This window comes from Momordica charantia (assembly GCF_013281855.1).
Source record: "Momordica charantia cultivar OHB3-1 chromosome 4 unlocalized genomic scaffold, Mcharantia_2.0 BLBB01000004.1, whole genome shotgun sequence".
NCBI classification, from domain to species: Eukaryota; Viridiplantae; Streptophyta; class Magnoliopsida; order Cucurbitales; family Cucurbitaceae; genus Momordica; species Momordica charantia.
The window spans coordinates 13,941,901-14,009,108 of NW_028275162.1; the positions used below are offsets into that span (position 1 = coordinate 13,941,901).

Here is a 67,208-nt window from a genome sequence, read left to right on the forward strand (position 1 = left end):
TGAAATGCGGGCGCAGCGTAGGTTCTAATAACTCTTTCTCCATCATCCGCCAACATAATGGCATTGAGGGGAGGAATAGCTGCTGGTACAACCACTTTCCCTCCATTATCTCCTTCAACTACTGGATTGGGGACTACCAGGTTAGGATTTCTTGGCAACTAATCCATGGGATTAGCTTCCACTTGCCGTCTTCGCTGTGTTCTCCTTCTACGATGAAATGTGCACTCAATTTCGTTGTCAAGCATACATTCCAGCCCCTGCAAATCATGCATCCACCTTCAAGATCCACCAAATAGTAATTAGAAGAGATTTTTCTAACACAACCCTTCTTAAGTAAAAAAATAAAGTGAAACGAAATCAATCCCCATCAACAGCGCCAAAAACTTGTAGTACGATTTATGTTCCCTTGTGCAAGTGTACACAACCGTTATAGCAAGTGATAAAAAGAGATTGTATCCATAGGTATTGATGCTTAAACACTTCAATAATCACTTAAGACAACATACCAATATTCAAGAGATTTGTAAATAGGAAAAACGAAGAAGACTCAAACCAAACAGTGCATTGATGATTTGCTGTATTAAAACAAGTTGAATGCAAGTAACGATAAATTGGCTAAGGAATATGCACAAATAACAACTCAAGTATTAATGTGAAAAAAAAAGGTAAGGAGGAAGAGTCTATGTGACTCTTGTGGACTTATGCAGACGATGCTACAACATAAATAATGATAAAATATTGGCCAAACAGACGTGGAGTCTTCCCAGACTTCCCAGATTTTCTGCTACTCAAGTTTTAAGACAAACTTGCTAGCATATGAGTACAGTTTATAACCTTGCTAGGTTAGCCCTATTCCTAAGTACCCACACTCTAACTAAAGCAGAATCTAGTATGAGTTGAAGCTACACACATCCTATTACAATTCTCCAAGAGTTAATAGGAACGTATCTCAACATGTTGATCAAGCACATTGAAACTATGATTAAAAACAACTTTCAACTCAATACTTTTCGTCATTTAAAAACAACAACAAGGTCTACAGCCCATCAAGAGTTCACAACATCCTCCCCCTTACAAATGGAGTTTAGCTACGCACAACTATAAATAGAAATCAGTGACAAATTAAGAAGAAATACAAATATGGAACTAAGGAGAGAGAGATGGAGTTGAAGTATTCAGCTCCAAATGGGTCCTCTCGTCTTTGTCCGCTATAGCTTCGAAATTCTTCTATTCTTCTTGTCTACTTCCACTTTTGCGTGCTTCCTCTTTTTTTTTTTTTTTGTAGTGATGTGAGTGTTCTCTCTCAAAAAGTGTGTGGAGACTTCTTTCAATATAAGTATATATACCTACTTGGTTTTTAGGGAAACATCAAATAAAGTGGGCCCCCAGCTCTCACTCCTAGATGATTCTCCGGTTTTACTGTGATAACTCCCAAGTAAAGTCAAATCATGCCAAATTTGTCATTTTCTGCCTTCTCTAGATTCCAATGCTGTAGCATCAACAATGCTGCATCAAAATACCTAAAATTAGGCTATTTCCTCTAAATTCTACATAATCGACAAAATCAATAAGGATAATGAAATTATAACACTCTTTGCACATGAATTAGTGTAAATTGGGTGCTATAGATGCTACTTTTTAGCTAATGTATATGAAATTTACCCTAAAATAACTCTCTTCTGGAGAGTTATCATCCGACCATTAAACAAAAGTTTCTCTCTGGCCAGTGAAAGGGTGGGACCCCTTGTTCTAGTCCCGGAGTCAACACTTAAGAGAACACTCATCTACTTACCCTAAAGTCGGAAAGACGTGAATTTCATCTTGTGTAGTTAAATGATTGGAATATTGAGTCGACGACCCAAATTTATTATTATGGTTTCTATGAGAAAGTGTTTATGGAAGTACGTTGGATATAATGTTTGGCTACTCTGGAATTGTTGATGTGTTGAGATGTTCCTGGAATATTTGTGAGAAGCACGTTAGTTATATATATTAGCTATGTAATTTTATGGTACTCTCTTATTAGAATGTTTATTGATGATTATGGAAGGATGCTGAATCTTGTTGAGAATTGTTTGATGCATGATGCATAACATAGAAAGCATGTTGCAGGACTTGTGTGTAAGAGTTGTTCTGTTAAAGTGAATGGGTGAGTATCGGGGCCAGGGGGTCAATACATCACTAGTTGGGTATCGAGGCTTTGGATGAAAATGGTCAATGATCGATATGCCAAGATTTGGATAAAGATGAGTGTCGAGGCCTCAGGCAAAAATGGTCGAGGGTCGATGCGATGAGTCTAGTTGGTAGGCAAGTATTGGGGCTTTGGGTAGAAACGGTCAAGGGCAATACGTTGCAAAGTCATCGAGGCTTTGGGTATAAATGGTCAAGAGTAGATGTAACAATTCGAGACATTAGGTAAAAATGGTCAAGGGTTGAATGCCAAGCACCGTAGAGAAGTATCGAGGCTCTGGATAGATGGTCAGGGGTCGATACAACTCAAAGGAGTAAGTTTTGGAAGAATAGGAAAGAAAACTAGTGAGTTGTGATGTGAGGCTTGGTTTGGCATATAGGTTGCATGTTTGGTTGAGCATATACATAAATTGTTCCATTTTATTTAAAGCATGATACTAATGATAAGCATGATGTTTTGTTGTTGTGTAAGCATGTTGTTTATGCGTGACTCTTTAGGTAAGATCTGAGTACTAGTTGTTGTATTCACCCCCTCCATTCTTCCCTTAGATTTTGTAGGTAACGAGATAACTCATGGGAATGATGATGGCAAGGAGGAGACTTGACTAGAATGACCATATAGCGCTGCATCATTTTATTTTCATTTTTAGATATGATAGTTGAAGTTGTTTCTTTTTAGTTTGACTATGTTATTTGATTAATAGTTTGGTTTGTTTAAGTTTCATTTAAAGGACGTCTTAAGGATGTTAGTTTTTTATTCTTTCGAGAACTCTAGTTATGTTTAGTTATTTGAATTATGGTATTGGAACCTTTAAAGTTAATTATTGCGTCCACACAACTGTGCTGACAACACGTGCAAGTATACACGAAATCGACGGTTATAGTACGTAACGAGGTCGTATCCACAGAGATTTTTGGATAATATTTTAACTATACATGTAGATATCAACAAAGAAAAAAAATATAAAGAGTTGACGTATGGAAATTACCTAAAAGATATAAACTAACAACATGACAATAGACCTTGCAACAAACACAATTTTGACGCTATCAACAAGAAAAAGCTCTAGCATAGAAAGCGATAATGAAGGGTTAATAAATATGTAAAAGGCGGGGGAGATTCAGCATACTTTCACAAGTTATGAACCTACCCTCTAGCTTACTAACATCTATTAATGCCCAACTCGACTTGGTTCCCTTCCGAGACATCCCAAACATGAGTAAATACAACTTCCATTGTTAAATACCCAAGCAATAAACAAAAGCTCTAGGCAAGATTAGGGGACCCCATTCCTGAGTATCCTTAAAGCTATAGAAAAACACTAATCACAAATAAAGGAAGTCAGCACCCATAAGCCTTCTCGGGTCAATACAGAAGCTAGCAAACACGACAGAATGGCCAACAATGTCACGCAAGATTAAAGAAATATAAAACAACTTTATTGAAAATAGATGTAGCAGCTAGAGGTTCAGTATCAAGTTAGTTACAATATGTAAACCTCCCCCAAGATGGGGTTTAGCTCAACATGGGCGAAGAAAACAAAATGGAAGAAAGGAGAATACAACTCATTTTAGGGAAGCAGTAAAAAGAAGCAGAGAAGAAGAAGTAGACAGCTCGTCGAAGTAGGTGAGCCTCCTCTTGTCTTTTCAGCTCTCAAATTTTGTCTCTCTCGGGATCTGTGTATCTATTGGCTAGGGAAAACATCCTTTAAATATTGGATTTCGTTTTTAGGGCACTCGGATGAAGTTTGTATGGACATGGGTAAATCCCGTGTTTTGGCTTTAACTGTGCAGTAACTTCATGCTCTAGCACTGCTTTGCTCCAGCTTTCACATGCTCTGTTCTTGAAAATACCCTGACTGCTCTTCTCTGGTTCAACACTTTCTTTCAACTTTATCATTTCTTTACAAACCTATGCAAATGAACAAAAAATGTGAGAGTTTATCTTGTTTTTGGCCAAAGCTCTCAAGACTAAGGATATTTAGCTAAGAATTCACATTTTAACACTATTCATGCTATTTATGACCTAAAATCGACACACTTTGTCATTTTAATGCATATTTTCACCCAAATAATCACCAAAATAACTCTCTTTTGGAGAGTTATCATTAATGAAGTTACTTTTATGAAATTTTTGGGCAAAAGGTAGGTCTTTTCTCTTGTTCGTGTTGATTCGAATAGAATGTTATAGTAATGTGCCCTATTTGAGTCGTTTGAAATTTGGGGGCGTTACATAATGAGTATAATATATATACCTATTTATCCTATGTTATAACTTTCATACTATGTACTATTAGAACATATATACAACAATTTGTTATAAATGCCAATGATTTGTGTTTTAATAACTATTATGTAAATAAATGTACTTTTATAAATGTCATGTAGGTAGCACTATTATTCCCGTGTGTTGGGACTTTCTCTACCTTTTAAAAAGATTAGAGACTCGTGCAAGCGCACACGGTCACAAGTAATACTTGTGAGTAATCCAAGGTCGAATCCTCAGGGACTTGTTGCTTTCAAAACAGATTTTAAGAAGTAAATGGTTCAAATATTCAATTGTGGTTTATGGAGAAAATGGTGACAAAAGTTGTTGTTTGGGGTTTTAAACATCAAGCAATTTTATAAAACTCAACATCTTTGCTTCCTACCATAGTTTTGATGCAAAACATGGGAAATATACGATGTTGGGAAAATGCGCAAGGTGCAATTCTGGCTTTTCTTGGGAAACTAAGTTATACTCTTTCACTATCGCTTTTGGTTGCTGCTGAGGCTAAGGTAACCTGCAATCATATGTCTATTTGTGATTACAATCCTAGAGAATATTTATCAACTCATTTGTATTATGGGTTAGAGAGACTAAGTCTAGGACCATGTTTTATGCGCTTATGTCTAAGTCACATCCCATATTGGTTTCCTATTATTTTACCAAACTCACCATTTTCAGGGTTGTGCTTTAGTGTATAAATCAAAATCTCACTGGCCAAATGGAAAAAAGACGTAAAGAGAAATTTTTAGAAACCAACCCAAAAAAGTGTCAGGCGTAATTTGGGCAAATTCCCAAGCGTGTTGAAAATCAAATCTTTTTGACTGAGGCATTCCACAAAGAGGTTGATATCTAATTTAGAACATTTTTAAATGAAAGAAAATGCACGGAAACATAAAAAAAAGTATTTTTCATTCGGATAAATGAGCCGTACAAGGAGTTCTAGCTTGACCCTCTTCTCTTTCGAGCGCGAAGGGAGTGTAAACTCGCTAAAGAATGTAAGAATAACAGAATAAATGAAAACAAAAGGTAGAACTTGAATTAAAAGCAATACGGTAAACAAAATTATGAAAATACAAGGAAATAACAACTAAAACTTAAATCTAAAGCATATGAACAAGTTCTACAATGAAGGAGAAAGTAAATAAAGCTGAAAACGGGCTTGGAATGGATGATTTGCTGTTGAATGAATGACTTTCTTATATGGGTTGAGATTCAGCTAACCACCTCCATTTGACTTAGACTCACGGTTGTAGCTTGAATCAAACACATAGGAAATGTCCTCCTTGCCCTTCATGAATCAAAACGCACGTTTTGACAAAGTTGGACTCCAAAATTGCGCAGTGCACAATTCCTGCAATACAAAAAACTGTTATTTTCTTCCAACTTTAACCGCATTTTTCTCATGTTTTTCCTAAAGTACCACATTTTGACTTTTATCCAAAAATGTTCTAGGCATGTTCTACTTTAAGAATATGTAATACTTTTTGGCAAATAATGATGGGAAAAGGGTCAAAATAATGGTCAAACGGGCCTATCGACACATATTTCTGCAATAAAAAGTCAACCTTAATACCGTGCACATGCTTCATAGTAGATTTTGAAACGACAGAGATCATTACGTGGAATATAAAGTGTCAGATAGAGAACCATAGTAAAAGAACATATAATCAATTCAACACTTGGAGTGAGGATTATAACATCAACCATTATAACATACACTTATTTGGAGATATAAATTATATTCTACTATAAAGTATAAAATATCCGACCATAATTAACAAACAAAGCTCAAAAAACCTACATAATCAATTTAAACACCCTAGCACATGCTTGATTCTGAGGGAGCATATATTTACTTCCAAACTGTAAGGTGTTTTAAACAAAATAATTATTGCAAGGAAGGAAGTTTTCCATAGTATGACATGACATGTCTAATGAGGTATATGTTCCTACTAGCAAGAGTTTGAAGCATGCATCAGATAGAGAACCATAGTAAAAGAGCATATAACCATAGTAAAAGAATATATAATCAATTCAACACTTGGAGTGAGAATTACAAAAGCAACCATCATAACATACACTTATTTGGAAATATAAACTATATACGACTATAAAGTATAAGTGTATTTATTGCAGTTTGAAAAATCGATTTACCAAAATCAAGCTCAGATAAGATTATATATGAAAAATAAAGTATATACACCCATATCTCACTCAAAAAAACAAATAGACTAGGCCCCTCTATTAAAAACCACATTGAAATAATTTTTAAAACTTCTATGAACAAAAAGAATCCACAAAAGTACTACCTATGTCAGTGACAAGCATATGAAATCGATGACCAAAATTTGCAGACCCATAACAATAATAGAAAACCAAATTTCAAAAACCAATAATCGAGTGTAGGATAAAGTATATACTAGAAGATGTTGAAAAATACACACATTGGATTTTCTCAATGGCTTTGATGGAGTCTTCACAGTGCAAACTCACAAAATCAGAAACACACAAAATCTGAAATCAACTAGATAACCTATATGGCCAAAAACATAGAACTATTAGCACTTTGAAGTCGAAAATCTTGAGAACGAGCTAGCGGAGACGAGAAAATCTGAAACGAGACAAAGGAGACGAGCTGCCGACAACAGTAAATCCAGAAACGGAGAAGACGGAGTGACGGCCTACCGGAAAAAATTCTGAGAAATGAGAGATTTCTTTTTGATTGAAGAAGACGAAGAGACAATGATGAGAAGTGACGATGAATTTGGGTAGTTGTTTTTAGGAAAGTTACAAGCCGCATAAAATTAGGGATTTAAAAGTCTAACCTCTCAAATCAACCATTTTGAATTTCCATAATTTAATAATAGTTACATGTATATAAAAAAGGATATATTGGTAAATTGTTGATGAGTTCCATCTTAAAGGAGTTTAATTTAACACAAAGTGTAAATTTTGTAGAATGAGTCCCTTTATATAATTATAATATCTAAATGGCCTATCAATGTACTAATCCTTTAATTTAATAGGTCATGGGTTCAAGAATGAGGTTTTATGTACTTCAGAGGCCCATTGAGAGAAACCCCCCATCAATTTGTGTAACTTAGACACTGATTAATTTTGGTTTTAGTTTATGTTTTTACTTTAAAGTTTAATTAGGGTTTTCTTTTAAGATGTCTATAAATAGACTTCTTATTTTACATTTGAGAGGTTGGATTATTGATGAATGAAAATAGCCCTTCAGCTTTCTTCTTTGCTCCCAAAATCGTGAGTATTGGTGTATCTTGATCTAGTTGCACAAAATCCTTGGAAACATGCAAGTTTATGATGTGATCATAATTGGATCCAAAGCTCTAAGACCCCATCTACATCAACAAGGAAGAAGAGCTCAAAGAAAGACCCTGAAAAAGAAGAAGACTTCATTGGACCCATCAACAAATTTTGTCTATTTTGAAGGTTCACGAACAACCATCAACATTCAAGAGGAAGAGGAAGATGGAGGAAAGACCGATTGAATGGCCAAGCCTCAAGGACTTTCCCACCACAAGCCCTTGGACGAGCCCCCATGTGCAGCAACACGCCAATCGCGAGCACCCCATACTGCGTGCGCCATCACGTACACGCACGTCCAACACACCCCCTGCCAACAGCCCACAAAGCGCCCTTGTCGTGCGCCTCCACTAGCCACATGCTCTACCTCACACACCCATGTGCCCCTCCCCCCCCAACCTAACCTCACAAGGCTCCACCCCACCAGATGCCCATGCGTGCACCCACTAGCCATCCATGAGTGCCCCCTACTAGAGCCCATGCCCAATATTTTCAGACCTCAGAGGTCCGCCCCAATAATCCTGTCGTAGGGAAGGAAAATATTGGAGCAAAACCTAAGAGACCCTTATCCATTTCTGGAGTTTGCCTTGGTTTTGATTCCACACAATGGATCCTCCATAGAGATGGTTGCACCAGGATGACACGTAGGTCATGTATGAAATCTCTCGGTGCAAACTAATGGTAGAGACCGTAAGATGTAATGTCACACGTCCTTCTCCCACTTACTATAAATACTATCCCCATTGACCTCGATATTGAACCATGCAAACACCTTCCGTAGGGAGGCCGCGCCCAGGGCGACACGAGGCTGAGTATGGAACTCGCAGTGTGAACATAAAGGAGAAACGTGAGAGAAAAAAGTATGTTATATATACTTTGTATATCAAAAATATAAGTGGTATATTACACATTCTCTTTTGCTCCCATTTAGTATTCTAAGACTAGGGTATATTACTTAGGTAAATTATGGCTAAGTGAAATTAAAATTTTTAGTTGGCCCAATATAACTATTTATAATGGAAGTTGTACATTAATGTTTTAGTTTATCAAACGTTTTAATAAGCTAATGATATTATTGCATGCATATCAAATATTGACTAATTCAACCCCAGGTCGGTTCCCAAGTAGAGGTGTTCCCTTACGATTAGCTTAAATGCCTCAACCTAGATAGAACCTTTCTTATGTAGGGTTCCCTTATAGAAAATATTTTATATTTATTATTTTATTATTTTATTATTTCATTTTAATCATAGTTAAAACAAAATAAAAGACTACCCAAAATTATATTAGAAGATATAACCTAAGGTCTAATTAATTTTAATCCCCTTTAAAATTAATTAACTTAGACCCTATGTTTACATGCAACTCTTTATTACAGATTTTAATTTCAATCTACCAAAAAATTTTATTAACTCTTATAAAATTTAAGAAATTAAACCTATAAACATGACATACATTAATATAACAATTATATTAACTAAAGTAATATCATGTTCAACGCAACTTTATTTTCATCTAATCAATACAACACTTATATTAAATAATCATGAAAATAAAACAAGCATTCATAATTATAATATTTATAACTATATGATGCAGGATTATACATACATCATATATATCAAATATACATATTATGCATGTATCCAATGGTGGGATTTTAAAACTATATAGCATACATTATAAAATATACATTCAATAAAAATACACATTTAAAATGCATAAAATAATTAAATAGCAAAGTTGGACCGAATTTAGGCATCCTAAAAAAGAAATATAAATAAATAATTAAAAACCCAAGAAAATGTCCGAAGCAGCACTCGAACTGCGAACCTGGACAGTGGAACCACGTCGGAAAACACCCGGGACAGCGCTACGGCGCTGCAGCACAGTGCTGCAACATTGCCTACTGTTCTTCGACAGCACCATGGCGCTTCCTGCGCGGAGTGCTTCGTCTTCTTCGTTGTTTTCTGCAAAAATTCACCCAATTAGACGCCACGAACAGTTTTTGAGCGACCTGAACTTACAGACTCGATACAGAAACATATTGTCCAAAATATCGGGCCCTTACAAGATCAAATCAAGAAGAATGATGTTATCTACATGTCAAAATCCGAAAACATCAACCTGCAAAGCCCACATTTCGAAAATCTAGAATTACCCACCAAAAACAGTGATTTTGATCCTAAAAAATTTAGAACATAAATGCCGCTCTAATACCAATTGATGAGACGTAAATCTCGTAGCGGAAACGACGATCTTTGTTCTTGAATTTTTAGGAACAAAGAACCCACAAAAACAAAGAGCAAAATACAAGGAAAAATTTTTCTTTACATTGGAAGAACAATTCTTCAAGGAATCACCAATGAACACCACCACTGATCTTCCTGCTATCCTTTGGGAGCAATGATCTTGCTTGTGGGAGCTTTGTTTTTGGAAACCAAGAGGAAATTGAGAGAGAAAGCTTGAGAGAATGCCTTTTTGTTTCTTAGGATCAATATTCTGTTTTGGCTGAACACTTCTGCAAAAACTAAAAACCACATGACGTAGGGAGTTACCCCACGTCACGTAACTCTCCACTCCCCTGCAGGTTTGCAAGGGAGTTTTATCTTCTTTATTATTAATTAAATTAATATTAATAAATAATAATAATTAATATATATAATTAATTAATCTTATTAATTAATTAATTATTAATCTAATTAACAATTAATTAATTAATTAATTAATTATATTAACTAAATAAATAATTAACACTTAATTATTTATTATCAAAATAGAATCATATTATAAAATCATTTCTCTCGTATAACTAGTTGTAATGTACATCTTATGCGCATTATTTTTAACCTATAGTTTTAATATGAATCATATTCATAGTAATTTTATTTGAATCTCAAATAATTTTTCCAACATAAATAATTTCTCTCATAATATATAGTTTTAATTAGAATTAACTATATATATTATATTATATATGTATCAACATAAATATATAATCTCTTGAGCAATTTGAACATTTCAAATTTTTCCAAAAAACTTGATCCTCGTTTTACCCGTTGTGAGTTAGCAAGGGGACCTAACAGACCTACATATCAGAAGCTCAAACGATACGAGATTAATCGGTCAAACTCATTAACCGAGTTAATCAACATTTGTTAACCACGAGTCACTCCACTAAAGACTTGCAGCTGCACTCTTCTCACTGCAGAATATTTTCGTGTCCACGGACATACAACCATTAATGGCAAGTCAATCCTTCACAAGTGCTCGTAACTCAAGCAAGGTCAAATTACCGTCTTACCCCTGAGTTACATCTTGCTCCTAAATACCACTGTTCCTCTAATGAACAACCCGGTTATGGTCCAACCAATAACCGAAAGTCTCTTTCGAACTAGTGAGAGGGTGGGGCCCCTTGTTCAAGTTGCGGAGTCAGCATTTAAGAGAACACTCATCTACTCTTCTAAAGTTGGGGACGAGTGAATTCCATCTTGTGAAGTTATATTCCCAACTCCCCACTCGATCTCGTCCCAAAATGGTAAGAATGTTGAGTTGGCGATTCGGGCCACTCTCACCCATACAGATCAAAAGACGAGCCCTCATGGGTAGGAGTCCACAACTCACTCAGGATTGAGAATGAGTTGCCTGGTCATCGTATGAAATAGCAATCTATTAATCAACAACGTTACATCTAAAGATTGACTATTTCGTGGTTCGGTCTTATACAAACTCATTGTATAGGATACTCCTACACGAACGACTTGAATCGGGTCGTCTGTAACATTTACAAAGTGGGCCGCCCATAGTGTTGCCAAGATAAGGTACCCAGCCTTATCCATATACCATAAACCCTTTAGGTTATTCTCGGGACATTATCCACTTGTATATCGAGGGTATATCAAACATATACTCAGTATATATACTGTCTTGGTTACATGACAATAACCTTGTATGTTTAGTTTATTGGATTAGATAATTGCAATGAGTCAACGATAAATTTATTGAATAAAATTTGTTTTTACATGAATACAACTACGAGTTTAGGGCAACACACCCAACACGCCCATGCGCCCACGCCAACGCTGTAGCTCTTCACGCGCGCCTACCATGCCACCAGTTTTTTTGAAATTAGGGAAGTGTTTTGTTTAAATTTTATTTTCCTTAGATTTTTAGGATTATTCTATTTTGCAACGTATCTTGTAAAGGCTATTCGCCTTGGCCTATAAATATGCATGTTTCCCTTTGTTTCAAGATAGACTTTAGACATTGATTTTCCAATAGAATTGATGGAGTTTCTCCCAAATTACCTCGTGCAACCCCCTCTCCCCCCGAAAAAAATATTGTTTTCCTTTGTGTGGTTGAACTTAGGATTGCATTATTTTACTCTTGGAGTATGCTTGTTTGATTTATCATCAAACTCGAGTGTTTCTAACCTCGAGCATAGTGAGCTATTTGTCTGCTCAAGGTAATCGACTACAAAGATAATCTATCTAACATTTCCCTTTTGGGTTGAACCATCTATATGATTGGATTCAAGTGGCTAGAGGCTCGAGTAATCCATACACTTGGGTTGTCACGTATCAGTTTAGGTTGGTGATCAAACTTGTGGAGTTTTTCCCTTTGGATCTAGAACAAACTCTCTCTTTCCAAAACCTTGACATTCTAGGTAAGTTCCTTCTTCTTCCACTTGGGTGATTCTTTGTGTGTGTTTTAGGTGTTGCCGTGTGTGTTTGAGAGGTCTTATTCATACAAGGGCTGTGTAAGTCATTTGTGGTAGGGTTGAGTATATCACTGGGTGAAGTGTACGCGTGGGTTCTGGCTTGCACTTGCAAGATTACTCCATAGATGGCTTACGTGCTAGGCATGCGTTGTGAGGTTAGTGGCCAAGGTTTGCGCGCTAGTGCATGCGTTGGGCGTTGCATTGGATGCACTCGTGCTATCCTTGTGGCATGAATGCTTCCTTGATTCTTCTTGGAATTCTAGCTTTCTCATGGCTCCAGTGACTTGTCTTGACCCTTGAGATTTTCAGGTTTCCTCTTTTTGGGGTACTTCTCTAATGCTTGACTGTTTTTGAAGTAGGTTGACTTGAGGGTCTTGATGGTCATCATAACCATATCAGATGTACCTAATTGTGACCTAGCAGTGGATTCAGATTGTGTTGAAGTAGTATGAATCATCAATAGAGACCCTTAGGATCTAACGGAAGTTGCTATATTTGTTGAAGAAATCCAGTTGTTTCTGGCGTGGGACTTGCGGCATGTTTTGTCTGATCACATGGCAAGAGGAAGAAATATGCTTACTTAGGAAATCGCAGGGGAGGTATGCGATTTAGGCGTTTTGGAAGTCTGGGTACGGTTTTGTCGTGTGTGGCTTTCTCTTTAATTGTTTCTTTTATTTTTGTTTTCATTTAAAAAAAAACATTTCACATTTTTTTCTTTTTCTAAAATTAAACTCTTTCACATTTCTCAACCAAATGATATTAATAGACATTTAAATAAAAAAAAATCAGATCTAAAAAATAATACTAATAATAATATAGCACTTAAAAAAATAGAGGTCCAATTTTAAAATGATAACTTTACTTAAATGATACACATCTGTAATATATCTAACTACTGATATATGTATGTGATATACATCTGATATGAGTGTCTGATAACTTGCAATATATATGAGATATATATTTGATATACTATTGACATGAGTGTGTACAATATGTATCTGATATACATCTAATATACTATTCATATGAGTGTTTGATATATTACTGATATAAGTGACATTTTTTTGCTATATTTGAAAATTTTAAAAAGAGGTGACATATTTTGAAATAGTTTTGCTATCCACTACAATTTCTCTAATAGTAATAAACCTCTACATGCACATATAAATAAAGTCCTCTCATTTTGTTAAAAGAAAAAAAAAAATAGACCCTTCAAAAATTTCATATTTGATAATTTGATAAATTACTACTTTACTATTAATTATAAGTTAATAATATAATTTTAAAAGTTGGAATTTTAATAGTTAAGTAAAATTTACAAACAATACTACAAAAATAAATTAAAAATATTAATTTAAACCATTCATAAAATTGACCACTGATTAAGAATATGGGAAGTTAGAATTGAAAAGCTTATATATAAATTTTTTTTTATCAATTTATCTAAAAAATTAATTCTAAAATTTATAATTTTAATTTTAATCAAATTATAAAAATTTTAGAATTTCAATAATATAATATTGATTTAAAAAATATAAATAAATTGAAATTAATAATTTAAATGAACTCATAAAATATACGCTACAAGGATGTGGAACATTCAAATATGAAAAGATTTGAATATAGATTTATGGAAGAGTAAGGTGTGCAGTGAAAAGATTTGAATATAGATTTATGGAAGAGTAAGGTGTGCAGAAAACATGTGTCTATGGAAGCTAAAGATTGACTGATGGAGACAGATGGTTTTCATTGTCAAAGGTAAGAAACTTGTCAAGCATTTTAGTCCCCTGGGTTTGGTTTTCCCGGGTTTTTCTTTGTTAGCCCTAACTTTTAGAAATTAATCTCGAGTGTGAGGTCCTAAATTTCATCTGTCGTCCATGGTTTGCTAAAATTTTGTTTCCTCCCCTATCTTTTTTAATTCTGACAGAATGAATAATCTTAATTCCAAATTGTTACTTCAAATGTCACGTGTCAAATGTAACAAATACACTTCAATTTTTTACATCTAATCACAACATCGAAATTGATATTTTTTCTTATCTTAGTATCTTGCAAAAATTGAAACTAGAAGAAAAAAGAAGGCATTAAGAAATCCTCCTGGCCTAATCCTACACACTCTAAGATCTTTTTTCAAACCTACTCATTAGTCAGGGATATCCAGATTAAATTTCTATCTTTATATTAACGAAAAGGTCTATACAAAAGTTGTTTTTGAATAATTCTAAAATTTAAGAATTCAAATGAGATTTTTGAAATGATAGGAGTATAATTGAAACTTATCCCAAAGTAATTGAAACTACATATTCCCACATGTAACAGATTAAAATTCATGATTATGTGGACAGTCACATTTGTGTTAACTTGTCAACGAAGAAGGTTTTTTCCTTTTTCTTTTTCTTGAGCAATTTTCAATGAAGAAGACCGAAGGGTTGTTTTGAAATAATTCTAAAGTTCGAAGGAAAAAATGAAATTTTTAAAATAATAGGATATAAATGAAGCTCGGGAATATTTTAATAAAATATAGTTTAGTCGAGAAAAAAAAAATTAACTTTACCCTTTATTTAAATTTAAAATAGAATATAATAAACTTCATAGTTGAGAATATGAGATTACCCAAATGTGAGGCCAGGGGGCAGCTGAGTAAATACGAAACAAAATTGGGGTCAATATTTGAAATTGATTTGAACAAAAGGCACACAGTAGAATTCCAATCCCCAGCAGTCTGTTTTCAAAAACTGCATCTACAGTTCCTCTATACACTACTCTCACTCTCAGATCTGCTTTCATTTCTCTCTCTCGCTAGCACTTCCAGATTCCAGAACCAGCTTCCATCCCTTCGCAGATGAGCCCTACATTTCCATCCAACGTAATCCTGAACCCTTCTTCGTCTTCGCCTCCCTCCCAAATCCACGCCACTAAGAAGAAGCAGCAGCAGCAGCAGGGTCTTCGAAGCCCCTTGCATGTTCTCAATGGCATTTCCACCACCGGCAATGGCGGCGGCAGCACCACTACCTGCAATAGCGCCAGTATCAGTAGTGACACTTCCTCCGCCTCCATTGACGCCCCCAGAGGCTGCCTCAGGTTCTTTCTTTCTCATTCCTCTTCTTCTTCCGCTAATAGGCTTAAAGCATCTTCCAAAACCCCCAAATCCACTTCAAATGTACGCTCGATTAAACCTATTAGATCTAAGCCGCTAAAGGAGAATGTTCCCAAACGCGCTGTTAAACACGATTCTAGGCCTTCGAAACCTAGCTCGAGCAAGTCGGAGACGTTGAAGAAAAACTCTCCCTGTTTGTATAGGTGGCAATCCGGGAAGAAACCGGGTCCAGTAGGTAGCCAAAAGTCTCAAATGTCTTCTCTAGCGACTGTGGAAAAGTTGGAATCTGATGGTGAGGAGTTGGAGAAACATGGTTTAGTGAGGATGGTTGATGATAAATGTCGGCCTTCTGAGCTTAGTTTATATTCCAGTGCTTTCAATTTCACTCCCCTGCGTAAAATGGAGAACGGCTCAGATTTGGATTCCACAGTTGACAAGGCCGTAGAGGAAAATTCAAACACAAGTCGTAGCAAAACACCTCCTGTTCAACCCTCTGCATCGCCAGAAATACAATGTGATTCAGCCCTCGTGTCTGCAGTTACACCTGTTTGCTATGGTGCTGGCTACGTAGTTTCTGGGATCTCTGATAAGAGAAAGTGCAGACCAAGAGGGGTTCTCATTGTCGGAGAGAATGCTACCTCCATTTCTAAACTCAAGCCTATTCAGAATTTTGATAATGAAGAAGAAGAAGAAGATGGAAGCATCACAAGGGACACGACTATTTCAGCTGTTTTAAAGGTCCCTTCACCCATTGGAGCTTCTATGAATTGGCTTTTGTCCCCCTGCAATGAGGTGGATGAGGATCAGAAAGACAAGTCTCGAAATACTTCGCCTCAGTCCGAGAGTCTTCCAGAGTCCATCACACTTTGTTCTCTTCCTTCACCGTCATCCGTTGATGCTCTTCCTCCGGACGTGTACAGTCCTCCAGAGTTTCAAGGTTTCTTGGAGCCGTTACCCTTTCAGGATCCAGTTCCCTCATCTCCCACATGCGCTCCTAATTGCTTGGATGTTATTTTAAATGAGGGAAGAAGACAACAAAGGTATCAACTCAATGAGGAGAACTCTCCATTCTCAATGGATTCGTTAAGTAGTGAAAATGTCATCCGGACACCACAATCAGACTCAAGTTCAGCTCAAAAAGTTTTCCCTCCGTGGTTATCTGTAGAAAGTTGTGAGAAACATGATCAGAATTCATGGTCTGAATTGTTCTCACTAGCAAATCTATCTCGGGACAGCCCTAAAGCAATAATGAGTACAACAGATTTGAGTTTCCAATTTGATTGTCTGGCCACAATATCCAACTCCATGGATCTTACTCAATTTCAGAAGATTCTTGATGATCAGGCATTTAGGAATAGCAATTCTTCCTGTGAGGAGTTGTTAAAATCCCAGATGAGAGTATCATGGAGGGAAGGGTTAATGAGCCGTATCTACGAGATGGACGAGTTTGATAGTTGCCGATGCTTATCAGATGAAGAAGAAGAGACTGCAGATTCTTGTAACATTAGCTTGTCAGATAACCTTGAGACTCATCTGGAACACAATGATTGTGGGGCTGATCCTATGGTGACTAACAATTCTTGTTTAATAAGTGACAAGACCAAATCATATGAAAATTGTAAACAAATAGTGTCTCATCAACAACTACCATGTTCTTGTGCGGAATCCATTAGCACGGATGGAGGTGGCTTGGGCGCTTCACGGGACTCAGATTGGAATTTATGCTACAAAAATGGGTTGTTTGATTCTTAACCTTTTAGTTTCACTCCCACTCCTAGCACAATAAATCTTACCAACCGCGTCAAGGATGAGAAAGAATGCTTTCTCATTGGATTTCAAACTCACCATAGGACCACTATTTGTATCCATTGTGTACCCTAAGTTTATCTTTGTTTGAATTGAATTTCACTTCACCATATTTGAATCTTTATTCTGTCATATTATAAAGACAGCGCCCAGTACCAATATGGTGGATTTGTGAGGGAAGACGATTCTTCTGGGAATTCATGGTCATCTATCTAAGCTTTTGCTATTTGCAATTTGATTGAAGATGCTGGCTGCTCCTCTGGAAAGAATTGCGCAAGGTAAATTCCTTGATATTATAGTCATATTTATATACTGCATATCTACACACACGAACGTTAGAATTTTGACCTTTATTTGCCTGCTGATCTGCTGTATATCTTGGTGTGGTCCTAAGTTTTAACTAATTGATGAAATTGCATCCATAACGGTTAAATTATAATTTTAGTCCCAATGATTTGGTCAGGGTTTAAATTTTAATTTCTGTCTCTATGGTTTGGTTTTTTCTCCTAAATCATTTTTATTTATGCCAACTCAATGTCTGGTTCTACCATATGCCACTTATTGACTCTCTACCATGTCCAAAGAAAACATGCCACATAAAAAAGTTAATAACATTTGGTAACATCGATAACTTTTGAGAGATTTAACCAACTACAAATACCAAACTGATACTTATAAAACCGTAAGGAAAAGATTAAATTGAAACCAATCACCAACTATAAAGATTAAAATGGTAATTTATTTAGCTTTCATATTCCTGTGTGGAGGATGAAATAGGAGTTACTCTGCGAAGAAAAGGAGTCGCATATGAAGAAAATAAATTGGATATTTTATGATTTGAGCTAACATTATGCGCTACAGTTTAATTTAATCATCGGTTTTAACTTTTAAGTGTTTGCTTCTTAGGAAATGACCTGTTTCCAGTTTCCTTGTGTAAAATTGCAAACGGAATTGAGTGGTCAACGAGCTTCTGATATTTTATATTTACCCATTCTATGCCAGAGAAGTTCAGAGTATTGAATACTGGAAACCACATGCAACTAATTTGTTTAATTATTTAGAACAGAAGCGAATATTAACCGATGAAACGAAGACCTTGCGTCAAGAACTTGGCCAAATTGCTCAGGTGCATGCTGAAGTTTCTTGTTCTTATTATCATTTTTTGGTGTTTATTGGAACCACATGAAACTGTTTGTTCTCATCCCCTCCTTTTACAGTTCTCTCAACTTTTAATATATTTACTCGTTTCCTATATAAAAAAAAAGTTATAATCGAACATTTAGATCTGGGTAAAAAGTTAGATTTAAAGAAAAACATGACTATGAATTTGATAAAAAAAAAAAGAAAAAAAAAAGGAAAAAGAACTACTTAAATTTTGTCATTATACTAAATTTTGGGACTATTTGGACACTTACCTTGGGGAAACTTGTCTGGTAAAACATTATTACTGTTGTAACATGTAGAGGGTGAGTGGGTGGTAGCTATATTATAGAGATGGATTAGGCTTTCAAAGAAAAAATACCATCAAAGTGGAATTGGTTTCTATTTTGACAGGTACCAAAGTTGTTTTTGGTTATATTTCAAAATATTGCAATACCACAACCACAGTCACAAAAAAATTTCTGGTACTATGGAGTACTATACTTCTTTCAATTGTCACATCACTTCTATTTATTATATAAATGGAAGGAATAAATGGAAGGAGTATGGTATTTTCGTATAGCAAATTTTCTCGACTTATTTATTGTAGTAACAAAAGAATATCAGAAGCAGCTGATTTTCTGATAGGACTGAACTGTGTTTGGTTTTGGACTTTAGACAGCTCATCAAGAAGCCTGTTTCGAAATAAAATTCAAATCTCTTTCCTTCCTATCAATCATGGGTTTGGTTGATTCTATGGTCTCTCCTACTGAATGCCATGTTTTGTTTTATTCTATTCTATTCTATTCTATTCTGTTTGATGTTGCCACAAACTAATTAAATGGCAAGCAAGTCAATAGAAGTTAGGACACAGCTTATGTTTTCTTTTTTTCTTTTTTCCTTTTAACTTTTATTTCAACGGTAAGATAACGATGAAGGAATAAAATAAGCTGATCCCTATCCCCGATGCCCATGCCACTCCTTATTATAATACTAAATTTGAAACTCATATGAGATGTACATTTTGTTCGATCTCCATTAAACCCTCTCTTTCTCTCTCTAGTTAAATTATTTAATTCAATCTGTTCATGTAGTTATGTTTTAGGACAAAAAATGGAGAACCTGTTTGATTTGTCGCTAGAAATTCACTTTAATTTAAAAAAAAAAGAAGAAAAAGAAAAAGAAAATCGACATGTGAGGAATTAACAAATTTATTGCTCCATTTTTTTTTTGTTGGGTGGGCAAGCATGGATGTACTATTACCCCCACTACATTATTTATTTATTATAAATTTGATTGCTCATACGAAGATTAAATAAATTATACTGATATGGCCAAAGATTTTCAAAATAATAAATTACATCGAAAATCTTTCTAGCTCAACATGCTTCAAATATCTTTTGTTTTTATCACTTCTAACTATTTTTTCAAGTGGTTGTGTAGGGCCAAAATTAGTGGAGTCGTCTCGTCTCACTTAAATTTATTTAATATTATAAATAACTGTTATTTAGAGCGTGAAATTCTAGAAAGCAAAATCACCTGTCATAGAGAACTTCTTCAAAAACCATTGGGGTATGGTATATTTTATTTATATACACACCAACTCAGGGGAGCACATATATTGAGTAAATCCATTATTATTTTCTAGGAAAATCAAGTCACCAGGCGATGGCTGTGTGAATTAAAAAAAAAAGGAAAAAGGAGAATGACGTGTTGGACTTGTTCACCAAAGAAAGAATTTGCGTAGTGGTGGGCGTTGCATTTAAAAATATATATACCCACCCAAGAAACCCAAACCCAACCAAACACGCGTTGAAAAGTCTTCCATTTCCAAAACTGGTTTCTGCGGTGGACGAAACTCAACAACAATGGAGGGTTTGATTCCGATGTTCTACAGAGCAATGAAGAAAAACAGGATCCGGAGTCAATACTCAGTGCTTTCGCCGGACGTCGCCGCCGCTTCTCAATCTAATTACAACATTGCTGACTTCTACGTCAAACCGCCCCCCTGCCACGTCTACCCCAAAACTTCTTCTGCTTCTGCAGCACCAGATCTCGGCCCCCGCGGCGGGGCTCACCGGAGATACAACTCCTTCGGCGCTTTCTCGGCGGAGGATCAGGCCAACACCCGCAATGGGCCACCGCCACAGCTTGTCAGGTTCAGGAGCCAGAGAATTCTGTCGTGTCTCACTGGTCATTGATTACGAAATTAAATAAAAAATTTGGGTTTCAGTTTTGTGGGTTTGTTGTTGAATGAAATTGGTTATTGCCTCAACAACTCTTAATAAATTGTACAGCATCATGTCTTGTCCACTACTTTCTCCTCTCCTTCAAATTAGTTGGGGATTCCCAAAAAAGCTCTTTGATTGCAGATTCTTACACAATTAGGCTAACTAATTTGATGCTTCTGGGTTTTTTGAATTCAAGGAAGAAATTGCGTTGTCTGGTTTTTTGTTATTGTTTGACTTGTTGTTGATGAAGAGTTGCAAAAAACTCAATATGCACACCACTTTTGTAGTTTTTGTTGAAGCGTAAAATAAGAGGCCGATTGTGATGCAAATCCAACCACGGATCCATTGACTGTACCCGGGGGACCAATTACAAGAAGCAAAGCAAAGAAGATTCAAGAGGTTTTCATAATACATCTTCAAAGGCTAGCTAATGCACACGAGTAGACAAAGATTTCTGAGGCAAAAATTCTTTACAATGTTAATTTAATGAGAAAAGTTGTCTATTTTGAGAGATGGCACGGAGGACAAAAAAAGTGTGCAGATTGGTGAACAGGTGCCTTTGCAGATTGCACCTCTTGGGAGTTTGTGATGTCAAAGCTTGTCAAATCTCATCCAAACGTAAAGCGCCTCCTACATGTGATTTCCAAGACAATTTAAAGCAATTTTACGTTTTTGGATTCACATTTAGTTGTCTAGTTTGATGTGCAATCATGTTTTAATTTGCATGTCTTATTTTCTACAATTTGCATTAAATAGGATTTGAAAGACTTTTGGTGTTCCTCATGTTGAACGACCCTTTGGCCTATTTAAAGGCTTGTAATCACCTTGTTTTGGAGGATTCAAAACATATTAAAATTCAAGAACTTTTGTTCCTTAACACTTTTGGTGTTGCTTCTTTCAAATCTTGCTTTAGGTTTGATGTTAAACCGATTCATTGGATTAGTCTCGATCAAGCTAATTCTGGAGTGAGTCGTCTTAGGATCTAGGAGTGACCATCGTAGATTTTAAGTCCGATCTAAGAGTGATTCATCTTCTAACCTTACTCTTGGTTGGAATCATTCGGTAAGTTAGTCGTTTTTGTGAATGTTTGCAAGGATCCTAGAAGGACCTCTAGCTTTGTAAACCCGAGCAACCTTGGCGCTTATCATTTGGTATCAGAGCATTGGTCGACATCCTTTGGCCGGTTCTAGAGGTGAAATATCTTTACTTTATTTAATTTTATTTTTCTGTTATTTTCCTTTTTCGAAAGTAGTTTCTTACAAAGTGTAACAAGACATAACTTGTCTTGAAATTCTTGTATTTTGCTCTCGGATCATTAGCAAAGAAAAAAAAATTAGAAGCAAAAGAAAAAAAAAGGAAAAAAAAACAGAAGCAAAAGAAAGAAAAAAACAATAGCAAAAAGAAAGAAAACCGTAGAAAAAAAAGCATTCGAAGATCCGAGGCACACGAAAGGTTCTTTTCATTATGTTGTGTTTTGTTTAAATTATCAAGTTGTTTATCCTAAGATTGAGTTTCTGTAGTCTTAGTTTGTGAGAGTTGATCATTGAATTAGTTATATCAAGCTTTAAGCAAGATTGCACCAAAATTTAAGCCAACCCTTACATCTTTGACCTAGTACCAAAAGCCTACCCTTGAGTGATAAACACGAGTGTCCTTGAGTGAAATCTTGGTGAGAAGAGTGGTAAGGTCCTTATTATCATTATTATTGTTTCTAACAAAATGGCACAGGATGGAGTACCACAAGTACCGCAAGATCCTAACATGGTGATTCTTCAAGCAATTCAAGGAATGATGGAAATGATGATGGAAGATAGACAAGAAAGGAGAGCGCAACAACAAAGAGAAGAACGAGCCTTACAAGAAGATGATGCGTTTGACCTTGCTGAACAAGAAAGACAAGTTGGAGGAAGAAGAAATGGGAGAGGAAGAGGACGAAATAACTTTGCCAACGTCATGCAACCTAGAAGATTGGAAAGATTAAATGAAAATAGGGATGGCGGAGTTAAACTCAAGATTCCACCCTTTAGTGGAACGGCGGACCCCGATGCTTACTTGCAATGGGAAAGGAAGATAGAACATGTGTTTGATTGCTATACATATAGTGAGAATACGAAGATGAGACTCGCCATTGCTGAATTCACCAATCATGCCGGTGAATGGTATCAAAATCTCAAATTAGAAAGAAGAAGGAAGGAGGAGGATCCATTAGACACTTGGGAAGAACTCAAAGAAGCCATGAGAAGGAGGTACGTTCCAAAACACTATGAAAGAGATTTGAAAACTAAACTGCAAGCTTTGAGGCAGGGAACGAAAAGTGTTGTTGAGTATTATCAAGAGATGGAGACCTTAATGCTAAAAACCCAAATCCGAGAAGAAGAGGAAGACACCATGTCTAGATTCCTTGGAGGTTTGAATCGAGAAATTGCTCATGCTGTTGATAGAAATCCACCGCCTTACCTAGAAGATATGTACCATTATGCTGTCAAAATTGAAGATCAATTGAAGGAAGAAAAGGAGTATTCAAAAAGGTACACATCTAAAGCTAATACATATTCCAATTCTAATGCTTGGAATAAGGCTGGTTTTGTGAATAGGAATGAATCATTGCAGCCAAAAGGAAAGTTCGTAGCTGCCAAAAGAATGGAGGGAGAAAGTTCCAATACTAAAAAGAATGAAGCTCCAAAGGAGGTAAGGGAAAAGACTAGTTCTATTCAATGTTGGAAGTGCAAAGGGTTTGGACACATGAGTAAAGATTGTGTCAATAAAAGAGTTATGGTGATAAGAAATGATGTAGTTGACTCGGATGATGATTGTGAGGAACATGATGAAGAATTTGAAGAACGTGATGAAGAGTATATTGAAGAAGGTAACTTCATATCCTTGATAACAAGAAGGGTACTTAGTGTACAAATCAAGGAAGAGAAAGTTGAAGATCAAAGGGAAAACTTGTTTCACACAAGATGCTTAATTGAAGGAAATCCGTGTAGCTTGGTGAGTGATAGTGGAAGTTGCACAAATGTGGTAAGTAGTTTTCTTGTTAAGAGACTTCAACTTGCTACACGTCCACATCCAAAACCATACAAACTTCAATGGTTGACAAACAAAGGAGAACTAAAGGTAAACTCCCAAGCTCTTATTCCTTTTACATTGGGAAGATACAAAGATGAAGTCCTTTGTGATGTTGTCCCTATGAATGCGGGGGATATACTATTGAGCCGACCATGGCAATATGATAGAGAGGTCACATATGATGGGCTGTTGAACAAGTATAGTTTTACTTTGAAAGGAAAGAAATTTACTTTACTTCCGTTGTCTCCATTTGAAGTACATTGTGACCACTTGAAATTAGAGAAGAAAAGAAAAGAATTTGAAGAAAAAGAGAGGAGAGAAGAGAGCAAAAGTGAGACTAGTGAAAAAAAAGAGAAGAGTGAAAGGCAAAATGAGAGTAAAAATCAAGAAGAAAAAAAAGATGAGTTGAAAAGAAAGAATGTGAGTTTGATTGTAAGAAAGAGTGAATTGAGAAATGTGTTGTTAACCCAAGAGCCACATTTTGTGCTTATGTGCAAAGGTATGTGTTTAGCAATTGAAACAAAATCTCATGATGTTTTGCCAAGTGCATTTAAGTCTCTTTTGCAGGAATTTAATGACATGTTTCCCCATGAAGATGCACCTACGGGTTTACCTCCTCTTAGAGGGATTGAACATCAAATTGACTTTATACCAGGTGCAACTCTCCCAAACATGGCTGCCTATAGGACCAATCCCACCGAAACCAAGGAGATTCAAAGGCAAGTGGAAGAACTCATGGAGAAAGGTTATGTTAGAGAAAGTATGAGTCCTTGCTCGGTTCCGGTAATTTTGGTACCCAAGAAAGATGGCACATGGAGGATGTGTGTTGATTGTCGAGCCATCAACAAAATCACGGTAAAGTATCGACATCCTATTCCTAGATTGGATGACATGTTAGATGAATTACATGGTGCTAATCTGTTTTCAAAAATAGATCTTAAAAGTGGTTACCATCAAATTCGAATGCATGTGGGAGATGAGTGGAAAACAGCTTTCAAAACAAAGTTTGGGTTGTATGAATGGATTGTTATGCCATTTGGCCTTACTAATGCACCAAGTACTTTTATGAGGCTAATGAATCATGTTTTGAGAGAATACATTGGAAAATTTGTTGTTGTATACTTTGATGATATTCTTGTTTACTCAAAAAGCTTCAATGATCATATTTTGCATGTCAAGACAATTTTACTAAAACTTAGAGAAGAAAAGCTTTATGCCAACTTCAAAAAGTGTAGTTTTTGTCAAGACCAAGTCAACTTCTTAGGGTTCATTGTTGGAAAGGATGGGGTGAAAGTTGATGAGGAAAAGGTAAAGGCTATTCGAGAGTGGCCAACACCCACCAATGCAACCGAGGTAAGGTCTTTTCATGGGTTGGCTAGTTTTTATAGGAGGTTTATTAAAGATTTCAGTAGCATAGCCTCACCATTAAATGAACTTGTTAAGAAGCATGCTAAATTTGAGTGGAAAGAAAAGCAAGAAAATGCATTCAATGAATTGAAAGATAAATTGAGCCATGCACCTTGTCTTGTTTTGCCCGACTTTGACAAATCTTTTGAGATTGAATGTGATGCAAGTGGGATAGGTATAGGAGCTGTTTTGATGCAAGAAAAAAGGCCGATCATGTTCTTTAGTGAGAAGCTAAATGGAGCACAGCTTAACTACCCAACTTATGACAAGGAACTCCATGCACTGGGCTTTACAAGTTTGGCAACACTACTTATGGCCAAAAGAGTTTGTTATCCATACCGATCATGAAAGTTTGAAGCACCTCAAAAGCCAAACAAAGTTAAATCGGAGGCATGCTAAATGGGTGGAGTTCATCGAGACATTTCCTTATGTCATTCATTACAAAAAAGGTAAGGACAATGTAGTGGCCGATGCATTATCAAGGAGGTATGCTCTATTTTCTTCACTTAGTGCAAAAATTCTTGGTTTTAAGCATATGATTGAGTTGTACAAAGTTGAGAAATCGGAATTTTATGATGTGTATGAGCAATGTTTGGAAGGGAAAAATATACATGATTATCTTGTGTTTGACGGTATGCTTTTTAGGAAAGGTAAGCTTTGTATTCCTAAGTGTTCCATTCGGGAGTTGCTTGTAAAGGAGGCTCATGGGGGAGGACTTATGGGACATTTTGGAGAATTTAAAACATATAGCATGTTGTGTGAACACTTTTATTGGTTACAAATGAGGAAAGATGTGAACAAAGTGTGCAAGCAATGTTTCAAATGTAAGGAGGCTAAGTCTAAGACTCAACCACATGGTCTTTACACACCTTTAGAAGTTTCTAGTGAACCGTGGGTTGACATTAGCATGGATTTCGTTTTGGGGTTACCAAAAACTAGAAGACATCATGATAGCATTTTTGTGGTGGTTGATAGGTTTAGTAAAATGGCACATTTCATTCCATGTAACAAAATAGATGATGCTACTAATATAGCTAATCTTTTCTTTAGGAAAGTGGTTAGACTACATGGCGTTCCTAAAACCATTGTTAGTGATCGAGATGCTAAGTTTTTAAGTAATTTTTGGAAAGTTTTATGGGGCAAATTGGGTACCAAGCTTTTGTTTTCTACAACTTGTCACCCACAAACCGATGGTCAAACTGAGGTGGTTAATAGAACATTAGGGGTCTTGCTTAGGTCACTCATTTCTAAAAATCTTAAGTCTTGGGAAGAGACTCTACCTTTTGTGGAGTTTGCATATAATAGAGCTGTACATAGCACCACCCATTGTTCACCATTTGAGGTTGTTTATGGCTTTAATCCTCTAACTCCTTTAGATTTAACACCTTTGCCACCTAATATGTTTACAAGTGATGCAGCTTTGTCTAAAGCCGAATACATCAAAACGTTACACAAAGAGATCAAGGAACGGATTGAGAACAAGAATCGAAAGCTAGTAAGTCGCAAGAACCAAGGGAGAAAGAAAGTTATTTTTAACCAAGGTGATTGGGTTTGGGTTCATCTACGAAAGGAACGGTTTCCAGATCAGAGGAAGTCAAAACTTCAACCAAGAGGAGATGGTCCTTTTCAAGTGCTTGAACGGATCAATGACAATGCGTACAAATTGGATCTTCGAGGTGAGTATAATGTAAGTTCTACTTTTAATGTGGCTGATTTGACTCCTTTTGATGTAGGAAATGAAGACCTTGATTTGGGGACAAATCCTTTTAAAGAAAGGGGGGATGATGCAAATCCAACCACGGATCCATTGACTGTACCCGGAGGACCAATTACAAGAAGCAAAGCAAAGAAGATTCAAGAAGTTTTCATAATACATCTTCAAAGGCTAGCTAATGCACACGAGGAGACAAAGATTTCTGAGGCAAAAATTTTTTACAATGTTAATTTAATGAGTCAAGAAGAGAATGGAGCAAAGATGGCACGGGAAAAGTTGTCTATTTTGAGAGATGGCACGGAGGACAAAAAAAGTGTGCAGATTGGTGAACAGGTGCCTTTGCAGATTGCACCTCTTGGGAGTTTGTGATGTCAAAGCTTGTCAAATCTCATCCAAACGTAAAGCGCCTCCTACATGTGATTTCCAAGACAATTTAAAGCAATTTTACGTTTTTGGATTCACATTTAGTTGTCTAGTTTGATGTGCAATCATGTTTTAATTTGCATGTCTTATTTTCTACAATTTGCATTAAATAGGATTTGAAAGACTTTTGGTGTTCCTCATGTTGAACGACCCTTTGGCCTATTTAAAGGCTTGTAATCACCTTGTTTTGGAGGATTCAAAACATATTAAAATTCAAGAACTTTTGTTCCTTAACACTTTTGGTGTTGCTTCTTTCAAATCTTGCTTTAGGTTTGATGTTAAACCGATTCATTGGATTAGTCTCGATCAAGCTAATTCTGGAGTGAGTCGTCTTAGGATCTAGGAGTGACCATCGTAGATTCTAAGTCCGATCTAAGAGTGATTCATCTTCTAACCTTACTCTTGGTTGGAATCATTCGGTAAGTTAGTCGTTTTTGTGAATGTTTGCAAGGATCCTAGAAGGACCTCTAGCTTTGTAAACCCGAGCAACCTTGGCGCTTATCAGATTGAACCTAGTGGAGCCTACCACGATGATTAAATTAGTGTCCGAGTTTAAGAGGGAGGAGAGAAGTAGAAAATAGCTTGAGAAGAATTCAAAGGGTTTCCCCTCTCCCTGAATCTCCCACCAGGTGGCTGACTGACTTTCGACGGAGCTGACCTGGCCGAGTCGAGGTGGTATTGGTCAACCCCATTGTGGTCGAGGGGGTATTAGCCAGTTGGTTGAGGTGGCTGAGATTGAGGTGATGTTAGTCGTGGTTAGGCTCGAGGTGGTGTTGGTTATGGTGAAGTTGGCCCAGGTGGCTAAGACCTGGGATCAAGGTGATGTTGGCCGAGGTGGTGTGCTAGCTCACCCTCAATAGTGGCCCCTACTTCCAACCTGGGTCGCTGATGAACCAAGTTCCAAGGTACTTTCCCGAATTCCGCATTGGCCAACAATGGGCAGTTCAACTTGGATCAAGGTGGGCAGCCCTTAGGTCGGGCCTAAGCCCCTTTTGAGTTTCCTCGTTAGTTTACATAATGCCTAAATTTCTCCTCAAAGTGCAATGATTTTTTCCTTATTCTAACTTGATGTGAAAAAAATATGGATAAATCGATCATTTTGTAAGTTCTTCAAACATGAACTATTTTATTTTCCTCTTCTAGAGATTAAAAGCATATTAGTAAGTAACAATAACAAAGGAATAAGAGATAGAAATAGAAAAAGTTTAACACACGAATTATAATGCCAAAAAAGCAGGTTCTAATATACTTGGGAATATTACAATAGATCTCACTTAACATATCCGATGGGAAATTTGAAATTTTGACCCTTCCCATAATTCACTTTGGATTTATGACCCCATTTTGAAAAAAACTGATCTATTACCCCACTCTTCTTTATTTATTAATAATTTCATAATTTTTAAATGTGAAATTACCGTAGCACCCTCCTCATGTTTCAAAATTAACATCTCTCTCTACAAATCTTTATTCCCTCCACAAATATCTCACAATAATTAATTACAACCTAAAAAATCTAACTTTTAAGAAAAATATCTAACTCAAATAGTAAATTAAAAATTTAATATGGAAAAAATAAAAAACGTACATAATTATATAATTTGTGCGAATTTAATTACAAAAAAGTCAATAGTACAAAAATCTCGAGACAATATTGCATTAAATGCTCAAGATTTAATTGATAACAATAGGATCAAGAGGAGGGAGAATGTATAAAAAAAAAAATGGAATTGGGATCCCGGACCGGGATTGGAGGATCCCGGTCCGGGTTAGAAGGGATCCCGGTCCAGGATTGAATCATCCCGGACCAGGTTACTATTCTATCCGGGATTCTGCAATCTCGGTCCGGGATGGTTCAATCCCGGACCGGGATCCTTCTAACCCGGACCGGGATCCTCCATCTCGGTCCGGGATCCCAATTCCAGTTTTTTTTTTTTTTTTTGCATTATCTCCCTCTTAATTCCAGTTTCTTTTAGCCTTTATTGTCAATTAAATCTCGGGCATTTAATGCAATTTTGGCACGACATTTGTGAAACCTTAATTTTTTTTTTGTAATTAATTCCGGACAAATCTTATGCATTTATTCTTTGATCATCAAATCTTTTTTTCACCCTAATTTACTTATTGGATAATTTAATCTACAAATTTTTTTGTGTGGATTCGTTTCTTAAGTAATAAATTAATCTATATTAGATTCAAAATTAAAAAAAAAATGCTAAGGGTTGGGAGAAGAAATTGGTGGATAATTTTACTTAAAATAAACAAAGGATATTTTGGTAATTTTACAAAGACAAAATGTTGAAAGGGTCACAAAGGGGTCACAAATTAGGTTTTTTTAAAAAATGGTCAAAAATCCATGTGAGTTATATAATGGGGTTAGAAACCCCAATTTCCCATATTCGATGACTATCTTGTTTCTAAGTACCCTAACAATGGTTACCTAGAATTACACAACTGAAAATACCCTCACTAAACCTACTGGATACAGACTACTCTTCACACACTACCTAGAAACACTCAAGTCAAGCAAAATATATCCTTATAGGGTAACAATGATGTAATCCTTTATAAAACAAAAATATCCTACTTGTAGGAATTCGTAGTAGTGCTGAAAATTCTTTTCCTCGTAGGACACGGATCATCTGTTTTGGTTCCATTATCCCAACATGATTTATGGTTCTGTAACTATTTTTCTAGAATATAACATTATAATTATTCTAATTCCAACCATCAATTTATAGAAAAGAGAACTAATGCCTTAATTATGTTTATGTTGATTTTATAACTAATCTATCAATAGTAATACTTATTTAAGCGTAATCTCATCATTCATCATAATATTGATTAAACAAAGCTCAATTGATTGAAACATTACTAATATTTTTGATACACTTGGTTTATCAGTTCACATTCTTAGATCTTTTTTTTTATGAATCATATAGCCGTTTATATACATATATATACACACATATAAAGAATTTATAATTCTGGTTTGATATCGTTTTCTATTCATGTTTCTCATTTCCAAAGAAATATACATATTTGTGATACGCGACAACTCAAGCGTATGAACTTCTCGAGCCACTAGCCACTTGAATCTAATCGTATAAGTTGTTTCAACTAGAAAGTATAAGAGTTAGATGAATTATCTTTGCAGTCGTTACCTTGAGCAGACAAATAACTCACTATGTTGGAGGCTAGAAACACTCCACGAGTTTGATGACCAATCAAACAAGCATGCTCCGAGGGTAAAATAAAGCTCTCCTAAGTTCGACCCATACAAAGGATGACAATATTTGGGGTGGGGGGTTTGCACACGACAATTTAGGGAGAGAACTCTCTCAACTTCGATTTTATACAATTCCAAGATGTCTAAAACAAGAGGGGAACACATCTATTTATACGCTAAGGCCTATGGCATTTACAAGAATTTTGATAATTAAAACTAAACCTAAAATCTAACAAAAAATAAAAATTAAACAAAATACTTGCCAAAAATTGAAAATTTTTGCTAAAAATAAAAGCAAATAAAATCTAACTCAAAACAATTTCCTCAAATATTTTGAAACAAATTAGGAAAATATTTTCCTAAAATGTTCATGGAGTGGCCGGCAAGCAAATGAAATTGGCGCCAAAGGGTGGGCGCCCATGAAGGTGGCGGTAGCAAACGGAGGGGCGCGCGCATATGGTTGGCAGTAGGACACGCGCATGGGGTTGGCGGTTGGGGCACGCACCAAGCATAGGCGGGCGGGCGTGCGCTAGACGAGGGCAGGTAAGCGTGTAAAGGGGTGCTGGCATGGCAGGTGGGGCGTGCAGGGGCGGTCCTTCATGGTTCGTTCTCCTATGGGGCACCACTTTATCCCACCAAGTTATTGCATAATCTTAAAAATGAGTGATTGCTAGAATTACCTTCTTGCCATCATCATAGTCATGACATGCAATACTAACTCAATCTCCTTCTCCCATGCTTCGAATTCCTCGGGTGTGGACTTTCCATGGAAGGTAGGAATCTTCAACTTGATGCTCCCTAGGTAGTTCTCATTTCTTTGCCTCTCTCGGATGAGTTGTATCCTTCCTCTTCCTTGGCCAACATACGCTCTCCTTGGAGGTTCTACATCATAAGGGTCTTCGTTAGCATAATAACCTTCTAAAGTTCTTACCTTTTCTTCTTGGCAGTCTTCAGATGCCTCTCTTGGACTCATATGTCTCCTCTGTTGTGGCACTCTTTCAAGTCTTTCCAATCCTTGAACGCGAGTGTTCATCATTTGTAAGGATTTGGTAAGATCTTCAAGCCTTTGAGTGAATCTTGCAAATGTTTGGATTTGAGCTTCTCTAAGCCTTTCATCGCTTACTTGAGACTAATATCTTTCTTCTTGGGACTTTTGAGATTTTCCTCTTATTGCCATCATTACACAAGTAAAGGTTAAGAGCAAATAACAATTTATATCTCTCACTCACTCCCTTACTTGACCTCTCGGCTTCTCTCTCTTTTGTGGGGTAAGCTTGGTGTGGTGTGAATACCCTTTTCTTGAGATGCTTGCTTGATTGTTCGTGGCGAGTTGAAACTAGAGAATAGCAAGCAATAGCCTAAAGTAACAATGCAAGATGTTTTCATTTTTTTATTTTTTTGAATGAGGGTCAATGATATGAATGACATCAATGACAATAACGAAACAAATGATATGAAAGATACCAAATGATTTCGAGGTTCCTCTCGATATGTTTGTCTTTTTTGTGACTTCGAGGTTCTTTGGAGTTTGCCACAACACCACTATTATCACAATAAAGTGTGATGGGTAAATTCATATTTGGAACAACTTCCAAATCGGTTAAGAACTTTCTAAGCCATACTGCCTCTTTTGCTGTTTCACAAGCTGCAATATACTTGACCTTCATTGTGGAGTCGGCGATGCATCTTTCTTTGACGCTTCATCATACTATAGCTCCTCCATTAAGAGTGAACACTGATCCCGACATGGATTTCTTAGAATCCTTGTCAGTTTAGAAATCAAAGCTTGTGTACCCTGTAACAATCAAATTCTTAGACCCATACATGAGCTTATAGTCCCTCATTCTCTTAAGATACTTGAGGATCCCCTTAACAGTGATCATATCTTAAATTGGATTGATACTTACTGACCATCCCTACTACAAAGCAAATGTAAGATCTAGTACATAACATGACATATATTTGGCTGCCCACTACTGAAGCATAGAGTATGCGTCTTATATTCTCAACTTGTTGAGGTGTCTTAGGACATTGTTCCTTAGACAGATAAATTCCATATGCTGGAAAGGTAATAAACCCTTTTTGGAATTTTGCATCGAATATCAGACAAACATTTTGTCGATATAAGTTGCTTGAGACAAGGCTAGCATTTTGTTCTTACGATTCCTTAGAATTGGAATCCCAAGAACAAACTACGCTTCTCCCAAATCTTTCATTTGTAACTTAGTTGCTAGCCATTTCTTGATGTCAGTTAGTCACTACAACAAAATTGGTCTTTGATGTCAGTTTAAAACTGACATCATATATATACGATGTCGGTTCCACAACCGACATCGAATTGCGTGTCATCGTAGCCAACGATGTCGGTTCTTAAACTATGTCGGTCGTGAACTGACATCAAAGTAACCGACATTGTTGGGCTACAATGTCGGCTAGTTCAATGTCAATTTTCAACTGACATGGAATCGCGTGTCATCGTAGACTACAATGTCGGTTAGTGTATGATGTCGATTCTCAACTGACATTGTTTATCCGAACAATGTCAGTCGTTAACTGACATTGCAATGACCGACATTATTCATTCGTAACTGACATTGTTTGCATTGAATATTAATGCATATTTACAATGAAGGTTTGTTATGATGTTAGTTCTAAACTGACACTGTTTTTACAAAAAGGTGAAAAATAAATATTAATAAAATCTTGTTTGTACCATATGAAAATACCTATATAACCTCTATCAAATTACTTCCAAAAATATAATAAATAATACAATAACTGATGGGATCCGGTAATAGATACCGGGGCTTTGCAATATTTGACTGATCACAATTCTGTATATTCCATTTACTATAGAAGTTCCCAGGGAATTCATTAGAGGAATGTTTCCAATAAAAATTGTTTGTTCTTGCATATCCCTACGGGTTTTCCAAATTAATCCTGCAGATACGTATAATTCAGAAGAATATGTGAGTGATTCATATACAGCATCTCTTTCTTTTATCAATGGTTCTACCAATTTATATGTTTCCACAAATAATTGAAATTCAATTTCTTGATCTGTATCTTCAATTTTTGGAAACTTATAAAGTTCTTCTGTTAATGAATCCCGTAGCGGAAACGATGATTTTAGTTCATGAATTTTAGAAGAACAAAATCCATAATGCAAAATGTGAAATACACGGGAAAATGTTTTCCCTTACCTTTGAAGAACTCTTCTTCAACGATTCAATCTCCTGAACACCACCAAATGATCTTCCATGCTATCCTCGGGGTACGAAATCTTGCTTGTGGGAGCTTTTGTTTGGAACAAGTAGGAGAATTGAGAGGGAGCTTGAGAAAGATCTACTAGGAGTTCTTCTGTTCTGTACTAAGCAGAATCTTTTTGCAAAACAAAACCAATCTTATGACGTGGGGAGTTACCCCACGTCATAAAACTCCCCACTCCTAGGGGAGTTAAATATTAAATATTAATTAATTAATATTATCGATTAATAATTAATATTAATATATATATAATTTATTAATAATCATATTCATTAGTAAATAATAATTAATTATTAATCAAATTAACAATTAATTAACATATATATATATAAATCAAATAAATAATTAACACTTAATTATTTATTACAAAATTAGAATCATATTATAAAGCATTTCTCTCATACATCTTATGCACATTATTTTCAACCTCTAGTTTTAATATGAATCTTATTCATATTAATTTTATTTGAATCTCATTCAAATAATATCTGTCATAATAGATAGTTTTAATTTAGAATTAACTATATATTATAATGTATCAATGTACATATAATCTCTTGAGCAATTTGAACATTTTAAAATTTTCCAAAAACTTAATCCTCGTTTTACCCATTGTAAGCCAGCGAGGGAACCTAATGGACTTACAGATCAGAAGCTCTAACGATACAAGATTAATCGGTCAAACTCATTGACAGAGTTAATCAACATTCGTTAACTACGGGTCACTCCACTAAAGACCCGCAGTTGCACTTTTTTCACTGTAGAATGTTTTTGTGTCCATGGATAAACGACCATTAATGACAAGTCAATCCTTCACTAGTGCTCGTAACTCAAGTTGGGTCAAATTACCGTTTCACTGTTGAGTTACGTCTTACTTCTTAAATACCACTGCTTCTCTAATGAACAACCCGATTATGGTCCGACCAATAACCGGAAGTCCCTATCAGGCCATTGAGAGGGTGGGGCACCTTGTTCAAGTCCCAGAGTCAGCATTTGAGAGAACACTCATCTACTCCCTAGAGTTGGGGAGAAATGAATTCCATCGTGTGAGTTATGTTGCCAGCTCCCCACTCGATCTCGTTCCCAAAATGATAGGAATATTGAGTCGGCGACTCGGGTCACTCTCACCCATATAGATCAAAGGACGAGTCCTCACGAGTAGGAGTCCATAACTCACTCAAGATTGAGAATGAGTTGCATGATCATCCTAAAAAATAGCAATCTGTTAGTTAATGGTGTTATATATAAAGATTGGTTATTTCGCGGCCCGGTCTTATACAAACTCATTGTATAGGATACCCTCAATCGCATGTCTCCACACGAACGACCTGGATCGAGTCGTCTGTAACATTTACAAAGTGGACCATATCCATAGTGTTGTCAGGATAAGGTATCCAGCCTTATCCATATACTATAGACCCTTTAGGTTATTCTCGGGACATTATCCACTTGTATATCAGGGGTATATCAAATATATTGTAACGCCCCGCGTTACTCAGGTTAGTTATCTCGAGTCCCCGGACCCTTTTTCTTAGAAATTTTTTTATTTAATTTTATTGTTCATTTCATTTTATTTCGAGTCGATGTGGTTATTGTTATAGTGTTGAAGTGTACTTACGTATCCAATTATTGTGTAACAAGGAAATTGCTTTCTCTATAATTGTTCCGGTCCGTTGGGCCCAAATTGAGTATCTAAGTAAGTGGGTCTTTCTTGTTTTAAAACAAGAAGGAAGGAGAAAAGGGCCTAGCCCAAGTGGGCCCCTTCTTGTAAAAAAAAAGGAACAAAAGGAAGGTGAGAAGAAACCCTAGCCCCCAACATCCCTCCCCATTCGTGAGCCCTTCTTCCCCTCCCCGTTCTAGTTTTCGTGTTCCTTCTTCTACCGGCGCCTTAACCCTCACCGAAACACTCGACGGACGGCGACCACCGGCGACTTGACAGCAGCAACGGTAGGCGACGGCGCGACGGGTGGCGCGGCAGGCGACGACGACGGCGACTTAGGGCAACGGCGGCGTGCGGCTTCAGCAGCAACGGGCAGCAGCTGCGCGCGAGTGACGGCAGCAGCAGTTCGCAGACGGCGGCAGCGGCGGTGCACGGGCGTCGGCAGCAGCGTCGCGCGGGTTCCGGGCAGCGACGGAGGTGCACGGCGTTCGGACAGCAGCAGTGGGCGCAGGTTTTTACAGCAGCAGGTCGTGGCGCGGGTTCTTGCTGCGCGTAGCGTCTTGGGCATCGTTTGATGAATTTTTACTGCTAAATTAGTCCAGACAGCAGCAGTATTCGATCCCGGCACCTACCCATACCCATTAGAGGCTTGATTTACGCAACCCACAACCATTCGAGTTAGGCTTGAGTTACCCACACCGAGACGAAGTCGATTTTTACGATAATGAACATTGCAAAATCCCTTAGAATAAATTTAGATGGCTGGAAATTTTGTATTAATTACTTCATTGCTTATTGTTGTTTAGGTGGTGAGTTGACACGGGATACAGGAGCATAACAGTGTGTAAGTAGCCCGGGGGCGAGTGCGTGTGTTACCTTGTGTTAACGGAATGGTTTGGTGTTGATTTTATTTATTTATTTATTTAGTTGAATGGATTTTGGTGCGGATTTTTATGTAGTTGTATGGTGTTGGTGCTGATTTTTAATTAGTTGAAGGGATTTTGGTGCTGATTTTTATTTAGTTGTATGGTGTTGGTGCTGATTTTTAGTTAGTTGAATGGTTTTGGTGATGATTTTTAATTGGAATAATTTATTTCGTGCATTAGGAAAATTGTTAGCCGTGGTTGTGCACTCACAGTAATTATCGTTGTGTTACGTGTTGTCGTTTCATTGAAAGACATTATGAGAATGCATGATTTCTTGTTGTTGGTTGTGCTTGGTTGGTCCGGATTATTGTAGTTGGAAGTTGTTACGTGTTGTTGTTTCATTGCTAGACATTATGAGAATGTATGTTTTCTTGTTGATGGTTGGATTTGGTTGGTCCTGATTATTGTAGTTGGAAGTAGCTAAACCACGATGTTGTAAACGTGTCGGAGACGAAATGCATGTGTTGATAGCGCGTCATATAGTTTTATATTATTTTGTTGGAAGTTGTTGAATTGATGTATTGTTGGTACGAAGGAGAGTATGCTGGTAAAAATTTGAGTTGTGAATTGAAATGTGGAAGACTTACTTATAGGTTGTCCTTGGAAGGTTAGTGGGGATTGACACGAGCGACGGGTCCGGTTAGTGGTTGGTTGATCTGTGAGGTGTCTGAACTGAAGATGCTTGCTAGTCGTATGGTTATTCAAAGCTTGAGTGGATGCCTTGGGAATAAATGGCAAGGCCGAACAGCAGGTTTCAATGGAGGGGTATTGGGGTCTTGGGAATAAATGTCAAGAACCAATACGTCAGGTAGTCATCGGTACCTTGGGAATAAATGTCAAGGACTGGTGCACGGTTCTAGACCTTGGGAATAAATGGCAAGGTCGAACCTCAAGTTCTGGAGAAAAGTATTGGGGGCCTTGGGAATAAATGACAAGGGCCAGAACGACTCGAGGAGTTAGACTCGGAGGACTAACGTGAAGGGGGTGCTTAAGGGTAACAGTTCTAGACCTTGGGAATAAAAGGCAAGGTCGAGCACCAAGCGTTGTGGAGGAAGGTCGGTATCTTGGGAATAAATGTCAAGAGCCGTTACGTCTCGAAAAGCTAGACTTGGAGTACTAACATAGTGTGGGGGTCCCGGAAGTCTAGGCGTTGGGTTGCTTGTATGTTATTGTTAATCCATTATTATTATCTCGTGCTGCCTATCTGTTTGTTCTGCTATTGTCTTTGATGTGGTTGTGTTTACAAGCTTATTGTGGTGTCTAGTTAGGGTGGGCTACTTACGGAGTAATTATGTACTCACCCCCCTCTACCTTATTGTTTCAGGTGTGAACCGGCCCGGCCGTTATGATGACGTGGAAGAGGTTTGACTGAGGTGAGATCACTAGCTGTGCCGGTTAGGCTAGGGAATGGACCACTAGCTGTGTCGGTTAGGCTAGGGAATAATGTCGTGCAATGCAGACATCGTTAAGATTCCACTACTATGAAACAAAAAGGTAAAATTAGACATTGGGCTAACACCAAGGACACCTTCTCTTATTGCTTTATGGGTATTTGTTTTTGTTTTTCGAATTTCTGTCGTGTTGGGATTACGAGTCAAAATGACTATGTTCTTGATTGGAGACCTGACCACTGAGGCGGGGTTTATCTCCTAGTTATTCTATTATTGCGTATCTCCATTTTTTTTATGTTGCATTAGAGGAACGTTACTTTTCATCACTTTACACGGAGGGTTCAGTAAGCTTTATAGGACCGTTACTTCGTGAACCGTGCCATAAATCTGGGCCTTTACATATATACCCACTAGATATACTGTCCCGGTTACATGATAATAACCTTGGATGTTTAGTTAACTGGATTTTGGACAATGCAATGGTATGAATTCAACAACAAATTGATTGAATAAAATTTTCTTGAATATACATTTGTTTTTACATAAATACAGACTACGAGTTTAGGCAACACACCCAACAATAATGAGTACTTTTAGTGATGTACTACATAATTTAGCTATCTAATACCAATGCTGTTGTAAGCTCCAACACATAATTGAACCATCACAACACAAAAACAATCAAATTCCAATAGTTCACACACATAACACTCCCAACTTAATATCAATCTATCACAAATTCTAATATAAATCTTTAATAGAATTCAACAACCACAACACACATCAGTTCTCCTCTAATAAAATTTAGCAATATTCACAACATTTACACATAAATTTCATAAACTAGTCTCCTCTTTCATTAAGTCAGCATAATATGCTCCATTAAGAAGTTAATACACAAACAAAATGAGCATAATATCAACTAGCTCACTAATACAACCATAATTAATACAACCATAATTAATTGAAATGTATAAATGCTTCAAGGTTTTACATATTAAAAACAAAAATAATGAAAACTATATTTACTATGTTTGCCCAACTGCGTATAGTTTGCAATAAATCCATGATCTATTCATCTGGTACCTCATCAAGTTTTATTTGAGTATGCAGCTTTTTTGAATTGAATTACATGTAAAAAAAATTGATAGATAATGCAAGTATTTCAAATATAAAAGGAACACATAAAAGTAGAATTGTGTTTTGAGTTTGCATGAAAGATATACAAGATTAGTAATTTAAGTGTTTGGATTATGCATTATTTGTCGAATGTACTTCCTGACATAATATCCACACTCAACTGATCTTCGTTGACATGGACTTTCAAATAAAAGAAATAATAAATTTTTAAACTTATTAGAAAATAGTAACACAATTTTTAAAGAGAGGGAGCTAAAAAGACAGACTAAAAGGGAGAAGAGACGATAAGCAAAATTAAATTTTAACTTTTCGAGATTGTTATTGTATTTGAATTTCATAAAAACATAAACGAAGGTGTCTAAAGTTTCTAAGTCTGAATAATGACCAACTTTGAAAAGAAGAGATAAAAAAATGAAAATGGAGTAATAATGAGAGAGAGAAATTGACCTTGGTGGCTACATCTTGCTGCACATCTCTTAGTAGTAGTAGCATCGGAGTTCAAAATATGGGAGACAGAGAAAACAACCTTTGTAGTGGTACCAATGAAAGAGAATAAGAATATGTAGACATACCTTCATAATAAGTTATAGAAAATTCTCTAGCTCAACTGTCTATTTCTAATTTGGAAAATATGAAAGTGAGGTTACCTTCATCGTTTTCATCATAATATTGGATTCTGCCTGAAAAAGGAACAAACTCTATTCAAGAACAGATACTTGAACCACAAACTCTTTGTTCCGAGTACAGGGATAAACACCCGTACGATTCAAATCAATTATCACCTCCTGCCACTGAACTGTCTTCATTCTCACCTATAAACCATCCTGAGTAATTCCTTATTTCTTTTAAAGTAACTGGAAAAAAAAACAACATAAGTAAAAATACCACGAATCTCGAGAATATTTAAAAAAAATTATGGGTACCTACATTATTAATCAAAATATCAACCATTCCCTAAGCATCAACCACATGGACAAATGACAACCATGTAGTAAGTAAATGGTATAGACTAGTTCAGTTAAAAAAGAGAAGTATCTTCCTGCCTTATCATTGAATCCACCAAATCAACCTCTTCTGACACATCTCCACCAAAAGTAAGAGCTTGATTGCCAAACCACTCCATCTGCAAGTAAGAAAATAATTTAGTAAATAGGTTCATTAATTTGTTAGTTTCAAGTAGTTTTATGAGATGTGGAGTTTGTTAAATCTAGCTATGAGATAGATTTGCATCAGTTAAGTGTTATTTAAAGAACAGAAATAAAAATGATGGAAAAGAGGGGGGTGAGTGAGGTTGTCAATAGGTTAATTAGTTTTCCTCACTCCCTTTTTGAAAGGATCCTCAATGAAGTTTCAAATAGACCAATTATGTAGGTAATTTTCTAATATATAATTGAGGAAAATGAATCTAGCCAATGACAAATGACTAATGAAAAGTTAGAACAGAGAGAATTTTTTTTTCTTTCAATTAAAAAGGAGAGATAATAAATTAATCAGATTGAAAGGAAGAAAGATAAATGATCAAACAGTTGATAAATCAAAGTATGTTCATACAACATGCTTGCCACTTGCTACTCTTTTGGCCATCCGAAAACTCAAACTCTTATATCTAATAAAAATTAGGACCAAAGAGCTTACTTTTGAAAGGAAGAATAGCTTCCAATGATGAGTTTTAATAACTAATCCACTCAATCTAAGCGCAATGAGGTCCTACAAATTATTTAGATATGTATTAAAAGTCCATAAGCTTCCATGTTTCTGGAAGCCGAGATGAAGAAAAGTCCATTTTACTTTTGTTTGGGTTATCTTGGATTTTTTTTTCCCTTTACATACCAATTTTCTCTCAAATCATTCTAAAATTTTTCTACCAACTGTTTCCTTGAAAAATGTTTTATTAGCAACTAACACTAATAAAATAATTTAAAATATTGCTAGCACAATGTGTTGAGGTTAAATACATGGAAGAGTAATGAAGCAAATGGATCGTTACCCACTGGTCGCATAAAAAACTGACGGGTGTTGGATGGGTCGATGCCGTATGCAAACAAAAGAGAATTTCTAGGCTGGGTCATTGCTCCACGGCATCAGGTAACAAATTGAGCGTTTCCGGAGGGAACAGCCATAGGTTGCTGTAGAAATCACCAAAGGGGAATGGCGCTGCGGGTCTAGCTGTATTGGACTGCTGCAGGGAGTCGGTTTTCTAACGGCTCAGTGCCACCACCGGTGTCGCTTCACGTGGTGGTGTCAGGCTACTGCAGAAATTGCCGGAGAATGATGGGTGTGCTGTTGAAGAAATCGCTGCCATAGGTGTCGTCGGAGTTGTGGATGCTACGCCGTCGAAGCCCACCTCTCGTCGTGCTGAGTTGGTGGAGAGAGGCCTGTTCGTGGCTTCACCGGAGAGGTTGCTGGTTTCATGAAAAAAAGGAGTGGCGGCTTGGGGGGGAGTAGAAAAGAAAAGAAGAGCTAAGGTTTTTTTTTTTTTTTTTTTTTTTTTTTTTTTTTTTTTTTTAATTCAAATGAACAATTTCAAGGGTTTTGAAATTCTAAAATTTCCTTCTCAATAACAAACCAATAGATTTTTTATAGGAGTTTGTTGCGTCACACAACTATGTCGACAATGTGGACAAGTATACACGAATAGTCAAAGGAGATCTATTTGGTCCGGCTTATTTTTATTTTTTTTTATATTATTGTATTTTACTTTATTGTGTTTTATTTTAATTAAAGAATAACATACGTTTACTTTATTATTAGTTTTAATATAAAGTTTAAATTAACTAAAATTAAAATGTTAGATTTATTTAAATGTTTAATTTTATTAATAAGAAAATAAAAATGGTTTATTTAGATTTTGTTTTATTATTAAAATAATAAATAAATAAATAAAAATGATTTGTTTTAAAAAGATTTTGTTTTAATGAAATAAAGATTTTATTTTAAAACCTTTGATTTTTAACGGTTTTTCCTCTTTGATTTTTTCAAAACCTAACGTGGTATCTCCTCCTCCCCTTCCTTCCTCCCTTTTCTCTGGGCTTTCTTTTTTTAGCATATATCACCGTTGTTTTTTTTAACCCATCACCTCATCATCATATCTTCTTCTCTCCATCTCTCTTATCCCACCATCACCACTTTTCTCTTGCATACCCACGACCTCCGACGACACAAGGGAACGACGCGAACGACAGCAGCAACAACCTTCTTCTTCACAGCTTCTTCCAAGCCGGCACTCCGACGATCTCCTCGCCGGTAGTGCATTTTAAGTAAGCATCAAATACGTTGTAAAGGGAAAGGCTTTGGAAATCATGCAAACATAATCTTTTGTTTCTATCAAAAGATTTTTTTTGTTTTTTTTAAGGAAAAGTTTTTTTAAAGAAAAAGTTTCTTTTTCTACTTTTTTTTAAAAGAAAATGTTTTTAGTAAAAAAAAAATCTTCTAAATTAATTTTAAATAAGTTTTTTAAAATAAAATAAGGATTTTGATATTTTAAAATTTGTTTTAAAATAAAAGCTTTTCTTTTTCTAATAAAGAAGAGTTTTTTAAATGAAATAAATATAAACTTAATTTTATTTTAATAAAATATTTTACTTTAAAATTTTGGTTAAAATACGTTGAAAAAAATAGGAGTTTTATAAAACAAATCTTGTTTAAAAAATTTTGGATTCTTTTAAATTTGGATTCTTTTTTTATTTAAAATGTAGTTTTTTATTTAAAATGATTTTTTTTACAAGGTTTATATTTTTTGTGTTACCTTTGTTTTATTTTTTAATTAAAAAAAATCTTCTGCGGCAGGATTTTAAAGGAGAAGATAAAAACAGAGTATTTTAGAATAAAATCTCATTTAAAATTCTTTTAATGGTTTGGTTGTTATGGTTTTGAAAAAATCTTAACAAAAAAATCTGTTTTTTAGCAAATAAGTTTTGTTAAAGTGAATTTGACTTTGTTTTTAAATAAAGTTTTTTTTTTCTTTCTTTTAAATAATTTTGTTAATTTTGAAATATTTTTTTTGTTTTAATTTAACAAAATTCGTAGTTTTTTTTAGTTTAAAAAAATAAATTAAAACTTTTTTTTGTGTGAAAGGATATAATGTTTACATCTTAAGATGTTGGCATAGTGGTAAGATATTTGTTTTTTAATGCACATGACCCAAGTTCGAGTCTTTAAATGCTTCATTTTATCGTTGTTTTTACTAAATAATTATTTTAAATAAAAGATTTTATTTAGAGTTTTTTTTCTTTTTTTTTTAAATTCAAAAATACAAAATATGTATTTTAAAAAAGATCATAACTTATATCTCAAAGTGGTGGCACATTGGTGTGATGTTTTAGTGTCAACACTCATGTCGACTCCCGAACCAACAATCTGTTTTCGCAGATCTTGTCTTTATTTTTAGGTGACTAATCACACCTCGTAGATGATTGTTGGCGACTCCAAACCCTTATCTCGAAAGAGACCCTTCAGGGGATGACGTCGGCCGCTCCGCATCGCGATGACGTTGCGACACCAACAATTAAAAAATATACAGAGTAGAGTATGAATATTATCTAGAAGAATTAAAACAAAGGAATAACAGGACGAAAGAACGTTGCAAGCTAAGAGACAACAGTTTCAAGGCTATCGACGCAAGGAAATAGCAGCATAGGAAGTGATAATGGGGGATTAAAAGATATGAAGGTGGTGGGGGAGATTCAGTATACTTTAACACATTATCAACCTATACTCTAGCGTAGCTAACATTTATTAGTGCCCAGTTCGACTCGGTTCCCTTCCGAGACACCCCAAACATGAGTAAATACAACTTCCGTTGCTAAATACCCAAGCAATAAATCCAAACTATAGGCATGATTAGGGGACCCCATTCCTGAGTATCCCTATAGCTATAGAAAAGTGCTAATCACAAGCAAAACAAATCAGCACCCACAAGCCCTTCCGGGTCAATATCGGAGCTAGCATACACGAAAGAGCGGCCAACAGTAACGCGAAGAATTGAGGAATAAATTCAGATTTGCTTAAAAATAAATGTAGCATGCTAGAGATTCGGTCTTAAGTCAGTTACAGCGTGTGAACGTCCCCCGAAATGGGGTTTAGCTCATAATGGGTGAAAAAAACAAAATGGAAGAAGAAGAAATACAACCCATAGCAGAAAATTAGCTAAATGACAGAGAAGAAGAGCAGTCAACGCAAAGCAGCAGACGAGCTTCCCCTTTCTGGCGTCAGCTCTCGTCCCAAAAATGGGTATATTTCCTCCCTTGGTCTTTTCAGCTCTCAAATTTTGTCTCCCTTGGGATCTGCGTGTCCGTCGGCTAAGGCAATCTTTCCTTTAAATATCGGGTCCCGTTTTTAGGGCACCCGACTGGGGATTGTACGGCATAAGTGAATCCTGTGTTTTTGAATTAACTGTATGGACACCCATGCCCTGATATCGCTATGCTCCAGCTTTTATATGCTCCATCTTGACAATGCTTTGGTTTTTCCTCTCTGGTTCCACACTTCTTTCTCTTCTCGGCTCCTCATTAAAAACTTGTGCAAAAGAACCAGAAATATGAGAGTTTATGCTGTTTTTGGCCAAAGTTCTCAAGACTAAGTATGTGTAGCTATGAGTTTGGAATTAAACACTATTTATGCTAATTATGACCTAAAACCGACACACTTTGACATTTTAATGCACATGTTCACCCAAATAAACACTAGAATAACTTTCTTTTGGAGAGTTATCACACCCCCAAACTTAAAATCTTGCTTGTCCTCAATCAAGAGCATGCATTTTTACCTCTTTTCATAAAAGAATAACGTTAGAAACCTGCACTTCAAACATCCAGCTCTATGCCTCAAACCTTTACCTTGATCATCAACGCTAGAACTTACATATTCTGCTATAGTGCTTCAGTTGAGGCAAAGAAATGAAAGCAGCCTAGAATTTTTCACACTCTGGAAGACGCTATTATCTGCCCAACTCTAGCTTCCTTCTACTTCCCAGCCTCAACCTTAACTTCTCCTAGAGATTCATTTCTCAAGCCCTTTTCACTAGCCTAAACTTTTAAACCTTGTACTACTCACTTGGGCTTATTAACCATGGGCTACTAGCCCTTCCTAATCCTGCAGCCTCTTTATGCTTTTGATGTGGGCTACTAGCCCCACCTTTATTGAGTTTTTTTTTTTTACTGAATTACAGGATTAGAAAGATTCATGGTTCTATACAATTGCTAATAAAGATGTAAGAATGGACCGTTCACTCCTCCAAACTTAAAAAGTTGCATTGTCCTCAATGCGGCTAAGGACATTTAGTATGTAAAATTCTAACATGCCCCCAAACTTAAAGTGAATTTAAAATAAGGAATACAAGGGTGTTCGCTATTAAGATATAGACATGAATGCGGAGGGCTAATGCTAACAACTTAAGGGTATTTACAAGAAGAAGTTCATACTAGCTATACAAAGATAAGGTTGTCTTTGGATAGAGAGCCATTGAAATTCCTATCTAGGGTAAGCGCTACCTGGGTCCAGTACTATGAGAGGGATGCTAGGGCATGGGCAGGCAAACATGAACCAGAAGATGAACAAAAGAATGCTGACACTCACCAAAATGCTCCAGCATCAACAGAAACAACTGCGCACTAGCAGGCTTTAGCATCAAGACTATTCAATTTCTGGAGGGGTGGGGGGGGGGGGGGTAACATTTTTACTGATTAAAAATAAATAAGAAAAACTGGAATTAAAAACAAACTCCTAAACATGAAAAACAACAACAGGAAATTAAGTGCAGAAAGTGAAAATGCTGAAAGTTAAACCTAACTAAAACTTTATAAATAACAGGGGGGAGGGGAGGGAACAAGGTTTGGTTAACACAAAAGGACAGGGACTTCCTTTTGTGGTCAAACAGAACTTTCGTCTTCACTCTCTTCTTCCTCTGAAAAGTCGTCCGTAGGCTGATATTCCTCTTTAGTGCTTCCTGACTGCTCCAGCAATTGTTTCAGATGGGCCGACACAGCTGATGTAGGAGGTGCGGCTGCTTTGAAATGCTCCAGCGCTACAAGGATAGTCGCATCTCTTTTCTTAGCCTTTTCAGCGTACGCGGACTGCGCTTCCTCCATTCGCGAGAGTTGCTTCTGCATCTTGGCTATTTGGGCCATCATTTCATTGATGGCCACATTCTGCACAGCTCTGCGGCGATTGGGGTCCTGGCTCATCAGCCGTTCCACCGTAGTCCGATCGACCACCAACTTGTCCTCGAGAGGCTCTTCTTCATCCAAGATAGGCACATCTCTGCGAAGGCAGAGCTTCCAGTGGATTAGTTGTCTGACATCGATGGAGCGACCTTCCAATATGCAAGCCAAACAGAAGGACTCTGTCCTTCGTAACAGACGAATCATGCGTTGATAAGCGCCAAGGTTGCTCGGGTTTACAAACCTAGAGGTCCTTCTAGGATCCTTGCAAACATTCACAAAAACGACTAACTTACCGAATGATTCCAACCAAGAGTAAGGTTAGAAGATGAATCACTTTTAGATCGGACTTAGAATCTACGATGGTCACTCCTAGATCCTAAGACGACTCACTCCAGAATTAGCTTGATCGAGACTAATCCAATGAATCGGTTTAACATCAAACCTAAAGCAAGATTTGAAAGAAGCAACACCAAAAGTGTTAAGGAACAAAAGTTCTTGAATTTTAATATGTTTTGAATCTTCCAAAACAAGGTGATTACAAGCCTTTAAATAGGCCAAAGGGTCGTTCAACATGAGGAACATCAAAAGTCTTTCAAATCCTATTTAATGCAAATTGTAGAAAATAAGACATGCAAATTAAAACATGATTGCACATCAAACTAGACAACTAAATGTGAATCCAAAAACGTAAAATTGCTTTAAAGTGTCTTGGAAATCACATGTAGGAGGCGCTTTACGTTTGGATGAGATTTGACAAGCTTTGACATCACAAACTCCCAAGAGGTGCAATCTGCAAAGGCACCTGTTCACCAATCTGCACACTTTTTTTGTCCTCCGTGCCATCTCTCAAAATAGACAACTTTTCCCGTGCCATCTTTGCTCCATTCTCTTCTTGACTCATTAAATTAACATTGTAAAGAATTTTTGCCTAAGAAATCTTTGTCTCCTCGTGTGCATTAGCTAGCCTTTGAAGATGTATTATGAAAACCTCTTGAATCTTCTTTGCTTTGCTTCTTGTAATTGGTCCCTCGGGTACAGTCAATGGATCCGTGGTTGGATTTGCATCATGCGTGGTAGGCATGACTCGACTCTTAACGAAGTAGAGCCAAACGTTAGCTTCTCTTATAAGCTGGACAGATTTCAACGAGCGCGCCCCCTTGTCCTTCACTTGCCACGCAACACCCTCTATGCCTACCAAATTGAGGGCTCGGTCAAGTTCCCGCATTGAGGGCTGTTGGATCATCGCGTTGAATTCAGCCTTTGGGTTGCTGGGGAGCTTTAGCAACTTGTTGATCCTTTCTGGCGTCCAGTCGATTTTCACCTCCGGTACCGTAGTGTGCCCCACTCTATCAGGGTCGAAGTTGGCGTAGAACTCCCTCACGAGCTCCAGGAAAACCGGCATAGTCTGTGCTCCCACTTTAAATGTGTGGCTCCTTCCTTCACACATAGGGGCATCTCCGCCTCTAAAAACCTTTTCTCTAAGTACAGGTCCCTTGTCTTGATCGATTGATAGCTCGCCCTTGCTTCCAGATCTACGAACTTCTGGAATGTCGCCTGGCCCGTCGGGACTACTGTAATATGCTTATAGGAGTTTGGCATTGGCGGAAGCTGGGAAAAAGTGACCATTCGAGTGCGATGCTTCCCTTCAGACACATAAGTCGATTTTTGGGTTTTAGCTTTGGTAGGGGGCGGTGGCGGCGCTGCTGGTGATTTCCTCTTTTTGGTCGGGCTATGGTTTAGGGTAGACTGGGCCAACCGCTTGGTCTTTCGCGTTCGTGAGGCCGGTCCATCAGTGGGTAAGGATTTGGAGGGGGCAGTTGGATGGATCTCTTTGACGAGGGTTTGCGGAGGGACGCTGGTAGTTGGAGGGTTGGTGGTTATAGGTTGCGGAGCTTGCAGAAGGGTGGCCGGAGGGGGTGGAGTATTAGGAACGACGGGACGGTTTTGAGTTAGAAGGGGCGCGGGGTGAGTTTTTCTGTATCTTCGCCGGTGGTCACGGGTCTATCAGGCTGAATTCGGGGAGAAGAGACAGCCGGGCCAGGGATGTTTACCTGAGGGCTGTCTACAGGGGGATGGTTTCAGCAGCCTACTGAAGGTCCCTGTTCGACCCAGAGCTTGCTGACAGCTCGAGCTTCGACGCTCTCTTCCTATTTGCTCGGTGCTTGATTCTGGAAATTTTAGGCTAGGGTTTTGGGAAGAAGAAGAGAGGTTTTGGGGACTTAAAAAGAGAGAGAGAGGGAGAGGTACGTCGATGGTGCAGAGTGGGGAGAGAGAATGAGGGAAACGTGGGTTTTAAGGGAAAATGGAAATTAAAATACACTTTTCCCCCCAAAACGAAAAAACAAAATCCCCCAAAATCTCTAACAATTATGATTTATTTCCAAAAAATTTGAAAATTTTTACTTACCTCCTCTCCTCGGAAGCCGAAATTAGCTATAAATACCTCCCTGCATGCATGCCACGTCCTGATGCTCTCACCGGCCATGTCCTTTCGTGTCAGCGACGTCACGCCTTCTTCAATGCAAGCCCGTTTTAAAAGTTGCCCATTCAACCAGATTTGTAATTATTTCCCCCCAAAAATCAAAATGAAAGCTAATTAGAATTCAAAATTCAAAATGGCAGAAAAACAATTAAACGTCTAAATTTCTAAATTCGAAGCTGGAGAGCAATAAATCAATTAATCATTAAATCCTATTCCCTTTATTCCGCTGTTGGTTTCTAAGTCTATGGCAAAGTGGTGAGCTTCAACATCTCTCACCACGCTTCCTCCATAAAAATGCTTCAGCCTTTGCCTGTTCACTGTGAATTCTCTTCCCGAATCCATCTCTTGTACTTTAACTGCTCCATGGGGAAAGACGTGCGAAACCAAAAATGGGCCTGACCATTGTGATTTGAGTTTCCCTAGTCTCGAATTAAAAAGCAACACTTGTTGCCCTTCCTCAAATCTTCTAAGATTGATTTTCGCATCGTGCTAGCGCTTCGTCTTTTCCTTGTATAACTTCTCATTTTCATACGCGTCTCTACGGAATTCTTCAAGCTCTAGTAGTTGTAAGTGGCAACATCGCCAACGGCAGAATAATCCAAGTTTAATTTTTTCATAGTCCAAAAGGCCTTATGCTCTAGTTCCAATAGGAGATGGCAAGGTTTCCCAAAATCTAACTCGTAAGGGATGTTCCAAGAGGTGTCTTGAAGGCTGTACGATAAGCCCATAAAGCGTCATCCAACTTCATCGCCCAATCTCTTCGATTTGTGCCAACCACTTTTTCCAATATGCTCTTGATCTCTCGATTGGATATCTCAGCTTGCCTATTTGATTGGGGGTGGTAAGCTGTGGATACTTTGTGCCTGTTGTTATACTTAGCTATGAGAGATGTTATAGCTTTGTTGATGAAGTGAGAGCCTTCGTCACTGATCACAGCTCTGAGTGTACCAAATCACGTGAATATTTGCTTGTGGAGAAACTTTGCTACTACTTTAGCATCACTACTGGCGCATGCCACTGCTTCGACCCACTTTGACACATAATCGACTGCCAATAATATGAAGATGTTTCCATTGGATGGAGGGAACGGGCCCATGAAGTCCATACCCCATACATCGAAAAGTTCCACCTCTAAGATGTATGTGAGAGGCATTTCTGATCTCTTGGAAATATTTCCAACCCTTTGACATTCGTTGCAATTGTGGATTAGCTTATATGCATCCTTGAAAATGGTGGGCCAGAAGTATCCGCTTTGGAAAACTTTTGTTGCTGTGCGCTGCCCTTCAAAGTGACCATCGTATGGTGCTGAATGACATTTAGCCAACACTTGTCGTGCTTCAGCCTTGGCGATGCATCTTTTGATCACTTTATCTTGGCCAATCCTATAGAGATATGGATCATCCCACAAATAAAACTTACTCTCATACAAAAACCTTTTCAACTGTTGCTTGTTCATGCTTGCTGGCAGAATTCCACTAATAATATAGTTGGCTAGATCTGCAAACCATGGTTCCTCATCTTCATTCCGAACTCCAATGGCCAACACTTGTTCATCTGGGAAGGTTCCTCTAATTTCAATCCTATTCTCAAGGCATTCCAGAGTAGGTAGCCTAGACAAGTGGTCAGTAACCAAAATTTCTGTCTCTTTCTTGTCCTTGATCTCTATATCGAATTCTTGCAGTAGTAAAATCCAACGAATCAGTCTTGGTCTAGCATCCTTCTTTGTCAGTAAATATTTTAGAACCGCATGGTCCGTGTAAACAATCACCTTTGACCCGACTAGATATGATCTGAATTTTTCAAAGGCGAACACCACTGCTAATAGTTCTTTCTCCGTGGTGGTGTAGTTAATCTGTGCCTCGATCAAAGTTTTGCTGGCATAGTAAATCGGGTGCAACAGCTTCCCTCTGCGTTGAGTAAGAACTGCTCCTGCAGCATAGTTGCTGGCATTGCACATTAATTCGAAAGGTTGGTTCTAATCTGGAGCTTCATTATTGGAGCATGAGTGAGAGCATACTTCAACATATCGAACGCCTGCAAACAGTCAGATGTGAGCATACTTATTATATGGCTTCCAGATCATCTGATATTGTAATAAAAAAATCGTGTAATTAATTATAAACCAATATATATTTTTATATTCTAACATTTAAAAAACGTACCGATCCTGGTGACAAGAGGTCCAACATGTATCTATACTGGATTAAAACATGTGTAGATATTTCTGTAACACAAAATTGATCTCTCCACCTACAATAATATTATAGGTTAGTACAACAATTGAATGCGTAAAAAAATTTTAAGAGGAAAATAGGACAATATTTATATCGACGTACCGGGCAGCTAATGGTCGACCCACGAGCTCGTGATCTGAGATGTGACGACGTTGTGGAGCCATCGTGGGGAACCTATCCCAAGCCCATACTTGAAGAAGTATAATTGGACCACCAATGTCACATGAGTCAGAGCGACACGCTTTGCACAGATTTCGATACAACCATGCCAAACATGCTCCACCCTAACTAAAACGTCCAGCTACCTCAAAATCTGCTAACAGTGGGAGGAACATTAAATGACAAAGTTGTTAGACTTATCGGCGAATAGACTACCACCGATAAGCTGCATAATATAGGCACGAGCGTATCTGGCAATGGTTTCCTCATCAGCATCGTCGACTAGATTATGAAATTGAGAAGCTAGCCAAGGTAGACTCAGCCTAGAGTCTCTGATGTACGCAGCACCTAGAGTCACCTCAAGTAATGCTTGACAAGTACCTCTCCAATCATAATCAATGCGACCAGTAATAGGCTCGCCATCTACTGGTAACCCAAGCCGCACCGCTACAGTCTCCATCCGGCATGTGGAATATATGAGTCTCTGGCCTCCACCATTCCACAATTGCAGTAATGAAATGCCAATCTAATTGGATGAATCCCAATCTGGCAAATCCGTAAAATCCAGAAGCGCGTAATGCAGGTTCAATCAAAGGATGCAATGGGATGGTGAGATCCAATACTGCCTCTCTATGTCGGTAGTGCAACTCCTCGTTACACTGACCTTGCTAAACTAGCTCTAATCGGTGTTGAGCTTGGTCATACAATACAGATCGATCTATAGGACTTGGGTTTAATTCCATAATCTAATACGATAGATAATCATTAGTTGGAAACTGAAATTTAAATTTTAAAACAATAGTCACAACACAGAGTATCAATTAAACTAAAAGTACAATCACATAGAGTTTTTATTAAAAAAATAAATTACATCGACAATTAAACAAAACATATATGATTCAGACTAAAGTTTTCAATTACATCAACGTCTATAAAGGTGCTTCTCATCGTCTCGAGGGACAGCTTCTTCGATTGTGACCAAGTTGATTACAAAGCCCGCATCTTTGTTGAACACTTGGTTCTCTCCAATCCATCTCGTTATGAATACGCGAGCTCCTTGGTCTTCGAGGCAATCTCAATAATGTTGGATCAGGGTGCAATATAGATAAGCTTGGGTGAACGATCCGATAATCTTCATGTGGGATTGGTTGAAATTGTATTTTTCGTTTCTACTTAAAGCATCTATTGTCTCCTCCCTCCGCTTCTCGAAATATTTTACGCACCTGTAGAATGTAAGTTCTAAAACGCAGTGATGGGTAACATCCAAGCTCCTTTCAGCACCCCATTAATGCATTCAAAAAGATTGGTTGTCGTCCACCCATATCTAAATCCACCATCATGTGATAGGGTCCACTTCTCAATCCCAATGTTGCGGAAGAAATTTATACAAGAACTATTCAGTAATTTAATATTTTCCACCTCCTTGTTATACTTTCAAATTTGAAATTGAGCACTGGCACGATATACCGAATCTTTCAATTCGGTACACTTGTATTTATGGTTGAAGTTGCTAGAAACATGTCGTAGACAGAATCCGTGATGCGATTTAGGTCCGGTCCAGCTATTATCTGGATTATGAACCGCATAGATAATACCACCATGTCGATCTGAAATTAAACATATCTCTTCATGCGTAACAACTTTTCTTAAGTTTTTTAAAAATCATCCCCAAGTCTGACGACTCTCTTCATCTACAATGGCAAAAGCAAGAGGTAACAAATGTCCATTTGAATCGACTGATGTTGCAATCAATATCTTCCCTTTATACTTTCCATAAATGTGAGTACCATCTATTTGAATCACGGGGCGTAACTTTTGAAAGGCTGCAATGCAAGGACCAAATGACCAAAATATAGAATGAAGAATGTCATGACCCGGTTTTCCATAGTTCCTAATTTTCCATTCAACAATTGTTCCTAGATTAGTGTGTTTCGGCATGTACATCCACTTTGGCAAAAGTTGATATGACTCATCCCAATCACCAAAAATACGAGCCAAAACATTTGTTTTTCCTTCCCAGACCCTCTCATAAGGAACATGATATCCAAATTTTTCCTTGATCAGATCTTGATGTGTCGCAATACTCGTAGAAGTATTAGCTCTCACTGCATCACAAAATTCTCTACTTATCATATTTGAATCCAATTGACAATGACTTTGATTAAATTCTGATATACACAAGAATGTTGGTCCACGTACTTTGTAATCTCCCATAGGTTAATACCTGTAACGCCCCAAGAATTTCACCATTTCCAAACAGGGACCGTTACTAAGCCTACCTAAAATTTTCACATAAACAAGAGAATTTTCTTCACAACAACACTAAGCAATAAAACTACCACACTTCTGCTGCGCTACTCTGATTTCCAACACTCACGAGAGCTTGAACAATTAGAACAACAACACTAATGTTTTAAGAGAAACTCACATCCTATACAGATAAACCATTTAATACCGACTTCACATTAACCAAACCCTTCAAGGAAACCTTACTAACTATAAACCATCCATTAAATGAATATTAACATCTCGAATGGCAATGAAGCAAAAGCTAATTCAAGTACGATCAACTTAAACAAATGTATTCATAAATATCCTAAGTGGATTACAATCCCGTAGTTCAAGAGGCTAACAAAATTAATGCTCTAAAAGAACAATGAATCGGCAACCTTACGACATCCTTTAGACAATAAAACTAAACAAAACCAACCACTACCAACTCAACTACAACATTAAATGACCACAACTATCCTAACTAAATGAAATTAATTGCACACAGCATAGCTAATGGTCTTTCCGATCAAGCCTCCTTCTCGCCATCACCATCCCAAGAGCTAGCTCAATACCTGCGAACTGGAGGGGAAAAGGAGGGATGAGTACAACCACAGTACTCAGTAAGCAACCCTTATTTGAAGGGTCACGCACAAACAGCATACTTATCAAGGAACAACGTGTCATGCTTATTAAAGAATCAACACACACACATCATGCTCAACCAAATCATGAAACATTCACAGTCATGCTTTTCATCACATTATGCATTCAAACATAGACACATTCTATAAACTTCGGTGACAACCACAACCAGTAACACATTAACTACCAACCTCTAGTCTCCCTAACATTACCAGTACCTCTAAGCTTATCTCAATTATCATACCCTTCCACAGCTATCTCCTTCAAATAGAGTCGGCCCCTGACCATTTATACCCAGAGCCCCGACCCTGCAGCATCGGCCCTCGACCATTTATACCCGAGGCCTTGAACTCTGCATCGACCCTCGACCATTTATACCCGAGGCCTCGATGTCTTACAATCTATTGGCCCTTGACCATTTATACCCAAGGCCCCAATAGTTCTCCTTTCGAAAGACTCCCCGCATCGTCCCCCGACCATTTATACCCGAGGCCTCGACGCTCATCTTTATCCAATATTGGCGTATCGACCCCCGACCATTTATACCCGAGGCCTTGATACCCAATTAGTGACGTATCAGCCCTCGACCATTTATACCCGAGGCTCTGACACTCACCCATTCACTTCGTAACTTTCATAACTCCACATATCATTTCTAGCCTGCAACCAGGATTTCAGTACTACTTCCTTAATAACACCAACCACCACAAAGCCCAACAACAACACAACCACTAGTAAGATTTCAATGCATCACGGGTCTCAATAACACAAAGTTTGACAACAACCAACCTGCTCACAACATAGCGCACACAAAGCTTCAACAAACAACCCTATGACATTCTTCACATAACATGCTTTTCACAACATAACAAATCCTAATCATTTCCAACCAACCATACAATATCAGTAAGTTCCTAAAGTTGCAGACAACAAACATGAATACCAGTCATATACATATCCAATATATAAAATAACCGCAAGTTACAATAACAACATCGACCTCACAAACCTGTCCAACAATTAAAATAATAAGAGAAACATGTTTATAATGTAAAATCCGCAAGAACAATTTCTATTAACACACATCAATGCACACACCCGCCCCCGTGCTACTTACTTTGTTATGTCCCAAAATTCTCATAAGAGTCCTACTTGCTACTACGCCATGCCTCATGCATCAACAATCTCATAACAGTCCAATATGTGATACACCAAAATGATCATATGTAAAAGCCAATCAATCTAAAATAGTCCAACATGATCCAACAACTCCAGCAGGCATCGTTCACAGAAAAAGCACAATCAACCACTTAACCAAAATATAATTGATAAATACCCAGCATACATCAAACACAACCGATTTCTCATAAATATTCAATACGCTTTCGAAACAACAGATTATAGTACCGGTATACAAATTTCATCATGAAAACCAATTAGAACATAATAACAATTCAATCATAGTCATCCAGGATTACCTTGCTACAATTTATTCACACAACCACATACTTTTCCCAAGATATATCAACAGTTTTATCAACAATGACGTTTACTAAATGATAACAACGACAAGCGACATGCAAGTATCACACATGGGCACATGATCAAACAACCATATCATATCAGCACACAACAACCAATCCCTCCAGTAAGAAACTACTTACAACCATTAGCCAATATTCATAAGACACAATTAACTTACATATTAATAAATAATAAACACACCGAAAGCACATATTCAATCAACAAACATCCCCCAAGTAAGAACTACTTACAACAAAGTTCTAATGCGCTACCAAGTTCACCGAAGGGTTCCTAAATCCAAAAGCAAACCAAACTTGATTAGAATTCATGTTAGAAACACTTAGTTTGCATCGAAAGTGAGTTTAGATGATCCGTTACCTACTATCTCACCATAAAACCTCTTGGGTAAGGAGTGGGTCGACGCCGAGGAGGTTCGGGCATCCAAAACTGAGTTCGAATGTCCTTATGCTTGTTGTTCCGATGTCAAAAGCGATGGGTAATGCTGGCTTGAGTCTAAATAGGGGTGGGTACCGCGAATCGAACTCCGGACAGGTGTGGATAAGCGTTTAAAGTCGTCGAGGGGAAGCAAAGGCCATAGATCGGGGCTGTGGGTGGTCGTCAGAGCGCGCACGGCCACGGGCCGCCGTCGGAACGCCGCAGAAACGGCACAGCCACTGCAGAAAACCGGAACCGCCCTGGGTTTGGGTTCCAGACCCGTGTGAGACGTCGGAAAAGGGCTGAAGGCGCGCCGCTGCTGCCGTCGACGACTGCTGAAGAAGTTCCAAGTCGCGCCGCCGTTCGGGATTGAGAGCCGCCGCTGCTGTTCGAGGAAACACCGTCGCCGCTGGTTCGAGGAACGCCGGTCGCTGCTGCTACGGGTTCGCCGGATGGAGAAGCGCCACCGATCGCCGCCGTTGCCGTTGGTCGTCGCCGGAGAAAGAAAACCAGGGGAGGCCGGTGGCTGGGGTGGGGGATGAAGAAGAAGAAGAAGAAGAAGACCTAGGGTTTGTTTTTTTTTTTTTTTAATCTCCTTTTCTTTTGTTTGTTTTATTTATTTTACATTTAAACCAAAAAGCCCACATTCCCAATTTTTTAAAGAATCCTCTTAATTAGTTTTAAAAATGAAAAGCCCAACTCCCAAGTCCAATGGAAAGCCCATGGGCTAGAGGAAACGAGAATTCTATTTTCAAATAGTTCTAACGGCCCAAAACAAGAAACCCGAAATCTCACATTAGTTGTTAAAATAAAACTCACAATAATTCGAGATAAAATAATTAACTTCAACTCTAAGACCCAAGAATAATAATTTCAAAGAAAAGTAGAATTTATGAAGGAAAATCCTAAAACCTCTGAATTTAAGATTTATCTAAAAATCTCCTACACGGTCGAGAACTTAAATTATCTTAATCCAATGAAATTAAACTTAATTCCAATTTAGCCAAAAATTAGAATTTCAAAGTTAGAAGATCCAAGAATTAAAGTTATCAACTTAGGGAAAAATCCAAGGACACCATTTATCCAAAAATAAACGAGTCCGAGAACGCGGGGCGTTACAATACCTTTCTTAAGAATCGCACAAAGTCGCTAGTTACATCCATCTTGCCACTTCTTACATCTAACTGCCCATATAGATGGTGTCAACTCTACAACTTCTTAAGGGTGGTGACTCTTTACAGCAAAACGTTTGACAATATGTTGCATAGTTTTTTTATCATTACACATGAACCCCTTGTACAACATATCATTTTCAACTGTCACTGGTCGCAACATAAACTCGTGTTCTGCAATACTGTTAACATTGAAATGTCATTAAATGTTTGAGAAGGGATCTCATGTTCACCCTCGAGTTCCAATTCATCAAACTCATCATCTGTCACTGTCCTGAGTTCTATAAACCTATTATCAGCAGTTAAGTCTGTATCTTTATCTAAATTAGTCGTTGGAGGTACAACTAACTCAGGTTCGGGATCAAGACATTGACTATGGTCAAGACATTGGTTGGGTCCCTCGAGGTCCACTGATTCAAAAGGGATATCATGTTCACCATCGAGGTCCAATGGGACATTCGTCATATTTCTAACATTCACATATAATTCCACTAATTGTGGACATGGCGGTGCAATAGAGAACATTAAATCCAATGCATTCTGATTCTCTAATGGAATAGGAATGTATTTAATGGAACTCGATGGTGTTTGATTAGGGTGTCTATAAACAAGTTCTAATTTACTCGTCCCCATATCTAACTTCAGTGACACTCCAACCATTTGAACAAAATGTTCAAACTCAATACCACTGTACACAGTAAAACCTCCACTTGACGGTCCATCGTAATCCATTTCATTTACACCATCAACAGTACCTTCATTCATATATAGTACAATCGCCAAACATTTAGCTGTCATTTCAATCCTAAATTGGAAAATGATATCTTTAATTAAGTTCCTAATTAAATTTAACTACACCAATCAAATAAATAACCTAAATTTAATTGTAATAAAAAGGGTATAATTTTATAATTACACACATGTATTAAATAAAAAAGCAAATCAATACATATAAACTAATTAAACATATAAAAAAGATAGTAATTAAGAATTATAATACAAAAATATTCATAATCTTATAATTATAATTACCTACGATTATTTAATAAAATAAATAAATTACATAAATATATACTATTTAAACAAATAAATAATATATTAATTAACAATTAAATCTAACTACAATAATCCAAAGAATAAACTAAGTTTCATTCTAACACAAAATAAACATATGATTTTATAATTGCCTAAATTCATCCAATAAAGAAACGATTTAAAAAATATATGTACGAATTAAATAAATAAATATTATATTAATTAACAATTAAATCTAACTACACTAATCAAAAGAACAAACTAAGTTTCATTCTAACACAAAATAAATATATGATTTTATAATTGCCTAAATTCATCCAATAAAGAAACAAATTAAAAATATATGTACGAATAGGAAGATAACTTTCAAACTCATACATTCACCAATTAAATATAACACAATACACAAATGAATAAATAAATAAAATTGAATAGTAATAATAAAAGAAAACGAAAAAAATACCTTGGTCCCTTGTAAGTGGTCCCAAATCTAAGAAAAAAGAATAAAACAAAATTAGATTACGTTAGATAATCTTGAAAAAAGAAACAAACAAAAGAAGAAACTAAAAACGGAAAAAAAAAGCAGCCGCACACCGGTGTGACGCGACCAACTGTGATAGCGGAAAGACCGGAGGAGGCTGCAAGTCAGACAGCGGTGGTGGGGTAGAGGGAGGCGACGGCGGGGCAGATGGAGGCGGTGGCGGGGCAGAGAAGCGGTAGCGGCAGAATAAAATAAGGATAGGGTTTGGTTGTGGGGTTGGGCGGTGGGGTAGGGGTTTAAAAAAGGGATGGACGACCATCTACACATGGTTTATTTTGAGACGTTGTCGTCTCGAGACGACCACGTTCCAATTTTAAAAAAGAATTTACGTGGCACCCCGCGTCTAAATGGTCGTCTCTCGAAGAGACGACCAGCCTTCAGTTTTTTAAAACTACAATATTTTTAAAATAAGTTTCAAAACCTACAATATTTTTAATATTTTTAATTAAACAACTATATTTTTTAAATAAGTTTCATTTACAACAATATTAAAAAGAAAAAACGAGTAGGAAAACCTCCCCCACTCTCGACCATTAATGGTGGAAAGTTGGAGGTTTTCCTCCCAATTTTCCAGTTTTTTTCCTTTTGTTTTATTTTAATTAAAACAATTTTAATTAAAATAATAATTCATTAAATCTAATTTAATTCATTATAAAAGGAATGAATTTCATATTGGGTCAGTGAGAGGGTGAGACTCCTTATTCAAGTCTCTGAGTCAGCACTTAAGAGAACAATCATCTACTTATCCTAAAGTCGAGAAGGAATGAATTCCATCTTGTGTAGTTATGTTTCTAGCTTCTCACTCGGTATCGTCCCCAAAATGGTAGGAATATTGAGTCGGCGACTCGGATCACTCTCACCCATACAAATCAAAGGACGAGTCTAACAGGCAGGAGTTCATAACTCAATCAGGATTGAGATTGAATTACCTGGTCATCCTATTGAAATATAGAGTGTTACAGATAAAGATTAATTATTTCGCAGTCCAGTCTTATACAAACTCATTGTATAGGATACCTCCGTAACAACTGAAAATATATAAATTATTATTTTTAGTTATTTTCTTAAAGATAAACGTTTTTGTTTTAAAGATAATTTGTTCTTAGAATTTAAAAAAATAAAAAAAAAAGAGTTTTATTAAACCTTTATCTTTTTATGTTAATCATTTTTTAAAAATGATTCATTAAGGTTTGTTATAAAAGTCCTTAAATCCTAGGTTTTATTTTTCTTAAACTGCTAGACCTAGTTTTCTCTCCAAGAGAATAAGAAAAGAAAAAAAAAGATTTTTAGTATTTTCTCTCAAAGATCGGTAAGTTTTTCTTCCTCATTGTTTTAGTTTTATTTTTCTTGATCTGTAGTTCTTTAATTTAGTTTATTAGGAAAAATTTTGAGGTCTTTGTTTTTAGAATAAAAGCTTTTAACGACTTTTTACCCTAAAAATTTTCCAGAATTTTTAGGTTGAATCTTTTTGTTTATGAGACTGTTTTGGGCTATTTTGAGATACTTTTTGCATAAAAAGTTTACCTATTTGTATCCCATAAACTATAGTTTATTATTCTGATTTTTACATGAAAAATTATATGTTTTTACCAAGTTTTAAAGGGTTTCTATACTGTTTTCATATCTGATTTTTTTATAAAAATCAGTAAATTGTCAATTGTTTTATGGAAAATTCTTGGAAGTTTTATTTTATAAAACATAAAATTTTCCAGATTTAGAATCCCCAAATTTTCAATTGTTTATAAGGTTTTTAAGCTTATTTTATTGAGAAACTTTTTGTAAATTTAGTCCGTATCGATTTATACCGATTCTTATAATTTTAAAGTTTGTTGTTGTTGAATTTAGAGGCTTTTTAACCCAGATTTCAGATGTGGTTTTGTAGCCCCAAATTCATATTTTCCTAATTATTTTGCATAAAAAAAGTGTTTTGAATGAGAAAATTGGGTAGATAAGATTTGCTTGGTAATTGGATGAATTTTAAATCCTTAGGTAGGATTTAAGGATTGATTTTAGATTTTGGTTGTTTCTAAGCCTCTAAGTTGACAACTACCCAAGAAAGAAGTTAAGTTAGATTTGTAGGATTTTCCGAAAAAGGTAAGTGATATACCATATTTTTGAAAAGTATTGTAAGTAATTTGTCATATCCCTTCGAAAAGTATTGTAAGTAAATTGTCATATCCCTTCGAAAAGTATTGTAAGTAAATTGTCATATCCTTTCGAAAAGTATTGTAAGTGATTTGTCATATCCCTTCGAAAAGTGCTGTAAGTGATTTACCATATCCCTTTATGTTGTAAGTGATTTACCATATCTCTTCGAAAAGTGTTGTAATTGATTTATCATATCCCTTCGAAAAGTATTGTAAGTGAATTTCGATATCCCTTCGAAAAATGTTGTAAGTGATTTGTCGTATCCCTTTTGAAAGTTAAATAATTTAGTTGAAGATTTATTATGGTTTCGATAAATATTTTGGTAATTGATATTATATTTATTCGCAAAATATTTGAAGCATGTTTTGTATGAATTGATAAAATTTTGTTTGAAATTATTTAAATGTTTGAAATTGATCTTTGGTTTATTTGTGAAATATTTGAAATTATGTTTGATATGATTTAATAAATTTTGTTTGAAATAAATTTTGTTTTGAAATTATTTAATAACATTTATTAAATATGATTTCATATTTAATAAATGTTTTGAAATAAATTATTTGTTTTGCATATTTTTTTGAAAGATATTTTGATCAATTTGTTAGGGCTATCCGGATATGCCATGATTTTGTTTTGAGGAACGTTTTGCTTATTTGTGGTAGTAGCCTAATTTGGAATTGATGGATTTCTGTTCTGGCTTATTCGTGAGAAGGAACTTTTGTGGTTTGACATTTCTTGGGAATGAAGATTCATGGGTGTGTTATTCACTCATATGGCCTCACACTTAGGTAACCGTTCTGTTTATTCTGGTCGATATTATTTCAACAACTTTGTTCTGGTCGATATTATTTCGACAACTCTGTTCTGGTTGATATTAATTCGACAACTCTGATAGAAGCTTCTGATTGATTGTTGTTACCGACGGGTAACCACATATGTTCTGTAGGCTACCCAAATAATGCAACCTCCCACTCTGATTTTGAAAGTATGAATGAATGTAACATTGTTTTGAATGTTTGAATGATTTAGTTATTCGAAAGTTTGAATAGAAATTTTATCTTATTTGAATACTTTGTTTTCAAAAATCTAGTTTATTTTGAAAGTTTTTTAAATTGTACTAAATATTTTAAAGTACTTTATAAGTTTTGATCAATTTGTATTTTTGTTTACGAATGTTTTGAAAGGAAAATGAATTTCAAAATTCGATATGGAAATCGCTTATTGAGTATTTTTGTGTACTCATTTTTGTTTTCCTAAATGTTTTTCAGATGAAGGATTGAATGATCGTTATGGTAGAAGGTGAAGTTTAGCATTCTGGTATGAGTTTGAAAGTTATCTTCCTATTTAGTTATGTTAGTTTAGAAAAATTCTGTAAGGAAATTTGCTCCGTTGGATAATTTTAGTTCTTAAAGTTTCTTGAAAGTTACGTTTCCGCATTATTGTTAGTCTGATTCTATTGGAAAATTCGGGTTGTTACACCTCCACTCGCATGTCTTCACATGAACGACTTGGATCAAGTCATTTGTAACTATTACAAAGTGAGCCGTATCCATAGTGTTACCAAGATAAGGTACCCAACCTTATCCAAATACTATAGACCCTTTAGGTTACTACTGGAATATTATCCACCTGTATATCGAATATATATTGTATATATATACATTGTATATCAAATATATACGCTTATATTAAATATATATTATATATCTGTTATATACTATTCTAGTTACATGACATAACCTTGGATGTTAGTTTATTGGATTTTGGTTAATGTAATTATAACAGAAACATCAATAACAACTTTATTGAATGAATATTGGTTTTGTGTTTACGACCTACGAGTTTAGGGCATAAAACCCAATAGAGGAAGCTAAAGGAGGAGACCCCTCCAAGGCTGCCTGGTAGCTCGGAGAGGAGACCCCTCCAAGGCTGCTTGAAGCTCTCCTCCGAGCTACCAGGCACCAACCTAGAACTATTTTCCCTATCAGACATCACCTACGACCTACTTACGTAAATGAATGAAGGAGGGACGAGCTACTCACCTCGGCACAAGAGTAGAAAGGAGACTTGAAAGTGTAAAGTGATGGGAAAGCCCTCAGGCTTATATATAAGTAATTGGAAACGATCTCCGCTCTACACGTGTCCCATCGTGGGCGGCCCAGATCGCAGGTCGAAGTGACAGTTAGGCATTCAAAGGCACCTCGAAGGTCGTGCAAGGCATGAAACTCCAAGGCAGCCATTAAATGCCCCTATCGGAGCGACGGATTGGTACACGTCATCTACGACAACTCGGAGACAAAGTCCAGGGCAGGTCACCCGCTATTCCTCCAACGTCTCTCAGGTGAGTGACCTGTCACTCGACCTGAGAGAGGGCCAATGTTGGGGGGGTCAAACTGTAGATGCCCTACTTATTCGTGGGAAGCCGAAGAAGCCGACCTAACAGGTCGGCCGTAGTAACTTGGTGGTAGAAGCAAAGCGCCAGATATTACCTAACATAGCAGGGAACAAACCGGTCAATAGAAAGGACCTGAGCTTGCTTGGTAGGGCCCAGTGCGATCAGGGAGAAACCCTAATGGGACGGCTATCTACCCCATTAACCGTTATAAATACACCACCATATCTCATACCCAGGTACAAAAAATCTATCTAATACTGATGTGTTGAGCTCGGACTTTCTACTGAATTGGACGTCAGAGTGGCTTACCTCCTTGTAGGTACTCCCGAAGCATTCTAAGAGACGCATCCCGACCTCCCAAGTCGTTCTCTGTGTTTTGACAGATTTTAGCATCAAAAGATTGAATTATATATTTAGTCAATTATTTTTTAAGTTACAATGGAAGCTTTTCATATTAAGTATGAGATATAAAATAAACTTTGAATAAAAACGAAAAGAAGTTTGGTGATAGCAATGATTTATTCCACTCGGCGAAGAGCAAGTGTTTTTGTCATATGTGAAAAAAAACGTTTTTTTTTGTCATTTCTAGAGTCAAACTTAAACGAAATCGTTTTTGTGGTAACGGAACCTTCGAACCCTCCTTATAACTGATTTTTATGACTGAAACTGTCTTCTTGACATGCTGTTTTTTTTTTTATTTGAATGCCTAGGTGTCGAATCAACCGAAGAATTAGGAACATTGAGAGTGGGTAAGTAGTTCTTACTTGGGGGATATTTGTTATTTGAATATGTATGAATTGTTTGGTGCTTTCGGTGTGTTTATTATTTATTAATATTTAAGTTGATTGTGTCTTTGTGAATATTGGCTAATGATTATAAGTAGTTTGAATGAAATCATGTTGATTTTGGTGGTCTATAATTGATTTGCTTTGCATTGTTGGATTTGATGCTTAGTGGTATTTATGAAAGTATTATGGATTATGAAATGGTTTTATCGTTGTATGGTTGTGTTCATAAAAGCATACTGAAATAATGTGGGAGAAATCTGTTGTGTTGCGCATGCATGTTGGACATGTCATTTCATTTTTAGCTTACTGTCTTTGGTTCTGGAAGCATGCTGGTTTTATTGTGAGTTGAGTGCTGCATGGGTCATGGCCTAGAAAGTATGTAGTAGGACTCTAGTGAGAGTTTGGTCATTAATGAAGTGAATGGGTTATGTTGTGTTCTGATTACTATGAAATTTTTAGAGTGTTGGATGCGTATATGGATATATGTCGACTATGTCTCTTTTGTGAATTATCTGCGTTGTGGTGTGTAAAGCATGCTGAGTGTTGAGAGAATGGTGTCCTCATGATGTTGGATGGCCATGTCTGGATGATAGTGACATAGGTTTTGTGTATAACGTATGTTCCATTGTTGTGAGATAATTTCTGCATGGGTCATGGCTGAAAAGCATGTAGGTCTCTGTGAGAGTTCTGGGATGTAATATAGTAAATGGAGAACTAACAGGGCCAAAAAGGCTGGCACGTCATTGGTTGGGAATCGAGGCTCCAGGTGCAAAGGTCGGGGATCGATACCCCAACTTGGTAGAGATGAGTGTCGAGGCTCCGGGTACAAAGGGTCGGGGGTCGGCACGGTGATTCTATTTTGTTGAATTAGTATTGAGTCTTGATGTGGTGGCGATCAAGGACCAATACGTTGAGTAGTCGTCGATACTTTGGGGATAAATGTCAAGGGTCGATGCACAGTTCAAGGCTTTGGGAATAAATGGCAAGGTCGAACGCCAAGCTTCTGTAGATGAGTGTCGGGCCTTGGGGATAAATGGCAAGGGCCGATACGATTCGAGGAGTTAGACTTGGGGAACTAACATAATGTGATGCACAGTTCAAAGCCTTGGGAATAAATGGCAAGGGCCGAAACGATTCGAGGAGTGAGACTTAGAGGACTAACATAGTGGATAGGTTAGGAGTTGCTTGGAGGCCAAGGACCAATACGTTGAGTAGTAGTTGAAGCCTTGGGGATAAATGTCAAGGTCCAACACCGAGCACCGTAGAGAACTGTCGGTGCTTTAGCTACGCGAGGTCAGGGGTCGGTACGACTCGAAGGAGTAAGTCTTGGAGGAATCAAGAAAGAGCACTAGTGAGTTAAGATGTGAGGCTGAGTTTGACATGTATGGTATATTTTTAGTTAAACTTATACGTAAACTGCTTCTTGAAATATGTTTCTTACATTTAAGGCTCGAGATTAATGATAAGCATGATGTGTTGATTCTTTGCTAAGCATGACACGTTGTATCATTGATAAGCATGTTGTTTGTGCGTGACCCTTCAGATATGGGCTACTTACTGAGTACTGTGGTTGTACTCATCCCTCTTTTTCCCCCTCCAGTTTTGTAGGTATCGAGCTAGCTCTTGAGATGGTGATGGCGATGAGGAGACTTGACTAGAGAGACCATTTAACGTTGCATTGTTAAGTTTCAATTAGGATAGGATAGTTATAGTTGTTTATTTGTAACTAAGTCTGTTGTTAGATTATTAAATTGGGTTGTTAAGTTTTTTTTTTTAAAAGGATGTTTTAGGACTGACAGTTCACGATTCTTTTAAGAAAATTAATTTTGTTTAGCTACTTGAACTTTGATGATGTGATCTATTGAGGTTATTTATCAGGATAATACATTTGTTCAAGTTGAACTTGAATTAGCCTTTGCGTCGCTGTTATTCGAGATAGTTAGTTTTGTGTAGTGGATAGTTTATGGTCAGTGAAGATTTTGGTGCAAAGTTTCTATAAGGTTGGATTGTTACTAAATTATTAATCGAGAAGAATTTAAGTTTCGTTAAAACTTTAATGGTGTTTGATTTGTTTAGTGCAAGCTTTTGTAAGTGTTATTAATCAGAGTAGCGCAGCGGAAGCGTGGTGAGAATTTGTCAAAGTTTGTATTTCTAGTGGTTTAACTCTCAAGTACGAGTGATACTTTTTAAGTGGCTTTTAGTAACGTTCCCTGTTTGAATGTTGAAACTTGCACGTCCGTGAAATCAAGGACAGCACCATGGCGCTCACTAATGGCGCCATGGTGCTGTAGCAATGCCCTAACTTAAAAGAAATATGAGTGCACCGTTTGGAGGGAGGAGGGGGGACTCTCACATGGGAGAAATGGAATTTGAACAGGATTGGCTCGAGATTTGAGGCAAGAAGGGTGAGGAGACGATTTTCAAAGGCTCGTGATCGTGGATATTGAGTCGGGGACGGTCAATCGACACTACGGCTTTAGTTTTTCTCCTTTCCTTTATCTTTTCTAGATTTATTATGAAATTCTTTGCAGGATTTTATTGTATTTTCGTGAACAGGAGTAGCTAATCTTCTTATTCTAGGGATTGACGTAGCCGTTAGATTTATGAGTTGGATTTATTAACATTTGTCTTGATTAATTTGTTTTTAATCTATTTGTGCATTTATTTGCTTACTGCTTTTAATCTCTTGATCACAGATTAATTGTTGCTAAATCTGAATCTTACGCTCGGGAGAGGTGGTTTAGATTGGAACCTGAATGCATGACTGAGGTAGTTCTAAGATCGGGAGATTTAGAATTACCTTAGAGGTTGTTAAAAGACTAAGACTTAAGGCCTGCTTGTTAATGAAACTAGATAGGGATATTGGTTCTTAATAAGTGGGAGAATTAATTGTGCTCGGGAGAGACTTTCATGATTCTTGAGTTCTTGACTTATAGATTAATTGCATACTCAATCTTGGCATGTTTAATTTATCCGCTTGTAGGTTCAGTTGGTGAAATCACTTCCCTAGGACCCGTTCTCCATAAGAGTTTTCTTTAGTTTTTTTTATTCGCTTTGTTATTTTATTTTTGTGTGTCAAAAGAAATTCCTAATTGTTTCTCTAGATAAAATTGGACATTAATATCCGTAGTACTTGAGTGACTAGAAACCCAATCCTGTGGACGATATCGGTACTTACCACTTTTATTAAAACTTGACCCGCACACTTGC

General features: G+C 36.9%; 4 protein-coding genes, 1 long non-coding RNA gene and 1 pseudogene across 9 annotated transcripts; 3 read left to right on the forward strand and 3 right to left on the reverse strand.

Annotated features, from left to right (window-relative positions):
* Positions 1-272, reverse strand: part of LOC148211878 (uncharacterized) — a 949-nt pseudogene extending 677 nt beyond the window's left edge.
* A 14,937-nt stretch (positions 273-15,209) lies between these two features.
* LOC111021801 (GPI-anchored adhesin-like protein) lies at positions 15,210-18,690 on the forward strand. Of its 4 annotated transcripts, none has more exons than XM_022298868.2 (2): positions 15,210-17,690; positions 18,319-18,690. In XM_022298868.2, exon 1 carries the CDS (start codon positions 15,352-15,354, stop codon positions 17,356-17,358), a length of 2,007 nt encoding a protein of 668 aa, XP_022154560.1. In that variant the 5' UTR covers positions 15,210-15,351; the 3' UTR covers positions 17,359-17,690; positions 18,319-18,690. The 4 variants fall into 4 exon arrangements, with proteins under 4 accessions (XP_022154560.1, XP_087978982.1, XP_087978981.1 ...); XM_088122856.1 differs by having other exon boundaries at positions 18,415-18,690; XM_088122855.1 differs by having other exon boundaries at positions 18,474-18,690.
* Positions 18,691-20,320: 1,630 nt separating this feature from the next.
* On the forward strand, positions 20,321-20,868 carry LOC148211879 (uncharacterized). The gene has a single exon (XM_088122858.1). The coding sequence runs from the start codon at positions 20,421-20,423 to the stop codon at positions 20,751-20,753; it is 333 nt and encodes a 110-aa protein (XP_087978984.1). The 5' UTR covers positions 20,321-20,420; the 3' UTR covers positions 20,754-20,868.
* A 1,693-nt stretch (positions 20,869-22,561) lies between these two features.
* Positions 22,562-25,746, forward strand: LOC148211880 (uncharacterized). The gene has a single exon (XM_088122854.1). It carries the CDS (start codon positions 22,572-22,574, stop codon positions 25,605-25,607), a length of 3,036 nt encoding a protein of 1,011 aa, XP_087978980.1. The 5' UTR covers positions 22,562-22,571; the 3' UTR covers positions 25,608-25,746.
* Positions 25,747-38,703: 12,957 nt separating this feature from the next.
* LOC111021816 (uncharacterized) lies at positions 38,704-41,487 on the reverse strand. 2 transcript variants are annotated; one of them, XR_015790087.1, is made up of 4 exons: positions 41,001-41,487; positions 40,053-40,132; positions 39,657-39,863; positions 38,704-39,535 (listed from the first exon to the last, which is right to left on the reverse strand). It is a non-coding gene; the product is annotated as an uncharacterized LOC111021816 (long non-coding RNA). The 2 variants fall into 2 exon arrangements; XR_015790086.1 differs by having other exon boundaries at positions 40,997-41,487.
* Positions 41,488-52,706: 11,219 nt separating this feature from the next.
* On the reverse strand, positions 52,707-53,258 carry LOC111021813 (uncharacterized). The gene has a single exon (XM_022298894.1). It carries the CDS (start codon positions 53,256-53,258, stop codon positions 52,707-52,709), a length of 552 nt encoding a protein of 183 aa, XP_022154586.1.
* Between the last annotated feature and the right edge of the window lie 13,950 nt (positions 53,259-67,208).

Coding starts and splice junctions, on each gene's coding strand:
- LOC148211880 (XM_088122854.1), top strand. CDS start 22,572: ATGATGGAAATGATGATGGAAGATAGACAAGAAAGGAGAGCGCAACAA.
- LOC111021813 (XM_022298894.1), bottom strand. CDS start 53,258: ATGGGAGATTACAAAGTACGTGGACCAACATTCTTGTGTATATCAGAA.
- LOC148211879 (XM_088122858.1), top strand. CDS start 20,421: ATGGAGGGTTTGATTCCGATGTTCTACAGAGCAATGAAGAAAAACAGG.
- LOC111021801 (XM_022298868.2), top strand. CDS start 15,352: ATGAGCCCTACATTTCCATCCAACGTAATCCTGAACCCTTCTTCGTCT.